A 71,008-nucleotide genomic window follows, 5' to 3' on the forward strand; every position below is an offset into this window, starting at 1 on the left:
ACTACAAGATGCCCAGGCTCATTGTTAAATGATAAGATATTGATCTCTGTATCTATGTCTCTGTCTATCTGTGCCTCTCCTTTTCTCCTTCTGTCTTTATTTCTAGTATACAGGTTTCTGCCCCTGTTCCTGGCACAGGGCTCCTAAACCCACTGTACATAGGGGTGCTAGGAGGATCTTTTGTTCTAATGTGTAGTCTTTGGCTCCCGGTTTGATGCAGGGCTCCTCAAACCCTCGTCAATTCTCCAACGATAAGAGCACTAGGAGCATCTTGTCTCTTAATGACGTGACCCTACGTGGGCTCCTGGATGGCTCCTGGGTGGCTCCTAGACCGCTCACCAGAAAGACCAAGCCATGATTAGAAACTTGGAGTGTTCAGCTCTGTTCCCCCATTCTCCAGATTGGTGAGAGGGGCCAGACATGGAATTAATAATCAATCATGCCAACGTGAGGAAGCATCCATAAAATCCCAATAGTGTTAGGATTTTGGGAGCTTCTATGTGGGTGAATACATCCCCTTCCCGGGAGGGTGGTGCACCCCAAGTCCATGGAGTCAGATGATCCTGTGCTCAGGACCCTCCCAGACTTCCTTTGATGTGTGTCTTCATGTGGCTGTTCCTGCCCCTTAATAAAGTGGCAATCACAAGTGGGTCCCTGAGTTCTGTGAGCTGCTCTAGCAAATAGTCGAATCCACGGTGGGTCAAGGGACCCTCCAATTTGTAGCCCACTCAGATGGAAGCTGTGGGTAACCTGGGGACCTACTATGTATGATTGGCGTCTAAAGTGGGAGGCAGTTTTGTGGGACCGAGCCCTTCAGCTGAGGGATCTGGCATTGTCTCCAGGCAGAGAGTGTCAGTGGTGAGTCAATAATTCAATCAGGACACTCAGCTGCCGTTACATAGAATTGGTTGCTGTGGGGGAAAAGCCCACAGAATGTTAAAAGTGTTGTGAGTATGGTAGCAGTGTGGGAGGAAAAGGCAAAAAGGAGGAAGAGTGACATTTTGTTAGTCACTTAATGCTGCATACTGCCTGCCCCAATCCTGGAATCATCCGTACATCTAAGGAGCCCTGCTTCTGTTCCTTGATGAATGGTTTTAGGAAACAAGATGTGCGTGTTAGGTGTGCTCATTGCTACCGAGGTGTTGTTAGTTATAGGCCCTCTCTGCTGACAGAGCAAGGACACATATACAGAGGTACTCACCCCTGCGTACACGTGTATCTATGAACAGTTTTTGTGTAATCTTCTGTTTCTATGTGAAGGTAAACATGGCCTTATGCTGATGACTCCAACTGTAATATACTATCCCCTGGATCTTCTAGCCTCCCACTATTTATAAGTCAACACCCCTCTCAACAGTGAGAAACCTGGCTCCCACTGTTGGCCATCCACTTACATAGTTGTTCAGTTTCAGGTATGCTTGTGTAGCAGCATCAGAATTGTTAACCTGTATGTGCCGTCTTGGAAATAGTTGCATGAGCTAGAAAACAGTGGTTATCTCATTCCCCGTGTCTAAGTCTCACAGACTCACTTGCTTCCCTAGTTACTTAGGTAAGAACCTTCTCCCAACCCCCTCCAGTGAAGTTATTTCATATATTTGTGATATGTTTGCCACAGTTGGATTTCTGAGACAGGCTGCATTCCTTCCTGGGATTCCACTGACCTCCTATGTGATTTTGTGCATGTGTGTAATGGGCATACACGAAGGTACGCTCTTGTGCTGTAAAGGTCAATGGGCTTTGACAAGTGCGTAATACCATATAACCACCATTACAGTATTATACACAGTGGCCTCACTGTTCCAAAATATCCCCCGTCTCTACCTATTCAGGCCTTCTTCCCTTCTCCCAAGCCAGTGGCGATCACTGAACTTTTAAAATAAATCTCTAATTTTGACTTTTCCAGATGCCAGAAACCTGGAATCATACAGTACACAGCCTTTAAGAATGATTTTTAGGAATTTGAGTCTTCTCTGTTTCGGTAAGTCTAGCTAAAAGTCCGTCACTTCCGTATCTTTTCAAAGAACAGACTTTTCTTTGCATCTATTTCCTCTTTAGTTTTTTTTTCTTTTAAATATTTTATTTGTAAGTAACCACTACACCCAGCATGGGGCTTGAACCCCAAACCCCAAGATCAAGAGTGGCATCCTCCACCAACTGAGCCAGCCAGGTGCCCCTGTTGTTTCAATATTCTCTATTTCATCTACTTCCACACCAATCTCTCTTATGTCCTTCCTTGTGCTTGCTTTGGGTGTGCTTTGCACTTTTTTTTAGTGTTTAGTTGTTTTTGTGCTGTGCTGTGCTGTGCTGACAGCAGAGAGCCCAATGTGGGGCTCACACCCATGAACTGAGCCGAAGTCAGTTGGACGCTCAACTGACTGAGCCACCCAGGCACCCCGGGTGTGCTTTGCTCTTTAGTTTGCCAGTGTTGATGGTTAGGCTTTTTGTTTTGTATAAAGTGGGTGTTTACAGCTCTAAATTTCCGAGGACTGCTTTCACCCCATCTCCTAAGCTTTGGCGTGGTTGCTGTAGATTTTGTTCACTTCAAAGCATTTTCTAGTTTCCCTTTGATTCTGGTATGACCCATTGGTTATTGTCACAGACTGAATTGCAGTGCCCCCCAAATTCATATGTTGCAACCATACCCCCAGAACCGCAGAATGTGACTGTTGCTGGAGATAGGGCCTTTCAAGTGGTGTCTGAGTTAAAAGGTAGCCAGGTAAAATGAGCTCTAATATGATGTGGCTGGTGTCCTCAGGAGAAGGGTAGATTAAGACATATAAAAGGAGACACTAGGGGTGGGGTGCATGCATGCAGGGTGACCATGTGGAGAGGCAGCAAGAGGGCAGCCACCTGCAAGCCAAGGAGAAAGGTTTCCAGAAGAACTCAACCCTGCCAGCACCTTGCTGTTGGACTCAAGTCTTGAGAACTCGGAGGGAATAAATATCTTTTGTTCAAGCCAGGCAGTCTGGTCTTTTGTTCTGGCAGCCGTGGCAGACGAACGCGGTTATTTGGGAACGCGCTGCTTGATTTCCATGTATTTGTAAATTTCCCTCATTTCCTTCTGTTACTGATGTCTGCTTTCACTCCATTGTGACCTGAGAATGTACCTCATATGGTGGGAAGTTTCTGGAGGGATGTCTCGTAGTCAGGCACGCGGATTTTTCCTGGGGAAAGTGCCCTTGAGAAGCGCATTTATCCTGTTGCTGGGGGGAGTCGTCCACATGTGTGGTTAGATCCAGTTGTTCCACAGTGCTGTTCAAGTCTTTGATTCCCTTACTGTGTCTCCATCTAGTCCTTCTCTCCTTTACTGAAAGTGGGGTGTGTTCGCCAGCTAGGGCTGCTTAACAAAATGCCACTCACCGGGCAGTTTACACAGCACGCATTTATTTTCTCACAGTTCTGGAGGCTAGAAAAGTACAAGCCAAATGTTGGAAAATTTGGTTTCTGGTGAGGGAAAACCTCTCTTCCTGGCTTGTAGAAGGTGGTCGTCTCACTGTGTCCTTTACATGGCCTCCTTTCTGTTCACGGGGAGAGAGAGATCTCTGCTGTGTCTTCCTCTTTTCACAAGGACACTAGTACCATCAGCCTTGGGGCTTATGACCCCGATGGCCTCATTCACCCTTAGTTACCTCCCTAAGGGCCCTCTCTCCAGATCCAGTCACGTCAGGGGTTAGGGCTGCAGCATATGAATCTGGTAGAGGACACGCAGTTCAGTCCATCACACGGGGTAGCAAAGTCTCCAACTTGTATGGGAGAAGTGTGTGTTTCTTCCTTCAGTTCCGTCTGTGTTTGCATTGTTCACTTTGGGGCTCTGTCGTTAGCTTTCTCAGGAGATCCCCTCGACCTGCACTAGCGGTTGGATTGCCACCAGCAGGGGTGGGAGATGCGACCAGGGGAGACTCAGGGTTCCTCTGGCTCATGGTGGTCATGGCTTCCCTTGTACCCAGGCTCAGCTCTCCTCCCACCCCCACCCCAGCAGTGTTTATGAATGGGCCCTCGCTGTTACCCTGCCCCTGGGAGACTCAAGGAGTCCTGCCCAGGTCTTCCCCTCCCCACTGTGCACCCCGGAGGCAGCATGTTGTTCGCTCTCAGTGCGCCCTCTCCTCCAGTGCTCTTGAAACGTCCCCTGTGCAGTGATTCCACTGCTCAGTGTCCTCACGGAGTAGGCAGGCTCAGGACCGTCCAGCTCAGCTGGGACCCAGCACCTTTCTAGAACACATGCCATTGAACAGTGAGAGCTTGGACAGTTGAGGCTGTGTAGACATTGTGCTGGGTGCTCAGGGTCACCGTCCCTTCTTGTATGAGAACCGTAGCCACCAAGGAAGTGTGACAGCACCTGACAGAAAGTCCTGGCACCCTGGGCAACCATCGGGGCAACATGTAGACCTGTCTCGTCAGGTGGCTGCTGAGGGGAACGCTGAACCATCATCGCCCCAAACAAACTGAGCATCTGTTGTGAGTGAGGGTCCCATGCCATCAAGGAGCGAGCGTGTGGCAGACCGTCACTCCTACTTAAGACAGCAAGAAGTTGTGCAAACAGTTCAGTAAAGTGCCTGCACAGCCTCGGTGGGCTCTCCCACGTGTCGCTTCATAACGTACTCCGTGTTCCTGTCCCTGGTGTTGGACAAGGTGGTCAGTAAGATGGGTGTAAGACCAGGTTCACATCAGCCTGAGTCAGCAAAAATATGCCAGCAAGGCCTGTGCCTTGAGTGCTGTGAGGGGCCCGTGACTCTGATGCTGCACTTGGGAAGAAGAAAGGGTGAGTCCTCTGAGTGCATCCTTCCCTAATGGTCTGAGAGACTGTTTTCCTGGCCCCTCTTGTACATAATGACCTGAGGTGGCCTCGGGTGTAGAGGAGGGATACAAGAACACGTGAGTGGCCCAGTTCCAAGTCCCCATTCATCCCGTTCTCTACCTGACATGGTTTTACTGCAAATTCGGCTTTTAAACTGAGCTGAAGCACCGAGAACATCAGTTTAAGAACTTGAGAAATTTAGCTAAGAACAAAGAAACCCATGTTTCCCTGCCACCTGCACCTTAGCTGTTTCCTGAGAGCTGTTGGGTCACTCAGACTTTCAAATACCACCCTCCTGTATTTTTAGGAGCCCCAGTATGTCTCTGAAATGACGTTCCTAACAGTGACGTTGATTCTGTCATCATAGTGACAGAACTGTCACCTGAATGATCATCATGTTCAGCTGACCTTTTCAGTTGGGTTTTATATTTGGGAAGGGGAGGGTGAATTCCTTCTTCCGGATCCTGCCTTGAGGCCTCGTGAGCAGTATCTAGTGGAAGCATGAGGAAATCGGTTGAGAGGGGAGGGTGTGCAAGTCACCGTCTGGGCCAGGGTCTGTGCACAGTGCCACTGTTGGTATTGGGGGCTGGGTCATCCTGTGTGTGGGGGCTGTGCTGGGTGCTGCAGGCTGTTTAGCAGCATGCCTGGTCTCTGACCTCTGGATGGCAGTAGCATCCCGTGCCTGCCCCACTCCCCAGGTGGGACAACCGAAATGGCTCCAGACCTGGTCACATGTAGCCCAGGAGGGAGACCGTCCTGGTGTGAGGGGTTGCCTTAGATGAGAACCCTCTTCTTGGGGACTTGAGGCTATTTTTTTTTACATGTTTATTTTGAGAGACAGAGGGTGTGAGCGTGAGTGGGGGAGGGGCAGAGAGAGAGGGAGAGAGAACCCCAAGCAGACTCCATGCTGAGACCTGCTCTTTCGGAGACCTACACAGGACTCAATCTCCTGACCTTGAGATCATAACCTGAGCTGAAATCAAGGGTCAGACACTCAACCGACTCAGCCACCCAGGCATCCCTATTTGGTGATTTCAAAGGCTTGGCTGGGGAACAAGTTCTCAACTCTTGGTGCCCCTCTAAGAAAGCTGTCTTGGGGGTGGATGCTTTATATTCTGTTACATAACCATGTGACACCTGATATCCATCTTTGGGGCAATGGCCCAAAGCACCCGGTCAGTCTCTGAGGCATTGGTGTGTCCCTGTTTCATATGGTGACTCTCGTGATGAGTGTGAACCACAATCATCCCCGAGCCCTAAAGGACACCCAGCCAGAAAATGGTGTGCATTCTTCCACAGAACATGCAGCCCAGCACCGACAATGACAGTGCTTCTTTTTCCTGGGATTGGCCATTCAGCGGGTGAAAGGCTCTGACTCTTCCACCGTCCCTCCCGTCACCGTTTGGCACCTTCCCCTAAGAAGGGACCGAGAGAAATGGAACCTAGAGATGTTGGGGGCTCACTGAAGAACAGAGCTGACCCCAGCCCAGGCCGAAGGAGGCTTGGGCAATGCTTTGTGGGGAGTGAGTCCACGCTCACCCAAGTCGCCCGGCTCTACGCTGCATCTCACATACTTTGGAGCACCCTTCACGCAGCCCTCCCTATGCAACCCTTGCTGGTTGAATCGCATTTTCACTTTCCTAGACACACTCACCTCTGATGGTGTCCTGGGAAGGAAAGTAAAATCCAGTCTTCTGGGCCAGCGTGGTCTCTCCTCTGGACCCCCAAGCACGAGTTCTTTCTAAGACTATCTGGCCATCCCGGCCCAGCCCATAGAAGACTTTATTGCTCAGTTCACCCTCAGGTGAGCTCGGACTGCTGCCCACTGCCCAGCCCAGGAGGGCTGGAGGCCAGCCACTTTCCGTCCACAGAGGGAAGGGTCAACATGTAGACATGACTGAGTGGTGTGAAGAAAGTGTGGGATTGGTCTGCTAATGACATCATGCTGTCTAGATTTTGTAAATATGACCATACCCTTTTTGAAAAGCAGACACTGCGAAATTATAGTTCTGCACGTCCGCCCCTTTCTGGATAGATCGACATGTCAGCAAGTTTCACATGGGTTTAAGTTCACAGGAAAGTGGTTTTCAAAACAGCGTGGAATTTAGGATCAAGAGGCATACGGAAGTCCAAAATAGAGTTGAAAAAACAGTCCCTTTTAAGAGCTAAGGAGTTCACAGGCTACTGAATCTTAGAAAGGGGACAAGAACCCATTTGGCAGCATCAGTTTATAAGGGAGCAGGTGGGGACAGGACAGATGCGCTGCAGTCAGATTAGCGCTAAACTCGGGATGACAGGGGCTGCATCCTCCACTGCCATGTGTCCATCCTTTATGGGCTCTTCCTCCTCAGGGGGATTCTCACCTGCTGTCCGGTGGAAAATAAAGGAGAGGGGTTGGTGTCTTTGGGTTCTGGCGGATGGCTGCTTGTGCAGACGTTCCCCCTCCACCTGATTTTGGAGCCTGTCTGGTGTCTATGCCCAATTATTGTCATGGTGAGAGCGTGGACGCTTGCTTCCTATGCTCCTTAAGACCAACACTCTTTAAAGCGGTCCTCGAGAAGAGCGTGCATTATTTACAAGCTGGATGGCCCAGCAACCAGAGGTTTCTTCCCACGTGGAACCATGATGCCTTGAAATATTTAGTTCAAAAGGGAAAGAAAATAAAAGAAAGAAAAGGAAAATTTCACAAGAAACTGTACCTGCAGTGAAAGCTGAACATAAATTCTGTCTTCCAGGCACCAGGGAGCAGCCTCTCAGACTGGAAAACTGTGGGACTCTGGCAGCGACTGTCCACACCCACATCTGGGTGCTGGAGAACAGTGAGGGCACATCTTAGCCCTCTTATGAGGTGAGACTTGATCTCTTCTCGTGTATAAACTGAAGATCCTGCTATCTACGGGCACCAAGAGGACAGGGAAATGTGCCTGGATGGCCAGGAAAACATTGCCACTGTTATCCTTAGGCCACTGATGCTAGGTTCTTGGACCTGTCCAGTGCCTTAAAGAGCCTCTTTAATGAGTGGATGGTGAACATCGGAGGGGCTTAACTATCTACTCGGTGCTGCATTATGCCAGGAGCAGTATTCCACTGAATTCTCTAGCACACAAGCGAAAGAGGGCTACCCCACTGCTAAGAAAGAAACATCACAGGGGCCAGGAGCGCTTGGTTCAGCAGAAAATGGCTCCTTTTCTGATACATTTTATTGACCTGCCTGTTTTCTGACAAAATGATCACCTGCAGGGGTTGTAGTGTGCGTAGACGGGGTACCCTGGTGGCCATCAGTAGATGGCAGGTATTCTGGGAAACAACGGCAGTCCAAACTGCCGTGGAATGGACCTGGGGGACAAGGAATCACAGTCATGGAGGCGGCAGGTCTGGAAGCCACAACAGGCATCCAGCGATGGCACGAGGGCAGCAGCCCAGCCACGGGGAGGGGCGCAGATGGCACATGTCCCCGGGCTGGTCTGGGGGTGCCAGGAGCGTGGGAGGCATGGCAGCAAAGCTACCAGCGGCCTGTAGGAATGCACATGGACAGAAGGCAGGGCGAGACAGACCAGGGGGAAGGCCCCAGGCATGGCCATGGCAGCCAGGGGAGTGTCAAGACCTGGGTGCCCTCAGGCTGGCCACTGGTCGGCCGGCCTCCTGCAGCATCCAGATCCAAGTTGGGCCTGGCTGCCATCCTTGGAATGGCTGGAGGGGCGGACTCACTCCTGACCGGGGTAGTAGGACTGTCAAGCTCTCGGCTACTCACCGGCTCCCACTTGTCCTCATTAGAGGTGGGGAGTTCCTCTGGTCGTTCAGTGGCTGCAGGTGCTGGGGGAATTCCCAGGGCTTCGGGCTTGCTCTCCACCTGCCTTAACCCAGATTTAATGCCCACTCTCCTCTTCATCCTCACGAGGAGGTGAGAGCAGGCTCCCTTAAACAAGGGACTGCTGTAGAACTGTAACTGAGATGCAAAATCGAAAGAGGAAAAGAAATCCCAAGTCACAACAGAGTTGATCACAACCAGCACCAACATTCTAGGCCCCTGTGTGACCTAAGCCAGTGGTCCAGAGACCTCTTTGGAGGAGATCGCAGTCCCAACAGGAAGGTGTGCACTAGCTTGCCCATCATCCCCATTCACTGACTTATGACCTGCACATCACCTGGGACAAGGAATACAAGGGGCCAAGTGGGGTAAGCGTATAAGTCCGACAAAGGGGGACGTGGAGTCTGCAGATGGGGAGAGATCTGGCGGCTCTATGAGCAAGTGTCAGCTGGCAACACAATTGCCCCGTTGCTGGGAGTTGCTCTTGGCCCGCAGGGGCCCGCTGAACTTGGCCAGCACACCCATTTGGCCAGTCTTCAGCAGGCTTCAAAAAGTGCTTGGGGGCTAGCACCCCCAGACCAGCCCAGGGACACAGCTCTATCACCAAAAGGGACCCGTACACCCACCTCAGTTATGGTTTAGAGCTATGGACATCATGCATGCACACGTCCCCGGTGACACTTGTCACTTGTCCCCGAGCAGGAGGGCGTGAAGATACAGTGTCTCCCAAGTTTTATTGAGATGGGATTGTCAGGCAGCACTCTGTTTAGGGTGCACAGAGCAATGCCTTCGCCTACGTGTGCTGTGGAGTGATGGCCACAGCACACTCAGGGCATGCCCATCACCTCACATAGACACCAAACCAAAAGAAAAAATTAAGAAACGGGGAAAGAGAAAAAAGCAGGTGGCAACAAGGAAAAAGTTTTCCCCGTGCGACGAGAACTCTTAGGATCTACTCTCTTAACCACGTGCCAGCATCCCACCCTGCAGCGTGTGCTCTCATCATCATGCGCTGGGCCTTTGAAGAAAGCGCTCAGGACACCCTTGGCACCATCCGGAGCACCTTCCCCATTTTCAGTCTCTGCTGCCATTGCCACTGCCCATAGTGGGACACGGGCACCCAATCACCATCGGGGCTGCTGGGATTTCCAGCCCCCTGGACACCACCACCCAAGAGTCTGCGGGTTCAGCCCCTGGTGGGGGTGGGGTCACCCACCCTTACTTTGCTCAGCATGGGGTCTCCGGGGAAGAAGCTGGCCAGGCACATGGATGGGAGGACATCCTGAAGAATTTTGTTGAATCCATAGAGGATTCCATCGAGCTGGCAGATGAAACTTCATACAGTCTGTTTCAAACACTTTGTTCAGGCCATGCCTCTCCAAAAACTCCTTCTGGAACAGTTTCTCATCGATGCCTATGCAAGTCCCATCATCGTCCCACCAAATGGATGCAAACTGATTGCTGTTAACAATGTTCCGCAGCTTCTTGGGGAAGGGCAGGCAGAGGAAATTGCCTGCTCCCAAGGACAGGGCGTCACAGGTGGTGCGTGGCCTTTTGAACAAAGGCTCCTCAGTCAAAGCTTGCGAAGTATTTTCTTCAAGCAGCAGCCTGAAGCCAGGGTGTGGGGAGGGTCTGCTGGGGGAGCATAGCTCTGCAAGCCAATTGCGGGAACCCCTATTTCTGGAGGAAACGGCCCATCCTGAAGCCAGGCTCCTGGCCTGTCAGATGACTTTTCTTGTGGTTAGCCATCCTCGGCGGTGGTGCATCCTTCCTTCCTGTAAACATGAGAGTGTATCGTGGCCAGCAGCACCCCTTGCTAACAGTGCAGCTTGAGACACCACAAAGGGGCTCGGGTCACTTGGGGGTGACATCGCAACACAGCTAGCCGGTAACCTAATAAAAGGCCAGCCATGCAAGTGACCTGTCAGTGTGCCAACATTCTGGTCACACAAGGTAGTTCACCCGGAAAGCCGACACTCATCTACGGGTTTAAAGTAACCATACCAAACATGGGGGCAAACCACCAACTGTCTTTGGTCCTCGATCTCCCAGGACCTGGCTGACCCATACTGATGTGCTGCCCAAAGGTCAGAGCTCATTTTCTGAGGCCGTGGCCTTGAGAGCCCCAGATGTATACTTTCAAACAGGCAGCAGAAGCCAGGACGGGTGTCCAGGGTCAAGGGAGTAGCCACACGGTCCTTTCAGCATTGTCTCAGCCAGGACGGCGAGGTCCTCCACAGAGACCCTCCTAATTCACCCACGCCTGGGTCACCCGAAGGCACATGGAGACTGCTACTTAGGTGAATGGGTTAGCCAAGGGACCCACTGCCACCTTGCACAATGACGAGGGGGAGGAGGCCTTCTCTTTGCCTCTCCTCAGCCTGCACGTTGCCCCTGTCTGCACCCCACCAATGCCTCCTGGGCAGATTCCCGTGCCTGTCGGGACAAGGCACGAGCCACGGGCCTCACGCTGGCTTACTTTCCTTGACTGATGTCTGTAGGGACACCCGGTTTGTGCCCAGGGTTTGAGCTCTGCAATCCTTGCCTGGGGGGCGGGGCTGGGAGAATCAGTAAGAGGCGGCCGTGCAGAGAAGCCTCTCTCGCACATTCTCCCCACGTGCAGGGCCACCTACCCTGAAGACCCACCACACACACTCGATTCTAGGCAGGAAGTCAATGATCTTCCAGACATTTCCATGAAGCAGAAATGCCTCCACACTCCAGGGCATTCTGTCTAACAGCAAGTCTGAAATACGGTCTGTGGCCTTTGGCTACCTGCAGGCGAACCATGGGCTGAAAAGCCATCTGACTCAAATGCCCAGTAAAATGCAGAGACAGCTAGGCAAGCTAGGCAGAAATCACAGGGGATTTTAAATGTAAGTAGCACTCTGCCGCTGGTGTCACCGAGCAATGCCCCAGGATCACTAAAAAGCCCATGTCAGTTTGAGACTGTCTTGGGTCTCAGGAGTACTGTCGTAAGGCTCCTAAGCTATCCCAATGATGGCACGGGGTTCCCCAGCCAATGGTCGAGTCTCCATGATGTCCGTGTCTGTCTACACTCTATAGGTTCAGGCTGTACCTGAAGACTCATCAGAGATGTTCACCCACCCCCACATGCCTTGACCACCTGTGGCAGCTACAAGGTGTTTCATGCTGGCCGAGAAGAACCCAAGCGTCCTGGACCGACCGTATCTCGTGGAAGATGCACGCAGTACCATGGAAAAGGAGGAACCAGTTTATTGAACAACTGCAGGGAGCAAAAATAGTGGATTGAGCTACATTTGTTACACAGCAAGCAAGAAAGGCTATGCCATTCCCAACGTTCCCCCTCCCCCCCCAGAGACAACAGGTTTGCTGGGCGCCGCTTCCAGGCGGTCTCGTGTGCTGGACGTCGGCTGAGCCTGACGGAGAGACGTCAGCAGCTGCCCCCGTTAAACCCTTCCCTCTCCTGCGTCACAATGCCAGTGCGCCTTTTCCCTCTTTTCACAAACGGCTACTTGTTCTCAGGCCAAAGGCTCTTATCCTGGAGGATCTGCTTTCTTCTGCTTCGCCCAGGGCTCTACCAGCAGCTCTTGGAGCAAGTGTACTCCTAGTTGAAAGCACGGGGCTGGCCGGCCAGAAGGACTTTTGTTGGGGGCCCGACAAAGGGCCTCAGACCCTAACAAACACGTGATTCCAGTGGCTGTTTCCAGTTTCAGCAACTTCTTCCAGTTTCTCTAGTTTCAGCTCACGCACATACTCCCAGAATGTAGGAAAAGCACAAACCATTTCTTGCTTATTGTGGCTGTTCTGGCAGTAGCAGCCACTGTGTGTGTGGAGGATTTCAAGGGGGGTGATGACGATGGCCCGTTAAGGGGTGACACCCCCTGGGCAGGACAGGTGCGCCAGCAGCTTCTGCTTCTGCAACAGAACACACGTCTCCCATACAAGCTCGTAAAAAAATACTTTAACAGAATATACTGTACAGAACTAGGATTTAACACGGTATATTACAATGCTAAAATATTTGTATAAATACTATACAGGCACGGAGTCACTCCAGTGGAAAGGGCTCACCGATGGGGCCATTAAAAACTGCTGTCAGCATTGCCCAAAGAGAAACGACTTCCACAGCAGGAACACAAACAGTAATGACAGTGTAGGTACACTCGTGGTGCCACAGAGGCGTATTTACAGTTCCTACTGACTACGCTGCGACAGGAGAATCTAAGCTACATGGTGTGGCCGGCCTGGTCTAAAAAACCATTTTCAAAGAACACTTTCAATAGGAATTTTAGCACTTTGAAAACCAGCTCCTTTTCTTGCCTAAGCAGCCATCCCTAACAGATCCAAGTCAGCTCCTGAGGCGCCTGCCCAGAGGTGATGGCTTTCCCCTTCTCACACACGCTCCGTCCTTCACACCCACGTCCACTGACACGCGCCCTAGCCCAGCCCGCACCGCGGGTGCCAGTCACCTGCCATGTGTGTGTCCCGTCAGGGTGAGTCACTGGTAGGCATTGAGTGCAAACAAGGCATGAGATGGAAGTTCCCGGAGCCCTGGCCTCGGCTCCAGTTCTGGGTGGGGTCAACAAAGAGGCAGAGGAGGGTAGGAGACAGCGTGCGTGCGTCCCGGTGGTCCGCTTGCATTCTGTCCAAGGAAGTGGTGTCTAATCTGGCATTTCAATATTCAGTTTGGGAGGTGGGAGGACATACTTCCCAGGGCTCTGGGTGATAACGACCCTGGTCTTCTTCCGAAACATTGGAGCAATTTTAGGAGGTTCTGGAACTGGGGTTTCTTCGGTTTCCTCAGTATCTTCATGATGGAGGTCGTAGGAAATGTTTCCATATTCTCTCAAAAATGGGAAGATTTCAAGCAGAAACTGACAGAAATCCTTGCGAATACCAAACCACCCTGAAAAAGAAGTATGAAAAAACTTTTTCAAACACTAGCCTCCACTGAATTTCGTGTGACTTTTCTTTCCTGAATGTGACATTTTACACGTACCGTTTAATGCTTTATCCTGATGTCTTAGAAATGAAGATAGAGCAAGGCCTGAATAGCCACTAAGGGCAAGGGGAAAGGCCTGTGGCTCTGTGGCTCTCCAAGTGGGGCCCCCAGGCTGGCAGTGACCACACGAACCCCTGCAACCTTGTTAGGGATGGGAAACTGTGGGTGAGGTGGGGCGGCCACAGGCACAGGCCTTCCGGGACTCGGATGGCTGCTCCAATGAGAAGGACCACTCTAGCAATGTCAAGTCCCTGCGGCATCAAGACTTTGTCAACATCCTCCCATCTGCCCCGCCTGGGATACGCTCACATGTGACAAAGAATGTCAAGGATGTTATCCCAGAAAGGGACTTCTGTCAGTATCTGGCAGGCACATTGGTCCAGGCAGGCAGGCAGCCTGAGCTACTTCTCAAAGTTACTTCTCTGAGGCCTGCTCTTGCTGTCTGTACCATGGGACCATCGGCTCAGTGCTGACTCTCCCAGGGCACAATGTGCCCCACCCTCATCCCCCTGGCTTTTAGAATGGTGTGCTCTGGGGCTACCCGCAGAGGAGTTCACAGTCTAGTGAGGAGGGAACCTCTGTCAAGGATCACTTCAAAACCGAATGTGCCATCGTGTGGGTGGAGAGAGAAGAGAGAGCAAGCAGAGCACCGCTGACAAGACACAGTGATGTCAGGAATGTCACTGGGGAGAATGAAGAGGACACAGAACCTAAAAGGACTCTCAGGATTTGGTTGGCGACATGGATCTTCGTCTGATCAATCCTTGGGAGCCCCTGGAAAGCAGGTATCTTGATCCGCAAGTTGCAGCAGAGGGGATGGGGCTGAGAGGCTACCTACCATGGTCAGTCCTACCTCAAATGGCAGAGCGTACACTAGGAAGGCCATGGTGTGGGGCAGGGAAAGCAAGGTTGAAAGCTCACCCTTTCCTTGGAAAATTCCAGGGCTTCCTCAGGTCCAGATTTCCCACACGACCTCCCTGAGCGCAGACCCTCAGGCTCATCTTTTCAAAGAGTGGGGCCACGTGCATGCACACGCACACGCACATACACACATGCACATACACACACACACACACACACACACACACACACACACACACACAGGTCAAAGGCTTCTGAAGTGCTGAGTACATACAGTGGTTTCCTCCCTTCTGTCCAAATGTGGTTGCCATCAGAGTGATCAAGGAGAGCCAAAGGGGGACAAATATTGGGATACAAGAGAATGCGTTGTGGCCATCCAGTTTGTGAACCAACAGGATCTAAGGAAAGAGAAACAGTTGAGGTTCTATTGATAAAGCATCTGAGGGTGGACGATGTCTGAAGCCAGTCCACCCTTCCCTTGTCAGGTGTCATAAGGGGAAAAGTCAGCTCCACAGGAGACTACGAAACCCTCTATTCTGTGGGACAGAATGAGATAAGCTTTTGTATCCCTCTTCAGGACTAAGCAAAATCTGTCCATTTGGGAAGTTTCCAACACCACATTGTTACAGGAGGCTCCTCTGGTGTTTGTTCTAAAGAGTCAACAGTGCACATTCTATAATCCTGCACAGAACTCAAAATACCAAAAACACCCAACGTTCTCTTTCTACATGTAAACAAATCAGTACACACCCATGCATCATGGCTAGAGAGACTTCTCACTGCCAGCCCCCCAAAAGAAAGGTCGCTCTAATTTTACCATCATCCTCTCCATGTGCTTTTCTGGGGCCAGCTCATTTCCAGGCAGAGCAGGCTGCCTTGACAGGCATGCAGGGTGCTGTCACAGGGAAGGGTGGGACTCGGGGCCTGAAGAGTTCTGCTGTCGAAAGCTTACCTCAAAAGTAAGGAGAGGCACGACAATGGTCATCCAGCTCAGTGCCATTGTTATGTGTGTCCTTCGCTGTTCTGCAATCACATCCATGGAACGCAGGAACAAAACAGACCACACGATGTAATAGAGGACCACCAGGCACAGAAAGGACATAAGAATCCACAGGGGAACACACACGACCTGAGGGAAGGAGGAGAGAAAAAAACCTTTATAGTTTGTGCCCAGCACCTCAAGGGAGGCATAGCCAAGCCCCCGATGGATCTCTGTAGCTAAGACAGTGTGCGCCCGAACGAGGACAGCCGTCCCGTACCCCAGGGGTGCCACGAAGGACAGTGTGGGGCCTGCCGCCCGCGCTGGGACATGCTCTGCTGTGGGCCACTCCTGGGGGAGGAGCCCAACAGCCGCCCTTCCTAAGATATGACCTCACTCAGCCGGCCCCTGGCTCTGCCCTGCAGGGAACAGGGCAGCCCGCCACCCTGCGCACTCACCTCACCTGCCCCTGACATGCCCTCTCCACGGGCTGCTTCCCCATCCCACCAGAGGCACTTTGGCCAGAGACTCTGGGGGATGTGCTCCTGGGAACTTTCGCTGCCCGGGTTGCAGAACCCCTCCGCTCACATGCACGCTGTCACTGACAGGGTTCTGCCACCTGGTCCCTGCCACCTTGCCCAGGTGGGTTACACGTCTGCTGCCGTTGCACCGGAAAGACCTGGCTTTACCCCTGCACGAGCCCAGAGAAGAGGCACTCGGGACCCCACCAGTCTCCTCTTTGTGATCCTTCTCCTTCCTGTTCTGCCCCTTGGATCCGTCTGTCATCCTTCCGTCCCATGTTATCGAACGGTAAACTGACTTTTGGTATATACTTCTAGGATTTGTCACCCATGCACGTGCAGAACTGTGTATCCTCTGGCAGGACACAGGACAGCTCCTTTACCCCACAGGACTCCTCCGTGCTGCCCCTGCAGTGTCATACCCTCACCCCACCCCTACCCCAGGCAACCACTGATCCATCCTCTATCACTAGCACTTTTATCTTTCCCAGAGCGTGATGTGCATAGCACCACAGAGCATGTGACATTCTGAGACTATCCTCTCTCAATCTGCAGAATGTCTGGGAGGTTCTTCCAGTCTGTTGTGTGTAACGACAGGTCGTTTTTAGTGCCGAGTGGTATTCTGCCAGACGGATGCACCACTGCCTGTTTATCGAGCCACCCGTGGAAGTTGATCTGGCTGCTTTCTCGTGTCTGGCTATCACAAATAAAGCTGCTGTGAACACTTGCGCGTGGCTTTTGTGTAGCTGTACATACTCATCTCTCTAGGGCAAATAACCAGGATTGGCGCTGCGGCGTCGTAGGGTGACTGCACGTTTAACTGGATACGAAATTGCCTGACTGTTTCTCAGAGTGCCTATGCAGTTCGGTACTCCCCCTGGCGGTGCACAAGTGTCCCGGCCCCTCCGCGCCCTCCCCTGCGCTTGGCATTGCTTTCTTTCTCCTTGCCATTCCGGTGAGTGTGCTGAAGGGCCTCGTCCTGATTTTCCTCTGCCTTTCCCTGATGGGTGATGACATCCTGTCCATGTGCGTATTTGTCGTGTGTCTATCCTCTTTGTGAATGGTCTTTCCAAGTCTTCTGTCAGTTTTAAAATTGGGTGGTTTTTTGAGTTTTGAGAGTTCTTTCAGATGTTTTGGATACAAGTCCTTGTTTGGACATGTGCTTTCCAAATATTTTCTGCTGCTCTGTGGCCTGTCTTTTCATTAATTCCATTTCAATTCTGAGCTTCTTTTATGGACCTTGTTGTTAGTGTCACTTGTAGGGACTCCTCATCTAACCCCAGGCATCAAAGATTTTCTCCTACGTTTTCTTCAAATAGTACTTTGGTTTTCCATTTTGTTTTTAGACCTATGACTTGAGTTGGTGTGTGATTTTTAATCCTCTCGAATCGCTTGGAGTTGCTGATGGTAGGTCTGGCCGAAAAGTCTCTGGAGAGCCTCTTTCTTCCCTGTGTTCCCTCCTCATGCAGCCGCTCTCACTTGGGGCCCCCGTGGGTGGAATGTCCGTGGTCATAGCAGCCTCACTCGGTCTCTCTTGATCATTGTGGGAAGTGAGCAATCAGACTGCTCCACCTGCTGGGACCTGCACAGGACTGGGGCCGGAAAAATCCCTCCATTCACCTACAGAAGACATTCTTCATTCCTCATCTTTTTTTTTTCTCTGAGGGCACCTTATACTAAAATTTCAGTCTTGCTCACATTTGTTTCCTCCATGTCACAACACAAAATTCTGAACCCAATTACGATTCCCCAGAGACGGCACCCTAAAAGTGTAGGACAGGTAGCCAAACGTTTTATTACGACTGTTTTATCAAAGACTTGGGCAGAGGTGAAGAGTCTTGTCTCTGTTCACTATGGAGGTGATTGTGTTCCCTCATTTTCTTCCCTGTCACCAAATGAATATTTTCTTTTTTTACTCTATTTGTTACTTTTTCTTAAAGTAAACCACATTCACATGTAAATATACACATGAAACAGCAGAGGGGAAAAAAAAAACAGAAGAAAACACTGGCATGACCTCATCTCCCAGAGGCAACACACCTCTTCCACGTCTGTTCTCTGCATCAGTAGTGGGAAGTCCTACTGTATTCTCTAATTTGTAGCTTGCCATGAGTACATACTTATATATATATGTAGCCCGATCGATCCATCCACCCGCCCTTCTATCCATCTATGTAGGCAATTTTAACCACACACCCAGTAACTGAGGCCACAGATTATACGCATGGCTTTACACCTCATCCCTGGAAGGAGTGTGAACTGACACAACTCTTTTGAGAAGCAAGCTGGTAGTGCAGTTTGTATTTCAAAATCTCAGAAAGCTCCCACCCAGTAATACTGTTTCCAGAGTCTTCCCTATGAAAACAATCAGGCAAAGATTTTTATGTACAAAAATATATGTTACATCATGGTTTAGAATCACACTCGTCTCAACTTCAATATTCGGAAATAAGGGGATGGTTTGGTAAATGCACTGGAAGAATACTGCATCAATTAAACCTTAGGTTATATTTATCAAGGCCTTTTCCACACAGGAAAATGCTTACGATGCATTAGAATGAGAAAGCAGTGCACAAAATGACACACACAGTACGCTCTCAGCCATCTGTATGAGACAATAACCTCCAGCACAGGAAACACAAACCACTAACTGGAGAATCTCCCAGGGGATTACAGGGGCTTATCATTCTATTACCTACGCTCCTCTGTCTTTTCCAAGTTTTCTACAATGAACACAAATTACGTTTATAATTAACAAAAGAAAAGTTTATTTTAAGATTTTAAAAGTTACATACAAGCCAGGGCCAGTGGATGATCTTGTCCAGTCTTAAGGCAATGAATATAAACTGCAGGATGTTGACAGAACACAGTATTTCTAGCTAAAAATGAAGAGAAGAGTCAATTAAACAAAGTAAAAGTTGTATTCAATACTGCAATTATTTGGTTGACACACTAAAAGGCAATGCGAATTACAATATGGTAAAAGTTTTAGCAAGTTATAGTGGGACCTCCAGGGGTGCCTGGGTGGCTCACCCAGGTTGAGCACTGACTGGCTCCGGTCACGATCTCACGGTTCATGACTTCAAGCCCCACATCGGGCTCTGTGCTGACAGTGCGGAACCCGCTTGGGATTCTCCTCTCTCCCTCTCTCTCCGCCTCTCCCTGACTTGCACACACTTTCTCTATTTTGAGAGACAGTTTATTTATTACTTTATAAATAAATAAACTTAAAAAATTATACTGGGACCTCCTGATTTTCAGCACCACAGGAACAAAGCAATGCAGCGGCAAAAAGAAACCTGCCCCCGGTCTCCTGCCTCAGGCCCTCTACTTAGTGGCTGCTCTGTCCTTTACACTCTTACCAAACAATAACTTTGTTTCCAGGCTCGCTGAGTAGAGGCAATCCGTGGCAGACACCCCAAGCATCCTTCCTGCCCCTACCCACAAACTTCTTGATTTCTAACCATACCTGTATCTCTTTCTTCTTGTACTCAGGACTCAGATCTACACCCCACCCCTTCCTTTCTGGTTCCTTGAGGACCTTGGCACATCAAGACATCAATTACAGATTCCTTACTGCATCTTTTTTTTTTTAATGTTTATTTTTGAGAGAGAGACAGAGACAGAGTGCGAGTAGGGGAGGGGCAGAGAGAGAGGGAGACACAGCATCCCAAGCAGGCTCCAGACTCAGCTGTCAGCACAGAGCCAACGTGGGGCTTGGACTCACGAACAGTGAGATCATGACTTGAGCCTTAGATGTTCAAACAACTGAGCCACCAGGCGCCCTTCCTTATTGCATCTTTAGCCCTGCCTATTCCACTGATCCCTCCCAGAAGCACAGAAAAAAATTCAAGTCATTCTCATCAAACACAAAACAACCCCAAGAGCAAATGAACCCATCCGTCCCTGGAGTCAGCATCCCCTCCAGCCACAGCACTTTCTGTTTCCATCAAGCTATATAAGACCTCCTGGATGTGCAAGCCCCCCTGGCCTCCCCTGCCATTCTGAGCTCTCAGCACTGTGATCCGGCCCCCAGCCCTGACCACTGGTGACTGCTTCTATCAACGTCGCCAGTCACCTCTATAGCATCAGACCCCCTATGTCAGATCATCCTACGGGGCATCTATGTGGCACATCTTTCCAGGAGCCCACTGCAGTCTTACCCTCCTCCTCGTGCTCTTACAGCTCCTTTTCAGTCTCCTCCTCTCCTTAAACCCTGATTTCCCCCCAGAGCCTTCAACTCAGTCTTCTGTCCCCACTAGAGAGGCACAGATGCAAACACACACGCTTACACTTGCTTGCCCTGCCGTCCAGAGCCTTGTCTTGTATGACCTCCTGTTGGTTGCTTCTCCCACTCCTGTCTCTGACCTAGCCTTCCTGCTGTGGTCCAGACCCAGCCCTCCCAGAGGTGCTTTGGCTGGAGCCGGCCCCGGACTGAGTCCGTTATCCCCTCGCACCTTTACAACTTTATCCCGTCCCACTCCCTTCCGTAGCCTCCTGCCTTGAAGGTTGGGTGGTAAGGCACCACACTGGCCCAATTACCCAAGCCACACTGCCAGCAAGCACCCTATATTCTTTTTCCCACTCTTGCATGCTCAGGCACCATGTCCTGTCCTCTCTACCACCCTGAGGACCACTGCCTAGTCAGGACCTTCCCCTCACCAGCCCCCCAAATGCCTCCAACAGGCCCCTAACTAGCTTCCCAGCCTCCAGTCTGGAAGGCTCTCTGCTCCCAAGTATCTGGGCTGTCTTCCTTCTGGCCGTGGCACTCACTGCTCTTCAATGGCTTGCCACTGCCTACAAAATGAAACTCACAGGAAGCCATCTGATCTGGCCCAGAGCTTCCCCAAAGTTCTCAGCTCACAGGGCATTTAGTGAGGTAGTAATTCTTTCATAGGCCTCTGGGCTGAAAGAAATCCCTAGCAGTTCCACTGGGTTAAGTATTTAGATCTAAACTTAGTAAGTATTTATGTCCTGAGTAGCCATCTAAAAAAAAAAAACCTCATATAAATTGAAAGAAAAATATGATTTTTATCTCCTTCTTAAAGAACCACAACTGTTCCCTAAGAGGATGTGTGTGCTTATTGGGTACTGCATCATTTCTTAAGACAGTGCCACCCTCATTACCTGTTCTCCAGGTAGATTTTTGCACAGGACTACCTTTGCATCATGGCAACTGGCAACAACCTTGCTTCTTATACGGTATCATCAAAACCAATGTAGTGTGACCAAAAAATAAAATGGTAAACTACTTGGAGGTAGTAGTTCATATCATGTCCCCAAGGCCGGTTGCTGTCATTGCTTCTCCCTCAAAAATGTCCAATATCCCACGGTGCCCTGTGAGTTCACTATGGCGCCCTGGGACGGCTCAGTGCACGCTCTGAGGACTGAGGATCTGGCCCCTACTCAGCTCTTCTCTATGGCCTTCCTTTCCCCAACTCCCGCTACTGTCTCCTTTCCACTTCGTGTTCTAGGCAACCTTTTTTTTTCTCTTTTTTTACCATGGTAAAATGCACATACTGGAAAACTTACCGTCTTAACCATCTCTAGTTGCATAACTTGGTGGCATTACATACACCCATACTGTTGTGCAGCTGTCATCAACATCTACCTCTAGAAGCCTCGCAACTCGCCAAACTGTGCTCCAGTCATACTGGAGTCACCATAGTTCGCTCAGCATGAGGACAGATTTTCTCCTGCCTCTGTGCCTTTGTGTGTTATTCCTTCTGCCCGGAAAACACCATCCCGTGCCCCACCTGCATAGGCAGCCTGGCAAACCCTGCTCTTCATCCGTATCTCTGTGTAAGCCTATCCCCGGTCACCCTCTAGCAAATGCAGGTAGGTACTCTTGCTCCCGGGAGATGAGAAGCAAGAGGGAGGGAGCTCAACTGCCAGGATGCTGTTTCTTCTTGCAGGCAGGAAGGCCGAGAGTGTGACTGCATGAACGACTTGCATCTTGTAGCTCCACATTAGGAAAATATGGTTTCGTGCCCAATGTAGTCCTGGTCCTTGTATATACTTTTACTTTCTAAGAAACAAAGTTCCAAAATTTTAGTCATCTTAAACCTCCTCCTCAGTCCCTATCCAACTATATTTAGGTAACTCTCCCAGTGCTTTTCAACCTGGGTGACACTGCTGCTGCCCCAGGAAAAAGCTAGGAAATGCGCAGCAGTACCACCAGCCATCACAAAGACCTGTCATGGGGAGCCCCTCCGCTACCATTTCGTGGCCAGAGGTCAGGCATAAGCATCCTGCAATGCAGAAGTCAGTCCTGTTCAACACAACATTTCCCGTCCAAAAGGCCAATAGCTCATGTCCCTCGCTCCCTGAGAAATGTCGAGCCACATGCAGAATATCTAGAACGCGTGCTCTCAGTGATTCTGTGTAATGTGAACTTTCGCAAATGATTTTTAAAGCTTGGTTTTGCTTCATCTGCCCAGGTAATAGAGAAAACATGCAGAGCAAGAGAGGCATAAAGTAAAATGGTAAGGGTGACTGGGTGGAAGTGGTGCCTTTAACCGGCACAGGGAGTGCAGATTCAGGTGGGGTTGCATGAGGAGCCTGGAGCTGGTGGAGAGATCGGAGTTTTGCAGTGTGAATTTAGGGAGTGACAGAACCTAAGTGGCAGTGGAGACAGGAAGTATAAATAAGATCAAGATAATTCCGAGGGAGTAGGCAAGGTGAGGACAGAAAGTGCCCCCAAGCCTAGAACCCTAAGAAGCGGCGATAGAGCCAAAGCAGAGGTGACCAGACTAGTCAAAAGCTCAGGAGTGTCAGGAGCTACAGAAAAGATGGACTGAGAGAGACCACTGGATCTGGCCAGTTTCTGGGGAGTGTAGGGCTGAACAGGGAGCACGGGGTCAGAACAGCGGTCAGAACAGCACTGAGGCAGGGAGCCTTTCTGTGAACTCAGGAGCAAACGCTCAGAGGAACCAGCAGGGGAGCAGGTCTCCTTCCCCCTGGGAAGGAGTGCCACGCAGAGGCAGACGGGTGGTAGGCTGCACAGGGGGCAAGGAGGGTCTCGGTGTTTCCCAGCCTTGCTCCCATTACTGTCCCCCAAGGAGTCTTTTTCCTAACTGCACTCCCTCATGAAGTCTTCATACCCTGGCAAGCAGCCAGGGGGCCGTGCGGCGAAGCAGCCGGGTTAGTGAAGGCTGGGGGGACTGCAGGGAGGGGAAAGTGGGTCCTCAGATCCCGCGGCCGCTCCAGCCTACCAGCCACACTGCCCCGTGCCCTTGTCCCCAGTGCCAGGATGGGGAATGCCCTCCCTGTTCCAGACCAAGCCCTTCCTAGTGCTCAGGGTCCTGTGCCCATGGGGTCCCTCAGGGTCTTATTCTCTCCCCCTCCCTCTCTGTGGGTGCCTTCTCAAGTTCACATACCCTGAGCCTTCCAGCTCAAGTGCCACCCCCCTTCCTCTACTTTTTACTCAGCCAGCTCAAAACAGAGCATCCCTAGCCATCTCGTTCTCCCCTCCACTCATCTGTATAGGGCTCTGGGCCTTCAGCCTCCGTGTGGTTCGGTGCGGGCTCTGGAGTCAGGCCGACTGACATGGGATCCTGGCCCCAGCCCTGCCCCTTAACCAACAGCCAGGAACACATTCCTTCCTCTCTCTGGAAGACAGGGGTGGTGACTGCATCTACTTCGCAGGGTTGTTGTGAATCTTTAAGAAGATACTACCACATGGGAAGGGACTAGCCCAGTGCCCAGCACACAGTAAGTGCTCAACAAATGTGAGATGCCATCATTTTTGATACTAGTATTAGTTTTTCTACTATTACTTTTTTAATTGATCTGTGTATCCTCTGTGTCTAGGCAAAAACAGGGCTTGAAGCTAACTAGAGAGCAGATGAAGTGCTAGATCATGGGGTCTGAGGTGGCAAGGTGGTTAGTTTTATGTGTCTGTTTGGCTGGGCTACATGGCACCCGGTTATTTAATCAAGCACGAGTCTAGGTATGGCTGTGAAAAGTATTGCCTTTCAGTAAAGAAGGTGGTCCTCGATACTGTGGGTGGCTTTTGCCAATTAGGTAGAAGGCCTGAGGCTCCCTGGAGAGGAAGAAATGCTGCCTCAAGGCCGTAGCACCAAGGCAGCCTGCATATTCAGCCTATCGGCACAACCTCTGAACACCAGGCTCGCCAGTGCCCAACACATGAGCCAGCTCCTTACAACTGATCTCTCTCTCTGTCTGTCTCTCTATCTCTGTCTCCCTCCTTTGCTCCCTTCCTTCTCCCCTTCCCCACTTCTCTTATTGGTTCTGTTTCTCAGGAGAAGCCTGACTACCACGGGTGGCTAGGGCGAGCTGTGACTCTGGATGAAGCCTGATGGCCTGGGTGAAGAGCCAGCGCTCTAAGCCAAGAAACAGAACCATGATTATTTCCATCGTCCTTTTGCTTCCTTACATATCATCACCTGGAGTTAATGACTCATCTCTTCCTAACAAAGGGCAAGAGATCTTAATTACAGTAAGTGACCAGATTTCCTGTTTAAAACATTCTCAAATAAACGAAATCTTACCTCCAGGGACCGGTCGTGTCGAAAGCCCCAAACACAAGCTGCCACAGACACCGGGGAAACAAAGAACAGAGGCATGAAGACCAGAAGCCAAAAATGGCTTCCTCTTTCAATCCTGTCACAGACCAGAACTTCGAACATCAACAGGAGCAAGTGGATGCCCACTGCAATTAGCATGGCTTTAAACTCCACACATGTTTCTCCTTCTGCTCTAAAAAGGGACACAAGAAGAAGAAGAAGAAAAATAGTCTCAGTTCAGAATCTTCAAACCAAGCAAGCAGTCCAGGCCAAATACCAACTTATGTTGATACCATGAACTGTAGTGATAAGTCTGACAAAAAGCGAAGGAAGTTAGGTAGAAAACTAACTTAAACTTCATCTTTAATATGTAATCTCCAAACACCAAAGAACTACTACATGGCAAGAAATGAACACTGCAGGCAAACCAAAGTTTTAACTGGGTAAGGATGTTCTCAGAAGTAATGGTCAGTTATTTCTCTGACCATGTACACAAATGGTTTTATTCACAACTTTGAATTCAGCTGCTTCCAAGATTATTCAAGCGGATTTCTTCTACCACTAACAACTGACAACTATCCCCTAAATCTCATGATCCTCATTCCTCAATGAATTAAAAACCATGTAAATCACATTTCATGCAACACAATAAAAATAACTAGCTTTATGAATCAGCGTGGGTGATAGTTCAAGAAAATATAGCAATTATTGTTAGGTGCTATTTTAAAATGCAAATAAAATTATGAATGCCTTTTTGTTTTCCTTTCTCTTCCACTGGGATGAATTAACACCTGCAGATGAAAGAGAAATAAGAACAGTGAAAACTGTTTTTAAACAAAATCAGTTTACCTAGCTGTTTACGTACCATGGAGGAAATGCTCTGATTGAAAACTGAAAAAGAATAAGGCTGCTAATCAAGAAAATGCTTACAAAAGCATCTGCAAAGCCGAGAACATTTCATTCAAAATACAGGTAAACATTTATGATGTATCTTCTTGGTGAAAATATACCTGGAAAGGAAGCCAGTGGTTACTTCTATGGGAACCAAGAACTTTCCACTGGATAATGTTAACACCAGAATGACCATGCCCCAACATTCACGACACTCAACCACACGCATATAATTCCTTTCCTTGCTCTAAACCACCTGTTGGGATGAGCCCTGGGTGTTCTATGGAAACCAATTTGACAATAAGTTATATTTAATATAAAAAATAAATAAAAAATAAAAAAAATAAACATCGTAAATTAAACCACTAGGGCAAAGCTCAAATAGCTTCTAAATATCAATCAGTGGAATCTAAAATGTTTAGTTATTTAACTTTTCAATCTTTGAGTCGTAAACATTAGACATCTGAAAATATCTCATAAAAAAGAAAAGATTTGCCAGCTGCACAGGTAATCTTCAAAAATAAAGGAAGTCTAAGGACTTTAAAACAACTGCACACAAATGTCTCCCATCTGCCAAGGCTCTTTGTAGGACTGTTTTAAAGTTCTTGGGGCGCCTGGGTGGCGTAGTCGGTTAAGCGTCCGACTTCAGCCAGGTCACGATCTCGCGGTCCGTGAGTTCGAGCCCCACGTCGGGCTCTGGGCTGATGGCTCAGAGCCTGGAGCCTGTTTCCGATTCTGTGTCTCCCTCTCTCTCTGCCCCTCCCCCGTTCATGCTCTGTCTCTCTCTGTCCCCAAAATAAATAAACGCTGAAAAAAAAAAAAATAAAGTTCTTAGATGCATATGTGCTAATGGGCTAAATCTTATTTTTAAAGTTGATCAAGACTGAAACACCTCCTGCACTTTTCTCACGAGCAGCTGAATGTGCCCTGCCTGTCCGTTGGGCACTCCTGCCCTCCCCCTCTGCCTGGCGAAGGCTGAGAACAGCCCCACCCCCCAGTCCCCCTTTTTCCTTTCTGAAGTGCCGGTCTCTGTGAGGGAGAAGAGACTCTCCAGGCCCCAGCAACCTAGGCTGCACAGCAGAGGGAGCTGACTCCAGGAACCTGGACTAGCTGAGGCAGCCAAGAAAGGCTCAGGGGAGTTGAGGGTAAAGGTGACTCCTCTTCCTGGCTCCCAAATGCTCTGCTCTCCTTCATGGCATCTGGGCCTCAACTTTCCCTGTCTCAGGGACTCACTGTTTCCCAGCCAAACCACCTCACCCACACCACTAACAGCCCTAAAACCCCAGGACCAGAGGATTGGGACAAGGCGAACCCCAGCTCTGGGACTGAATTGGAGACTGATAGATCCCTGGTGACCAAAGCCAGGACTTTGTTTTGTAGAACTGCTCTTGCAAACATGATAGTCTTATACTTCCTAGTTTAGCATGGTGTAACAGTTCGATATTTTGGATGCATTTTAGTTTACATTGCCTATTGTGGGCCAGCTAGGACCTTAAGCACCCCAAAAAACACTGCTTATATGTAAAAAATGCATATCCAACAACTAATTTAGAAAAGTACTTAGGCTAAAACCAAGTTTGCCTATATTATGGTTCTTATAAAACCCCAGATAGGTAGAAAAAAATAGTGCTTATTTAATTAAAAGTGAAAAACAAGATCTTGCTCCCTCAGGGAAGAGACCAATCAGTTTTATAAAGCAGTATTACCGATATTGGGGATTTCGTGCCCAGACTCCAGTTCCAACTGAGGCTCCAACAATGACCATCAACTTCCACAGCCATATTGGAGCAAAAACAGCCCAGTAACTCCACTGAATGATGCCATCCAGACGAAGGGCCAGCAGCACAGAGAACAGCAGGAGACAGGCATAGATGAGGAATTTACTAGGAGAAAAGTAAAATGATTAAAGAGGACTCACTTTACAAATATGTGATACTGAAAGGGAGAGTAAGAACAGTATTTTTGAGCATGTGTAAAGAGTCACTAATTCAACAATCGTTTATTGAAAGGTTCTATGCAGTAGACATACACTGTGTGTTAGGGGATAAGGGACACATAAAGAAGACTAAAATAAGTTCCCTGCTTTCTAGGGCTTGCTGGTAGGAGAGAGTCCACACAGAAACATGTCACTGTATGGGGTGCCTGGGTGGCTCAGACGGTTAAGCATCTGACTTTGGCTAAGGTCATGATCTCACGGTTCGTGGGTTCGAGCCCCGCGTCGGGCTCTGTGCTGACAGCTCAGAGCCTGGAGCCTGCTTCGGATTTTGTGTCTCCCTCTCTCTCTCTCTGCCCCTACCCTGCTGGTGCTCTGTCTCTTTCTCTCTCTCAAAAATAAATAAAAGCATTAAAATTTTTCTTAAAAGAAACACACAATTATAATACAACATGATATGTGCTGGAATGGTGCTAGGGTAGACAGTGATGGAAACCCAGAAGAAGAAATATGGATTCTGTCTGCGGGTACTAAGAAGGAGAGAAACTTCAGAAGATATATGGAAAGCTGCCAGGCAAGAAATATTGTGAAATGAGGAAGCATTCCAAGCAGAAAGAACTAGACGTACCAAGACATGGAGACTGAAAAAGGTTGACATGTTTACGATATGGTCAAGTTTTGTCACTAATTATTTGATTCTATTTTTAAAAAGGCATGACATTTTTAATCTTCAATGTTCAGATACAGTAACATTTTAGTACATGTATTATAATTTGTGACTGAATAGATTTCTCTCTCGCACTCACTCACGTGCGCGCTCTCTCTCTCTCTCTCTCTCACACACACACACACATTTCCCATAAAAGGGATTTCCTGAAGATAATGTCCTTAAAATAGTTAGAAATTACATTGTTGAGGTCTTCTATTTCCAGCTTTAATGAAGTAGGAGGAATGGGGTTTTTCTTCCAACCTTAAACAACAGACTGGACAAAATATATGAAACAACAGTTATCAGATACTGGACAATGGACAACAAAGGACTGTGATGACAGGGAGGGAGGGAGGGAGGGAGGGAGGGAGGGAGGGAGGAAGGAAGAAAATAAACTTTATTAATGCTCCAGCTTACTGCCTAGAGGCAGTTCCCAGGGTTCAGCAAGAGGTAGTTAAAACCCAACCCTACTGACAATCACAGTAAGTGTAAATGGTCTACCAGTTAAAAGGTAAAGATGGTCACATTGGATTAAAAAGCAGGACAACTATATGCTATCTATAAGAAACCTATGTCATGAATCGATAAAATCACAGATTAAAACTAAAAGGACAGAGAAAACTTATACCAAGCAAATACTGACCAAAAGAAAGCTGCAGTGGTATAGTAATATCTGTTTTCATCTTCTATTGTTGCTATAACACATTATCACAAACTTAGCAGGTTAAAACAATACAAGTTTATTATCTCACAGTTGTGTATGTCAGAAGTCCAGACAGGCTTGGTTGGTTTCACTGCTCAGATGTTCATAAGGCTGAAGTCAACATGTCGGTTGGCTGGACTCTTATCAAGGGATTCTGGGAAGAATCGCTTCCAAGATCATTCAGGTGGCTGGCAATTTGCTTTCTTGTGGTTGTAGGACTGAGATCCCAGTTTCTTCACTGACTGCCAGCATGGGGCTGCCCTTAAGATCCTAGATGTCTCTCTCTGATCCTGGCACATAAGCCTTTAAAACTCAAAGCCAGCAACAGCACAGTGAATCTTTCTCATGCTTAGAATTCTTCTGACTTCCCCTTCTGCCATATTGCTCCTGCTTCCATAGAAGGTTCTTTGCTTAAGAGCTCATGTGATTAGAGTGGGTCCACCTGGATAATCAGGATACTATTCCTGTCATCAAGTCCATAACTTTGGTAGGCAGAATTATAAACATGCCCCCCAAGATTCCTGTCCTCTGTTTATTCAATCAAATACTAATCTAGGTACTGCCATGAAAGGACTTTGTAGATGGAATTATTAATCAGGTGACCTTAAAATATTGGGGATTATCCAGGTGAGCCCAATGTGATTATATGAATCCTTAAAAGCAGAAAAGGAGGCATAAGAGTGATTCAGAGAGAGACAGCAGAAGAGGAGAGATGAGGCCGAAGGGGAAGTCAGAATGATTCTAAACATGAGAAGGACTCGACCTGTCTTTGCTGGCTTTGAAGATGGAGGAAGGGAGCCATGAGCCAAGGAATGCAGGCAGATTCTAGAAGTTGAAAATGACCCCTGCTGACAGCCAGCAAGAACACTGGAGTCTTCTGTTAAGTTTCTCAGGATCCACATAAGAGTGAAAACATATGGTATCTGTCTCTCTCTGTATGACTTATTTCACTTAGCATAACCCTCTCCAGTTCCATCCACATTGCTACAAAAGGCCATATTTCATTCTTTCTCATTGCCACGTAGTATTCCATTGTGTATATAAACCACAATTTCTTTATCCATTCATCAGTTGATGGACATTTAGGCTCTTTCCATAATTTGGCTATTGATGTTGGGATGAGCACTGGGTGTTGTATGGAAACCAATTTGACAATAAATTTCATATTAAAAAAACATGATAAAAAATAAAATAAAATAAAAATAAAATAAGTAAAGTGCTGTTGAATTCATAAAAAAAAAAAAAAAAGAACATTGGAGTCTTCAGCCCTACAACTGCAAGGAACTAAATTCTGACAACAACCCAAATGAGTCTGGAAGCAGATTAATCCCCAGAGCCCTAGAAAGGAATGTGGCCCTGCCAACACCTTGATTTTGGCCTTGTGAGACTCTAAGCAGAAAATCCAACTTAGCCCTGCTGTACCTGTACTTCTGACCCACAGAAATATAAGATAATGAGTTCTGTGTGGTTTTGAGACACTAAACCTGTGGCAATTTGTCATGGAAACAACAGAAACTAATACTGTCACCTTAGATACTTCTGCAAAGTCTCCCTTACCATGTAACATAACAGTCCCAGGTTCCATGGTTTAGGGCCTGGATATCTTTGGGGAGCCACTTTGCCTACCACAATATAAGACAAGGTATATTTTTGAACAAGGAATATTACCAGCGACAAATAGGGGCAGTTAATAACAACAAAGAGGTCAATTTGTCAGAGGATCTAACAACTGTAAATATTTATGTACCTAATAATGCTTCAAAATGCATGCAGAAAATAAAAATAGAAAAATCCACAATTATTATTGGAAATTAACATTTCTCTCTAAACAACTGATAGAACACATAGAAATTACTAAGGTTACACAAGAGTGCAATAATGCTATTAACAAACATGACCTAATTGATACTGATAAAGCATTCCTCCCATAACAGCAGAACAGAAATTCCTTTCAAATGCACATGGAATATTCACCAAGACAGGCTGAAATCTGGGTCATAAAACAAGACTCAAGAAATTTAAAAGAATCAAAATCATACAAAGTAAATCTCTAGGGGCGCCTGGGTGGGTGGCTCGGTTGGTTAAGCGTCCAACACTTGGTTTCAGCTCAGGTTATGATCTCACGGTTCATGAGTTTGAGCCCTGAATCGGGTTCTGTGCTGACAGCATGGAGCCTGCTTGGGATTCTCTCTCTCTCTCTCTCCGCGCCCTTCCCCTGCTCGCGCGCGCGCTCTCTCTCTCTCTCTCTCTCTCTCTCTCTCAAAATAAATAAACTTAAAAAATTTAAAAAAAAAGTCTCTATACACAATGAAATTAAACCAAAAATCAACAACAGAAAGATACCTTGAAAATTCTCAAAATGCTTGCAAATTAAACAACATGGTTCTAAATAATCCATAAGTAAAGTAAAAAACCACAAGGAGAATTTGAAAATTCCAGAATAAATGAAAAGTGGAAACACAACTTACTAAAATCTGTGAGATACGGCTAAAGCAGTACTTAAGGGCAATTTATAGCATCAAATGCTTTCGTTAGAAAAAACATAAAATCAACGTTCTAAGGTGCACCTTAAGAAACTAGGAAGAGAAGGAAACTTTAAAAAGTAAGCAGAAGGAAGGAAATGATAAATATAAGTGCAGAAAAATCAATGAAACTAAATCCTGGTTCCTTGAAAAGATCAAGAAAAAGAGTAAACCTATAGTCAGAGTGATCAGAAAAAAATAGTGGGCAAAATCACCAATATCAGAAATGAAAGCAGGGACATTACTACAAATCCTACAAACATTACAGGGATTAGAAGGGGATATTATGAACATCTTTATGCAAGTAAATTTCTTGAGACATTATCAAAGTTCACACCAGATGAAATATCACGTCTGTATCTATTGAATAAACTAAAACTGTAGTTAAAATCCTTCTCACATAAGAATGAAATATGGCCCTTTGTAGCAACATGGATGGAACTGGAGAGTGTTATGCTAAGTGAAATAAGCCATACAGAGAAAGACAGATACCATATGGTTTCACTCTTATGTGGATCCTGAAAAACTTAACAGAAACCCATGGGGGAGGGGAAGGAAAAAAAAATAAAAGAGGTTAGAGTGGAAGAAAGCCAAAGCATAAGAGACTCTTAAGAGCTGAGAACAAACTGAGGGTTGATGGGGGGTGGGAGGGAGGGGAGGGTGGGTGATGGGTATTGAGGAGGGCACATTTTGGGATGAGCACTGGGTGTTGTATGGAAACCAATTTGACAATAAACTTCATATATTGGAAAAAAAATCCTTCTCACAAAGAAAATGTTAGGCTCTGAAAAAAAATCTATCAAATACATAAAGAATAAATAGTACCAATTTTTTGCAAATTCTTACAGAGAAAGATAGGAGGGGGATATTTCCAAATTTATTTTATGAGGCTAGCATTACCCTGATACCAAAACCTGACCAAAAAAGAAAACTATAAACCAATATCCTTCATGAACATAGATGCAAAATCCTTAAAAATTTATCAAATTGAATCCAGCACTATATAAAAAGGATATTACAGTATGACTAAGTGTGGTTTAGTCAAGATTGTAAGCTTGGCTTAACATTTGAAACCAATTAATGTAATTCATTGCATTAATAGAATGAAAAAGAAAAAACATATGATTATCTCAATAGTTTCAGAAAAAGAATTTTTTTTATTTATATATGAAATTTATTGTCAAATTGGTTTCCATACAACACCCAGTGCTCATCCCAAAAGGTGCCCTCCTCAATACCCATCACCCACCCTCTCCTCCCTCCCACCCCCCATCAGAAAAAGAATTTGACATAAATTAGGAAGAGAAGGATATCTATGAAAATAATGTTTAATGCTACAAGACTAAATACTTCCCCTAAGATTAGAAACAAGGCAAGTACATCTATTCAACCTTGTACTGGAGGTCCTTGCCATAACCATAATTCAAGAAAGAGAAATAAAAGGGGTAAATAGTTGAAAGGAAGGAGTACATCTAATATTTGCAGACAACATGATTATCTATGTTGAAAATCCTAGCTAATCTACCAAAAACAAAACAAAATAAAAAACAAAACAAAACACTTCCAAATCAAATAAGTGAATTTATCAAGGTTGCAGGATACAAGGCAATTTGTACAAAAAAATATTACTGCATTTCTGTTTGCCAGCAATTAAAAAGTGGACCCTGAGATGTTTTTTAAACCTATCATTTACAACTTTCCTATAAATCTAAAACTATTCTAAAATTAAACGTTCATGAAAAAAACTGCCATTTACAAACATCATCAAAATATGAAATACTGAAATAAATGTAACAAAATATGTGCAACACTTGTATGCTGAAACCTACCAAACACTACCAAGAAAAATTAAAGATACCATATGCTTTCACTCATATGTGCATCTTGAGAAACTTAACAGAAGACCACGGGGGAGGGGAAGGGGGAAAAAAAAGTTACAGAGAGGGAGGGAGGCAAACCACAAGAGACTCAAGGACTGAGAACAAACTGAGGGTTGATAGGGGGTGAGGGAGAGAGAAAAGTAGGTGATGGGCAGGGAGGAGGGCACCTGTTGGGATGAGCATTGGGTGTTGTATGGAAACCAATTTGACAATAAATTTTATTTCAAAAAAACGATCTAAGTAAATGGAGAGAGATCCCATGCTTATAGATTAGAAAATTCGATATTGTTAAAGTTTGCACACACTGTGTATTAATTTCCTATGGTTGCTATAGCAAATTACCACCAACTCGGTGGCTTAAAACAACACACATTTATTCTTTTATAGTTGTGGATGGAGGCCAGAGGTCCAAAATGGGTTTCGCTAGGTTAAAACTAAGGTGTCACAGGGCCCGCTCCCTCTGGAGACTAGGGGAGAATCCATTTCTTGCCTTTCCCCGTTTCTATAACTGTATTCCTTTCACTCCTTAGGCCCCTTCCTCCAGCATTAAAACCAGCAGTGCAGCGTCTTCAAATCTTTTTCTCTGCTCACATCACATTGCTTTCATGGAAACCCATGATTGCATTTAGGATCCACCTAGATAATCCAGGATACTCTCCCCATCTCAAGATCTTTAACCGAGTCACATCTTTTGGGACATAAGCTAATATTCACCTTTTTGCCTTAGAAGGTAATATTCACAGGTTCCATGGATTAGGAAAGTGGTTATCTTTGGCAATCATTATTTAGCCTACCATGCTCACCAAATTATTCTACAGATTCAATACAATTTCAATGAAAATCCCTCTGTAGAAACTGATACACTGATTCTAAAAGTTATATGAAAACGAAAGGACTCATAAAGGGGAAAACAATGGTGAGAAAGAATAAAGTTGGAGAACGTATACTACATGCTTTTAAGGCTTATTGTAAAACTACAATAATCAAGACAATGTGGTATTAGCATCAGGAGAGACACAGAGAACAGAAAAGAATACAAAAACAGACTCATACATATATGGTCAGTTAATTTTTGACAAAGCTGCCAAGGCAATTCAATGGAGTGAGGACTGTGTTCCAACAAATGGTGCTGAAACAACTGGAAAGATGAAGAAAATGCACCTAGACTCTTACCCTCACAGCATATACAAGCATTATGTGAAATGGATCAGACCTCCATGTTATAGCCAAAACTATAAAACATCTAGAAAACACAGAAGGAAAAACTACTTGTCACCTAGAGTTAGGAAAAGATTTCTTAGATGGAATACAAAACTGGACTTATTCCAAATTAAAAACTTTTAATCTCCAAAAGAGACAATTAAAGCGGTGCTTGTGTGGCTCAGACAGTTAAGTGCCCAACTTCGGCTCAGGTCATGATCTCATGGTCTGTGAGTTTGAGCCCCGTGTCAGGCTCTGTGCTGACAGCCTAGAGCCTGGAGCCTGCTTTGGATTCTGTGTCTCCCTCTCTCTTTGCCCCTCCCCTGTGTGCTCTGTCTCTCTCAAAATTAAAATAAACAATAAAAAAAATTTAAGTCAATTAAAAAAATGAAAACCCAAGCCACAAACTGGGAGAACACATTCTGAAAACATGTATCTGACAAAGTACCTGAATCCAGTACATATAAAGAACTTTTACAACTATAAAATGAGAAAACAATCTGATTAAAATCGGCAAAAAAAAAAAAATAATAAGGACACTCCATCAGAGAAGTTATACAAAAGGCAAATAAGCACATGAAAAGATATTCAATATTTTCAGGCACTAAAGAAATACAATATCAATGCAATACAACAAGGTAAAACAACACACTCCCCACCATGGCTAAAATTAAGATGATCAACTTTGACAACTGTTGCTAAGGATGTAGAACAACTGAGACCCTCAAATATTGCTGGTGGGAATGCGAAACAGCACAGCCACTTTAGAAAACACTTGAGCAGTTTCTTATAAAGTTAAGTACACACTTACTCTATGGCCTTGCAATCCCATGCCTAGCTATTTACTCAAGAAAATGAAAAGCATATGTACACACAAAAACTTGTATTCGAATTCTCAAAGCAGCTTTATTTATAATAGCCACTGGCACCAACCCAAATGTCCATCAGCTGGTGAATGGTTAAACCAACTGTCGTATATCTGTTCACTGGAGTACTTACTAATCAGCAGTAAAAGGGAACGAAGCAAGGATGCATGCCTCAAGTGCACTCTGTTGAGTAAAACAACTCAAACTGAAAACACAACATACCGCACGACTCCATTTAGTTGATGTTCTGGAAAAGGCAAAAGTATAGATACAGAAAATATATCAGTGTGGTTGCCAGTGGCTGTGTTGGCGGGGAAATCTGACTATAAAGGGACATGAGGGAATTTTTTGCAGTGATGGACCTGTTCTGTATCTTTGGGTTATCCACATATCCACAAATACATGGATTAAAATGCACAGGACTGTGCACTAAAAAAGGGTAAATTTTACTGCATGTAAAATATATTTCAATAAAGCCGGTATATCTATCAATCTATCTGGGCATGCACAGCAACATCAATAGCTGACATTTACTGGACGCTTGTGACACGTCAATACTATGCTGCTTTTCATGCATTGTCTCACTTAAGCCTCACAGCAACTCTGCAAAAGAGGAGTTTTCACTACTCCCATTTTGCAGATGAGGAATAAAGGCTTAGATGTTAAATAACTTGTCCAAGCAGCTCACAATGCACAGGGCTGGATTCAAACTAAGATCTATTTGCTATTTGACCCCAGAGTCCTTTTACTACCGACATTATACTGATAATTCAACATTCTTGGAAAAGCATCTGGATAGATACACACTGAGAATTAAGAATGATCTCCAGCAGGGAGGATTAAGGATAGTCTTTACATTCTTGTTTATGATTCCTGACTTTTTTCAAGGTACATGTACTGCACCTGCATTATGAAAAACAACATAAGAAACTTCAACTGGAAAAAAAGGGGGAGGCTGTAAGGATTGGGACCTATAAAACTCGGCTCAGAAGCAGACCTTCAAGAATGTAAACTACAGTGGGAAGACTATCAGATTTGGAAAGGTTGCTAACTAGAATATGTATACAGCCTTTTTGTGTCACAGTATTCTTGTCTATAAAATCAGTAAGGTGGTTGTGAATACAAGATAATGAATCCAAAAAGTGCTTTGTGTAAAGCAGTACATTCGTGGCTCTCAAAATCTTTTTTTTAATTAAAAAAAAATTTTAACATTTATTCAGTTTTGAGAGACAGAGAGAGACAGAGGACAAATGGGGGACGGGCAGGGAAAGAGAGAGGGGTAACACAGAATCCGAAGCAGGCTCCAGGCTCTGAGCTGTCAGCATAGAGCAATGCAGGGCTTGAACTCACGAACCATGAGATCATTACCTGAGCCAAAGTCAGCTGCTTAACCAACCGAGCCACCCAGGTGCCCCTCTCAAAATCTTTTGTATCAGAATTCCTTTACATTCTGAAAAATTACTGAGGAACCCAATGTTTCTATCGTTTACCTATTGTTATTTACTGTATCGGATTTTGAAATGGCTATTTTTGAAATATTTATTAATTCATTTAAAATTACAATAAACTCATATATTAACATACATAACATAATTTTAATGCAAAAACACTATTTTTCAAAATTTGTACAGTTTTGAAAATGTTTTAAATGTCTGGCATCATAAAGGACACCGAGATTTTCATACCCACATCTGTATTCATTCTATTATAATATGCTGTTTTGGCGCAAGCATATGAAGAAAATCTGGCCTCACAGAGATCTGTAGTTAGAAAAGAACAGAATATTTTAACAGCTCTTTCAGATAATGGTGGATATTATTTGACAGGATGCCAAAAGCCAAACAGTGGTAGTTTCCTGAAGGCTAACTGTGATATGGAATCTGAAACCCTGTCAGTGAACTTCTTGTAGGCTGTACATTAAAATCCATTGGTCTCTCTTGCACTTTGGATGAATGTTTTATCCCTGCAAAATCATGATACCATGTAGGCTGATTGAAAAATAGTAGTTCACTAAGTAATAAGGATCTTTCAAATGTTGACACACTTCACTATACCAAGGCAAGATCACAGTAGTTATTGTCACAACTCATTTCATCAGAAATATGTTGGTATTGGTTGGGGCGCCTGGGTGGCTCAGTTAAGCAGCCGACTTCGGCTCAGGTCATGATCTCACGCTTTGTGAGTCTGAGCCCTGTGTTGGGCTCTGTGCTGATAGCTCAGAACCTGGAGCCTGCTTTGGATTCTGTGTTTCCCCTCCTCTCTGCCCCTCCCATGCTCATGCTCTGTCTCTGTTTCTCAATAATAAGTAAATGTTAAAAAATTTTAAAAAAAGAAATATGTAAGTATTGGGAGGCTGTCAAGTTCACGGGGATAGATAAAACTTTTCAAAAATTCTGACTTTCCCTTGAAAGCTCAAATTTTACTATTTGCAAAAATATCATCAGTTGTTTTCCTTGTTGAAAACGCTGAAGGCACTCCAACAGTTTTTTGTACATTTTAAATTAGATTTGTGTTTATTGTGTTATCAGTGCTGTTTCCAAGTTACAGGTTCACTTGTATTTTCAAGAAAAATATCTGCCAAATGCCCTAATACAAATAGCCGTAGTCTTGTGTGTTAGCTGTCCTTCCAGGTAAAAATGGTGTTCCGTGAAAAAAGGCAGCTTGCAGCCCATGCACATAAGTGCTGTTCCTTGAGTCAAGCACTGTATAGCAGACAGCCTTTCTGCCTTCTTCCTATTTTGTCACACAGAATATTAAAATGGACGTGTACTCAAGGGTCACTATTTAGTGAGACTGGTATTTTTGTATGCTTTATTAAGGACATCCTTACGTGAAGCTGGCTGTTTGAACTGTAAGCGTACTGCAGTGAAGACTGCAAAGACTAATACAGTTTCGTGTCACCAGCTTGATTTGTGCTCAGGTTCCAACAGTCTACCCACCACTGCTTTTGTACCATCGGTGCAAATGTCAACCCAGAGAGAGGCAAAGAACATCTTAGTGTTATGAAAATAGTTGTGACCTCACAGACCCCTAAAAGGTTCTCAAGGACCCCCCCCGCCCCCGCCAAGGTGTCTGTGGAAAATGGTTTGATAACCACTGCACTAAATACATGTTAGTTATGATCAATGCTCAAAACCAAAGGATGTTTTTCAAGCTGTCACAAAGACAAGAGAGCTACCACTGAAAGATGCCAAGGCAAGAATGACTTCACCACTAGACTCTGGAGAAGGAAAGGGCTTGATGGGGACTCATGAGCTCACAGAAATGGAGTCATCGCCACAGAGACAGGAACCAGCAGAGGCAACTTTTTCCCTCTAACGCGCAGGGGGATAGTGCAAAATCTAGAAAACCAGAACCAATTTGTCAACCCAAACCTGTGGCTATACCTATCATTACCAGAAACAATGGACTTGAAAACAGAATATTTTTTAAAAAAATAAGTGAATTCAAACATCAGCAAATGCGAGGACAATGATAAACAGAGGATTCACAGGTAAATTAAATAATATGTAGAGGTAAAATTTTTCTAGAGTTTCAAACTATAAACAAAAAATAAATGAGGTGGTGGGAGAGTAAACCCTCTAAGCTAAATTCATGATCTTCTCTAAAGGAGAGGATTTTTTTATTTAATTAAAGAGTACAAATCATGGAAACAGAAGTACCAAAATGTTTAAAATGTTGGGAAAGTAATTATTTTATAATTTTTGATGTAATTTAAAAGGAAATTAAGAGTTCTAGGTCTCTTACATGAAAAATGAAAAATAGAAGCAAGAAACATACAAGAGGACAAATAATAATACAAAAATATAATTCCTAATTCAAATACTGGGGTTGAAAAAATAGAAGTAGGAAGAAATGTTCTTGTATTACTCTTCTATTATTGTCATGCAAAGTTACCACCAATCTAGTGGCTTAAAATGCATAAATTTATTATCTTTACTGTTCCAGACATCAGAAGTCTGAAGTGGTTCTCACTGGGCTAAAATCAAGGTGCCACCAGAGCTGTGATCTTACTGGAGGCTCCAGGAGAGACTGTTGCTCCGCCTTACCAGCTTCTAGAGGCTGTTGTGCAGCCCCTTGGCTCATGGCCCCTTGCTCCAGTTTCAAAGCCAGCAGTAGAGAGCCCAGTCCTCCTTACACTGACTCACTCTGACCTCCTCTTCTGCCTCTCTCTTCCACATTTAAGACCTGTAATAATGGGCCTAGGCAGAGAATTCAGAATAATCTCCTTATTGTCAGGTCAGCTGATTGGCAACCTTAATTCCATCTGTGACATTAATTCCTCTTTGCCATATAATGGAATATATTTCCAGGTTCCTAGAATTAGGATGTGGGCATATTTGGGGGGATCATTATTCTGCCTACCATAGACCTACAATAAGAAAGTTCATTTAGTGGATTAAAAAATAAAACCTAAATCTGTTGCATTCAAGAGTCACATTTGCAACCAGTATCAAAAGTCAAACCAACTACAGGAAAGGAGATAACAAAGGTTTATCATGTCTGGGTGGGGGCAAGAGAAGCAGTTTACTAGTAATTTGGTGGATTTTAAAGATAAAGCATTAAAATACTAAGATGACTAACAATGAAAGCATAAACAATGAAAACTTAGCAACATGGCCATAGAATATGGCAATAACGTGACAATTTTTCTTTTAAGAATATGCAGAGATATTTTCCCTGTCAGCTTCTACACGCTACTGTTAAATCATCACAGATAAAGTAGACAAAATTCCTAAGGAAACTAGAAACTATGGAAATGAACACAAGAGTAGATAAAAATAGCATGGTTCTATACAGAGAATCAAGTAGCAGGACAAAAATAATGCTTTCTTTACATACATACACATTTTTCCAGAGGGGGAGAAAAAAGATCACAGGGCACTGACACACAAAAACCATGAATCTAATTTAAAATTTAACTGTTTGAGTGCCTACAATGTATGGAATGTATAAAAATGAGAAAGTGGGGGTGCCTGGGTGGCCCAGTTGGTTAAGTGTCCAACTCTGGCTCAGTCATGATCTCAGGGTTTGTGAGTTCGAGCCCCACATCAGGCTCACTACTGTCAGCACAGAGCCTGCTTCGGATCCTCTGGCCCCCTCTCTCTGCCCCTCCCCCGCTTGCATGCTCTCAAAAATACATAAAACATTTTTTAAAAGAAAAAAACATGAGAAAGGAAGTCTCTGCTCTGAAGTTGTTCAAGACTAATGGGCACAGGGGCGCCTGGGTGGCTCAGTCAGTTAGGTAGCCGACTACAGCTCAGGTCATGATCTCGCGGTCTGTGAGTTCGAGCCCCGCATCAGGCTCTGTGCTGACAGCTCAGAGCTTAGAGCCTGCTTCTGATTTTGTGTCTCCCTGTCTCTCTGCCCCTTCCGTGCTTGCTCTCTGTCTCCCTCTCTCTCTCAAAAATAATAAACATTAAAAATTTTTTTTTTAAAAAGACTAATGGGAACAGAGGGAGGTGATCTACAACAAGTAACTACATATCATTGTAAACCGGTACATGGAACATTGGTTTCCCTGGGAGAGTTGGGAAGGGAGGTAGGAGTTGGGCAACAGGGTGGGGGCAGGGAATTCCAGACAAAGGGATAAGATTCTTTAAAGTATGAAACAGTTATTTGTATCCCAGGAGACTGAACACCCAGAATAAATTCTGTAAGTCTTTGGGGGTGGGGTAGGGAGACAGGAGAAAAGGCACCAGAGGAAATCAGGGAAAAGTAAGCTGGGGTTAGAAGGTAGTGGGATTCGAATAATAAGGTAAAGTCCTTGGAATTTATTAATAGGCAATGGGGAGCCACTGGAGATTTTCTGAGCAAAAGAAAGGTATAGAAGGCATAGAAAAATGTGTAAGGTAGATTGCAATTGGCAGAGACTGGAGGCAGAAATTCTACACAATTCATAATAAACTGACAACAATGGACTGAACATTGCCTAACCATATGGATCTTTTTCAATGCTCACTTGTTAAGCAGAACAGCAGAGCTGAAGAGATTATTTGTGCAACTCTATTTGAACCTTCGCTTCTTCACAGCAAAATGCATATAATACTACCTCTACCAGGCAGTGCTGAGATCAGAATTAAATAACTTATCAGAAAGCACCTATTGCAGGGCTTGGCACCAAGCAAGTAACTTGTTAGTTTCCTTCTTTAAATAATGACTAAATCCAGGATGAAACAGAACACTATTGGAGAATATTCAAAATCCTGCTAAAGCACGACTGAAACATCAAAACACCCAGGCTGTTGCCAAAGCAAAACTTGGAGAAAATGTATCCACTCCAAAAGTGGAACTAAAATCAAAAAAGAAAAGAAAGAAAAAAGAGGCAAAGCGAAAACTAGTGAACTACGTTTGTACCTAAGAAATTTAGGGGTGAAAAAACCCCAAGGGAACCAAAATACGGAAATAATAAAACTAAAAGTAGTAATATAGATACCAAAGTGGAATTAATCGATAAGTAACACCAACAGCTAGTTCTTTGAAAAAAAATGAACAACTACAAAGTTGACTGAATAAGTTAATGCACTCAGAAATTTTAGAAGATGTAATTGGTACACACATTTGTAACTGGGGGAAGAAGGAACAGTATGTCAACTATACCAATACATTTGAGAACCAAGTAAAAAAGATGACTGCATATCAAATAGGAAATATTCAACCTGACTGGCAATAAGAGAATATGATGCAGCAATAACGTAGTGACAAGAAAATTTATTAAAAAAAAAAAAGTTGGCACACCTGGGTGGCTGAGTAGGTTAAGCGTCAGACTCTTAATTTTGGCTCAGGCCGTGATCTCACAGTCATGGGATCGAGCTCCGTGTCAGGCTCTGTGTATGGGATTCTCTCTCTCTCAAAATAAATAAACATTCAAATAAAGTCACAATCAAAGCCTAAACTACTTTGAATCACTTTTCAAGAAACATTTAGACTAGAGTCCAAGTATAAAAATAGACTTTGCTTAATTCTCCACAAACCAGCAAATGGAGGTTCCACTGGATATTGTGGCATCAACCACTACTTCCTAAATTTCACTTTTGCAATTACATGTTTAAAATGGGTGTATTCCACTCTATGAATCTGTAACGCTAGTACATGATCACTGAGTAGTGTTACATAGGTCTAACTACAAAGCTAGTGTCCTCTCTGAAATGTATATGGAGCTTTCTGCCAGAGGCTCAAATTCCCTCTCTGCACTTTGAGGGACAAGGGAAAAGGACGGGGAGGGAGGAGGGAGGAGAGAACACACCTAGTAAAGAGACAACTATGGGTGTAAAAGTTCTAACATCTGTTATCTGCAAATCAAAAGAATGCAACTGGACTTGTGTTAGACCTATCGGTCTTCTCCAGTTAAATGCAGCAGGTGCACATGCAAACACACGTGTGCACGTGCACACACACACACACACACACACACACACGCTCTGCGTGACACATCCCTGTAGGTGCCTCTTGTCTACAACTTCAGAGAATGGCTCCAACTGACAAACTGCTAACTGACACTCTCCCAAACTGTTAAAGGGACTGTATTTCTGACATTGAGCAGAACCTTACCAACAAAATTTAAATTCTTTTAGTGGTGATTTTAACTGGCTTTATTAAGATGAAAAGTGTTTAAGATCAGCTAGCCAGTAGATGTAAGAAAGCAAAAAAGCCCAATAAAAACAAATCACTCTTAAGGAGGTCTAGAAGGGGGCCTGGCTGGAAGTTTATCAGCTGTGCAATTGCCGAGGGTTACTCTTTCCCTAAGCCTGTCTCTTCCCGGGGTTGCTCACATATTAATTCACTAAGATTAGGGGATGTGAAAGCCCTGTGTAAACAATCAATTTTATCTACTTTTGCTGCTACTACTATTATAAAAGAGAAAAGTTGTAACAATCTCACTTAGCAATCCTTTTTCTCACTATTAGACCATAGCTGACAAAGTATGAATCATTAGTTACAAAGAACCTATCTTGAGTTCAATTCAACGCTTTCATCTTAAATTCTAGTTCGGGTACAACCTGTGATCAGGCAAGGCAATTAGAAACCCCAAGCTCAATACTGGGAAGCTTAACTCCTAGAGTCCTAAGAAATCATCAAAAACTCCTCCAACCTACTGTCTCTCACCTACAGCAGAGTCTCCAATGGTACATGTCTATTTGTACTCAACATCCGCTCATTCAGCACATTTACTGAATGCCTCAACATCCTGGACTTCAAAGAGCTCACAGCCAAGAAAAATATGTATGTAATTATCAAGTAATGGGAATGATATTTTTAAAACCAGAAATTATGCATTCAAATGAGACTTGTCTCCTTTAAATAGTCCCCCTGGGAGGCAAAAGGCTAATTCCACTTCATTGCTCAAACCACCTTTGGAGCTGTCCTCCTAGAATCGCCTTGAGAGCCTGCAGTCTGTTCTTCTGAATATCCTCAATGGTGCCAACTCTTCACTGAAAGTGAATTCGATTTTTGGAAATGGGTAAAAGTCAGTCAAAGCCAAGTTTAGTGAACAAGATGTATGGTCAAACTAGGTGGCACTATTTTGGTTCAAAAATGATACATGATTATAAAGCAATGAGATGCAGTTCCTTATATGATTTGTAATCTGACTCCAAAGGAAATTTCAGATGAGTAACAAGGTGTATGAGCAGTGGAATAGATGTGTGTGTGTGTGTGTGTGTGTGTGTGTGTGTGTGTTTCTCTTTCCTAAGCAACTTCTTGGAGGCAGAACACTCATTTGGATGTGTAAGCTCAGATAGAAGGTTTACTTTTTGTTTAATCACAACTCATAAGGTTAGACTGGGAGAGAGTGAAAGCATAAGAGACTTAAAAACTGAGAACAAACTGAGGGCTGATGGGGGTGGGAGTGAGGGGAGGGTGGGTGATGGGTATTGAAGAGGGCATCTTTTGGGATGAGCACTGGGTGTTGTATGGAAACCAATTTGACAATAAATTTCATATATTAAAAAAAGTAATCACAACTCATAAATAGAAGGCTCCTTAGGATGTTGGACCCATTGTGGTATGGTGGACTGTCACTAAATTAGAGAGGTGGCATGGCATGCAGGAAAGAGCACAGGCTTCAGAAGAAGACTGACTCACATTAGAATCCTGACTTGGCCCCCTGCCGTCTGTGCAACTTTAGGGAAGTCACAAGCTCTGTAAGACTCTGCAAAGCAATGCTTATAATCTAACTTGCTGGTTGCTGCACATATGGGAGATAATGATTCCCATTGTGCCTCACATATGGTAGGGGCCCCATAAATCACACATATTATTAATAATAACCTCAGTATAATCCAGAGGTTTTTCTTGACAGAACGAAAGATAAACCAACATTTGGGTGGTGAGTGAGTAGTTCATTAACAGTACCAGCATACACTCACTACCAATGGATCTGAAGCCTGCTTTAAAAAAAACAGTAATACATAAAACTATTTGCAATAATTAATAACACTACATGTAGTAGTTTTCAATCCTATGACATGTGCCACCTGCAGCGCTCCTACCACACTGACCTTTCACCACTGTCTGAGCATACCAGGTCCTCTCATGAACCCTATGCCTTTGCATCCTCTGTCTCTCCTAATTTGCCTTTCCTGACCTCTGGTCTGACAAAAGCCTACAATTACATCCTTCAAGATTGAGCTGTGGAACCATCCCTGCCCATTCTGACAGAATGATGGCTCTGCCCCTTGTGCTCCCACAGCGTTTGGTTCCTGTCTCTGGAATGCCTCTTCTTGTCTTGAATTTTAATTTCTCTTCCCATTTCTGCTTCTCCTGCCGGGCTTGAGCATGGAGAAGAATTATATCTCATTTATTTTTGTACTTAGAGCACATAGCACATCTCTTGGCACACAGCAGGAACTCAGGAGATGTTTGACCAACGAATGCTTTAAAGAGAAATCTTTTACAAATGATTGGTAAAGACCAGGTAGCTGCCTTTGGTTAACAATTACCAGAAATCACATCCATTTTTCCTAAATTCAAAGAGACAAGATAGCTTACATAGACCCCAGAATAGCTTTAGAAGTTGCAGCATATGGAACTTTCTAAACGCTACCGGCCTCCTTAGTACTCCATGCTCACGTGACAGAACCCCCAGAGCAGCATCCCTCAGCCTTCGCCCCGGTCTGGCTTACCTGCAGGACTCACTGCGTGGCCAGGTGCTTACAACATATGACTCAGAGGGCCTAGCACAGCTCTCACAGCCTTCCAACACTGTCTGGCTACCAGGGTCAAAGAGCCTTCTTCAAGCCAGCAACTCCAGCAAGTCCAAGTTAGCAGAAAATCCCGAGGCTCCATGCTGCGGGCGGGGTGTTGGCTCAATGCCACTACTCCCAGATTCCCACCTCCCACAGGCACCTCAGAATCAGTCTTCTAATTCTGTATACTGCTAATAGCTGCCTCTTCAATGAATGAGGCTCCCTCACTGCTAAGTTAGGAAGCCTTAGGCACTCAGGGAAGGACTTGGTGGGTCCAGTGTGTGTGTGTTTCAGCAAGTCTTAACCTGTCTATCTAAAAAGAGGTTCATGAGCAACCAGTTATGGGTCAGAAGGAAATAGGCAGAGGGTCAGCTGGCAGCCCTGTGTATCCGGTGCTGACACTTGTGAATCATTCTGTTACTGCAGTTTCCCAGGGCCTTGGCAATATAGTGGTGGGTTCAGACTCACCAAGATCAAAAGGTTGGAAAGGAGATCTGGAGCCATGGCCCATGCCTTGGGACCCACAAAACCATGACAGGGACTATTTTTGTGACACACATAACCCACAAAGTAAAGACAGCCATATTCTGCCTTAGCATCACCATCTTCCCTGTCTCTCCAATGGAATGGCTGCATTCTGAGGGAAGGAAGAAGATAAGAAAGAGAACCAAGCCAAAGACCACCAGGAAAACAGTGACTGGAAGAAGCCATTTCAGATTTCTCCTATAGGCTCTGGAGAGTATTGTATTCATTCATCCATCCATCCATTCATTCATTCCACAAATATTTATTGAGTCAGGTACTATTCCAGGTATGCAGGATACTATAATGAACAGATGGCCTTGGCCCCATGGAGCTTATAGTTTAGTAGGGGAGACAGGCATTAATCAAATAAGCACACAAATATAAGGATACAAGTAAGTGCTCTGATGGAAGAGTTCAGCATGCTACAGGAATTGTATAAACAGGTATCAGCAGACTTAGGGAAGTCAGAAAAGCTTTCCTCAGCAAGTAACAAGTGAGCTGAAACCTCAGGAATAAGTAAGAGTTAACTAGGTCAGGAGAAGAGAGGCAAACATTCTTGGCAAAGAGAACAGTATGTGCCAAGGTCCTGGGGTAGGAGGGAGATGTTGAACTGGCTCTGAATTAGAGGCAGGGAGAAAGGCAGTAGCACCAAGGTTAGAGGCCCTGGCACAAGGTATCTTCCTGTCTACACTCCTTGGCTTGTGCTTCAGCTGTCTAGAAGGCCCGCCCCAGCATGGAACAAGACTAAAGAACAATGTTCAAAACTAGGTGTGCCCACGGGACATGACACATCACTAGCTAAAAAATTGGACTTGCCAATATTACCTGGCCACTCTAATAGCAATCACCACTGTGAGGTAACACTGCTCACTCCCACTGAGTCAACACTGCATCAGGAAAATGGCACCTTATAAAAGGTCTTTAAACTTAGAGATGCCTTTCAATCCCAATAGAAGTAAAATGTTGATAAATATGTTGACAATTACTATACATCTGTTTAGATACCTAATATTTCATTGTGATTTTCCTTTCACAATTTTTGCTGGAGGGGAGGGGAAGGGAAGAAGCTACAGGAAAAAAATGGTTAAGGTTCTTATGTGCACAGCACTGCTGTGCTTTGGCAACTCTGTTCACCAGTTAGAACACTCGAGGCAGTTCTTGGGTTCTGAATTATCTGTCACCCTGCAAAATAGTCCTGGACCTTTCTATTTGTAAAGCACTTTGCAATCAATCATTAATTTAGCCTCCCATCCTGCTGAGATTATACTCAAATCTACAGATAAAACAGAAAGATAAGTGAGTGGCCCAAGGCTACAAAACAAGTCAGGTTTTACTTACCTTTCTTATCACTCTTGCCAAACAAGGTAGACACACAAAGCCTGTCCAACTCCAGGACCAACGCTGCTAGGCTGTGGACCAATCCTAACCCCTAGGAGAGGCGGTGGAAGGCACCGCAGTCACTTCTCCCTTACCTACTCAACAAGCTCCTGTACGCAGACTGCCTCCAAGGCCAACAATGATAATGACTGCACTGTGATTGGAACATTGGCACTCCAGACTAGAATATGAACTCTGGTAGTGCCCAAAGAATAAGAGTACCTAGGAAGTCACAATGGCTCGTAGCTTAAAGTGTCACTGTCCCTAGGGAGACTGCGCTCCCAACACTCTCTCAGTCTCTCTCTCCCAAGACTTCGCTTCATCTCCCACAAGCAGCCCAGGCAGTGGCCTCCACTGGGCTCCCTCCATACAATACTGAAAAGTGTTATCAATCATATATTTACATGCCCCTTCTCCATCCCTAAGTTGGGACCTTCCAGCATCTGAGGGACCTAGAATACAAAAGGTTGATTGAGGGCATGGCTTCCCACCAGCAAATAAGGGAAACAGGTACTCCCTTCACAGACTAGTGGACTTAAAAGATCAATTAGGTCAACTCGTTGTCAGATGAGCAGGGAATATGTAACCCAGTTACATGAGGCCTGGTCCTCAAACCAGGTCTTTTGGCTCACTTTAGTTCCACAAACATTTTATAAGGGCCTGCTAAGTTTCAGATGCGGTGGTAGGTGCTGGGGATAGTGAGAAGAGCAGGAGATGGGTCTCTGCTTCAGGGAGCCCAAGGCCCGGGGGGGGGGGGTGGGGGGGGGGGTGATGGACAGAGTTACAGAACACTTGGGCAAGTGCAAGGACAGGCACTTGATTCCTTAGTCAGTGTTCTCTCCACACTGTCCAGAGGATATTCCCCAGCTAGGAAGCAGGACGGTAATATCTACTTCCTGCAAATAAACTTACAGTGAAGACCGATGAGAAACCACATATGGAAAATTGTCAAGTTCACCCCCAGAGGCATTATGTAAGGTATTGCCATACCCTGACACCGACTCCGAGAATTCAACGTCGTTTCAGATATCACTCGACAAAGCAGCAAACAAGCGAGGGATGGGCATATATCCAAGGAAAACCTCAAGGGCTCAGAGGAACTGGAGGAAACAGCTGGGTGGTGGTGAGGGGGTGGTTAGGGGTGTCGGGTCAAGCGAAATGGCCCTGGCGCGGGGAACGGAGGCCAGGCAGCGGGGCGCGAGAAGAGGGGACGGAGAGGGGGCGTTGGGCCAGCAGCGAGGGTGGGCCGGCCGAGAGGAACGCGGGTCCCGCGGAGCCGGGGCCCGGGGCTCGAGGCACCGGGCGCGGGAGCGGGAAGCGCTGCCCAGAGAGCCGCTCGCAGGGAGCTGCCCTGCCGCCCGCCGCAGCCTCACGCCCGCCGCGCCTCCCCGGCGGAGCCTCACCTCGGGTTGAAGTCCTGGAAGAGGCCCCTCAGGTTCATGGCGGAGAACTTCGCCGCGGCGGCCTCCTCCTCCCCCCTCCCCCCGCGCCGCGCAGCCCGTGCGTTACAGCGGGTTCATGGTGCCGCCGCGAGCCGCGTCCCCGCCGCCGCCGCCGCCCGCCGCCCGCCGCCCGCAGAAACCTGAACCGCCGACCCCCGCCCCTCCTTCCGGGCTTCCGTACGACGGCGGCGCATGCGCCCGAGCCCCGCCCCGTCGGCCGGGGAAGCGCAGCTTGCCGCGTGCGACGTCGGTCTCCTGGCTGGCCGCGGCCCTGGGTGCTCGCGCGACGGCCCCAGGAGACGGCTGGGGGCGTGGAGGCTGGGAGAGTCGGGGAGCCTGAGGGCGGCGGCGGAGAGCCGAGCAGAGAAACCTACCTGGTGCAGGCCTGCGGAAAAGGAGCGCCCCCCCCCCAGGAGTCCCGCGGGGGAGGTCTTCGCTGACACCTGTCACCTTGGCCCGTTGCTGCCTTCTGGAGATTTCCCCTGAGCCTCGGAGGGTGGGGTGGGTAGTGAGCACGGGTGACACGTTGCATTTTGGCGATTTCAGTCCAGGCTTCACCTGTTAGATCTCCCCAGTCTGCGTCTCAACTTCCCTCCCAAGGCCCAGGCTGGCATATGGACACGTGGACTGCCGGTCCCAAATTTGGACTACCTGTCATCTTTCCTCCCAACTGCCTTCCCCTCCTGGGTTGCCCTCTCTCTCCATTGGCAGCAGACCTATTCATGGGGGCACGCCAAACTGGAAATCTGGTAGTCATCCTCCCATTTGCCAACATAGTCCAGAGACTCGGCCCTCGCCTAGACTTTGGGGCCACTTCACACCCGGCCTCTCCCTTCACTCCAGGCCATCTATTCATAACTGCCAGGTTCATCTTCCTTGGGCAAGTCAACATCTTTGTGCCTCATTTTTTCTCCTCTGCAAAATGTAGATGATAAAACTGACTCCCTAAACTCAGATGAGATAGTGTGCATAACACTGTGCTTGGTTCACACCAGGTGCTCAGTTGGTGTTGCTCTCTGGCTCCTTCTGGATGCCTGCCTCCTCAAAGAGTCTATTTACTTTTGGAATTGGAGAGCTGGACAAGTTCACAGCAGGTGCCCTAGTCTACCTTCTTCACTTCCGGCTGATTTAAGACTTTTCCATGAGCACAGCAATACCTTGCACATTAGTATCATTAGGGATAATAGTTGTACTTTGTCACACTAGCAAGGTTTCATGAATGGCAGTTTTATATGGGTTAGCCCTGGGGCAGCTTGAGAAGTTCACGAGTATTATGATAGTCATACCTTGCCATGATGTATCACCTTTCTTATGAGAAACAGAAAACATTTCACAAGTGGTAATTAGGCTTCCCAAACCCGCTGGAGAATGGATATTATTATATGAGCAGGATGGTTTTAAGGATGAGTAACCTGAATCAGGTTTGTCAGCTGCTGAAGCGCCAGAACTCTGTCCCAGAGTTTTTGGTCCAGCTCCCTTGTCCATCCTCTGGATAGAGTCCAGTGTCCAACCCTGAGGAAGTTCTCAATGAATACTTAAATACAGAAGAGAACACTGAGGCATAGAGAAGCTTATATAATGTGCCCTGAGCTACCCATTTAGTAGACGTGTAGGAGCAAAGAGGCAACTTGGGGTCCTGCCAAAACTGCAGCCCACAGTGGAAAACAGACGTACTTGCCAGTGGGCAGATTGGCTAGCACCATCTTAATTACTGGTGACCTCCCCACAAACGGGCATTAAGACTGGGATTGTCAGTTAAGACACTTGAACAACAGATACTGTTGCCCTTTCAAAACCTTCACAGACAGAGACCAGGCAGGCTGCTCCAAGTCCAGAGCTTTGGGGGCAGGTACTACTTTGGTGAGGTCCCAGGGAGTCCCAGAGTTGAACCACTGCTCTTCAGGCTCACAGTCCCCCAGACTGGACTAGGTTGTGAGGGCTATCCAGCCCGAGGAACAGAACGCTAATACACAAACCAATTGTCAATGCAATCTTTTGCTCTGACAAGCCAAATTGCCGAGGGGAGCTTAGAAGCCTGTCCGTGGGAGCATAAGGGAAGAATCAGACTATCCCAAAGCCTCACATCACCAATCTTCACAAAGTGGATGTATCTGGACTTCCTCAGCTTCACTGGAGTCCAGCCCTGTACTCTACTGGTGCTCTCATGGAAATATAAATGCACACCCTCATCATCTCCCCTAGCAAACTTTGACTTGCCACCAGATTTCAGGGCCATCTTAGTACAGACTCTCAACCTTCCCTATACAGAGGCATGAAATGGCTCAGGATTGAAAAAGCCAGAAAGCACATCCATGTGGCTTTGGAGTGGATAAATGTCACAGTGTCCCAGAAGCATCAGTGTATATCTGGACCATGGTTGGATGCGCACCACCATTCCGATAAGTTGGTGGCTTGTCCAATTCAACGTTCACATTGGCTCCAATCTGATGGGGTGAAGGGCAGGCTTCTGAAGAGCAGGGCTGTGAAAGAGAGAATCCTGGTATATTCAGACACTTTGGTCATGGAAGGCCTGGGTTAGGGGACAGAAATGGCTGTGGCCCAGCTCTCACACCACTTGGCTCCTCCCCTGGGCTGTAGCAGAATGGAGAGAGCATAGAATTAGAAGACTCAGACAAGCTTCACCACTGCTCCAGTGGAAGGAGAGATAGCTGGGAACCAATACTGGGCAAGGCCAGCAGACCTACTAAACTTCCTGGAGTATCAGCTTGACAACTTCTTCAGCCAGGAAACACAAGGTGCCAGCTGCACGCTGACCCTCTCTCAACCCACAATTCTCCACTCCAAGTTCCCCAACGTCCACACCCTCAATGCCACCAATTAAAGAATCACTGGAGTCCCCAGGACTCCACTTGCAAAATGCACCCCTTGCTTCCTGAGAGGGCCCTGTGTTTCTGGCTACTTTAAGTTGACTTGGGGGAAGTGTGTGGTCTTTCTCTTCCTGAGATCTCCCTGGGAGCTGTTTGGGGTCTGGACAAGGGTGTGGTAGAACACATAGCTGGATTTGGGGGGCTCAAGGAACTTGGGGAGGAGGCTGGGGGCAATGGAAGGGACCAAGAAAGTAGTGCCTTGGTCTGCTTTGACTTGCAGCTGTCCCTGGTCTTCAAGAGCCCGGAAAGATCCACTCCTCACATGGAGGCATCCCTGAGGACTTGCAAAATGCAACTGCTGAGAGACAAGAGGGAGGGAAGGCAGTCCCAAAGCCCCACTGGCCCTCTTGTCACTGAAGGTGGCCCCAGGAGCAAGTGGGTCAGCATCCATCCGTCTTGGGGCAAGCTTCCCAGTGAAGGGAGCAGGGGCTATTTCCTATTGGAATGTGGAGTGAGGAGGCTTTGTCTGGGCATCCAGAGCTACCACAGTGTCCCTGTGCTTCCCCCCACCCCCCACCCCAGACCTCTCCTGCCACTAGGGGCTCCAGGAAGTCTTCCTAGGTGGAGAGGGAGGCTCCTGGGACCCTCTCCTTCAATGAGATGTGCCTGTAAATCCCAGGTCAAGTACATGTGGCCAGGCCTCTTGGGAAGACAGAAAGAAATGTGCCTGTGAGAGGTCACCAACCAGCTGTCCACACAATTCCCTTCTCTCCTCATCCCTGTCCTGACCTCCTTCCTGTGTCTCCACTCACCGCTTGCCTTTTGAACTTTATGCTTCCATGCTGGCTTTCTGTCACTTTTCTCTGGGACCCTCTGCCCTTACTGATCAGATGCCCCCTGCTTCCCCATGCCTTCTCCTAATGCACCCTTTTTGCTGGGGCAGCCCACAAACTCCACTTCTACTATTACCTTAGATTAATGTCTTTTATGAAGTGTCTGCTTCATGCCAGGTGCTGTGGAAGGCACTGCTAACACACAGCATTGTATGTGCTAAGCTTCCAGGGCAGGAGAACCGCTGAGCTGAACCTGAAAGGACACGTAAGATTTCAAGCCAGGAGGAGAAGAAAGGGGACTGCAAACTGAGGGAACAGCACTTGCAAGTACACAGAAGCCAGCAAGTGGAGGCAGGCGGACCTTTCAGGAGAAAAATGTCATTTACATTCATTCTCTGTGGAGTCTCGGGAGAACCCTCCTTTCGGGCAAGTCCTCTAGTCTGGGCTCTGAGAACTCATTGCAAAAATATTTTCCCCAGACTGACCCCTGGAACAGAACAGGACTCAGCCTGGGCCATGCTAGATGCTGTGTGTAAACACAGCACACAGAACTGAGCAATGTAAAGCAACAGCTCAGTGAGGTTGTTTCATACATTTCTAATACTGGTAGATTGCCTTCTCTCAGTCTCCAGTCTATCCGGGGATCCTGTGGCCTCCTGAAATGATTGTTTTCTCCAGCTTCATGAGCAGCACACTGCCCCCTGCTCTGGCTTACTTGCGATCCTAGGCCTATGGTCAGTGAGAACTCAGCTCAGGAAGCCTGTTACAGACCAGCAACCTCCCTGCATACAGTAGGTACTCGAGGAGTGGTCACGAAATGAGTGCAAGAGTCAGATCATCCCCAGATCCTTTCAAACAAGCCATTTTCCTCCCCCCATGCCTCAAACTGGACCCCCAACATCTGTCAGAACAATGATCTATTATTCCTAAGTTTATAGTAGCTGCAGGCATTATCTGTGGGCACCCACTCTCTCTTTTTCCTACCACATTCTCCAGGTCATTGACACACTGAGGGTTTCTGAGTCTTGTGATACAAGTTATACCATGTTTGCACATGACCATCCATTTGAGATGGGTCATCCATTTGATAACTGATTTTCAAGGGAAAAAAAATCACTGCACCAATCAATTTACATATAGATTGTAAGACATATACTGATTCAACAATATTAAATGGGGGGAAGGAAGGTACACCTTAGATGCTTAGTAATAATAGCTCCGTCTCACTGACCACCTACTTTGAGCCAGTCATTTTACATACAGATGACACCTTGTATAATCTTTGTTAGGGTTGAATTATGCCCCCCTAAAATTATGCTGAACTACTAATCTCCAGGATTGGCAAGGTGACCTTATTTGGACGTAGGGTCTTTGCAGACATACTTAAGTTCAGATGAGGTCATTAGTGTAGGCCATAATGAATCTGACCGGTGTCCTCATAAGAAAAGGGAAAGTTGGACATATACAGGTATGGGGGGAAGACAGGCTTGTGAAAAGGAAGAGACTGGAGCGATGTGAACACGAGCCAAGGAAAACTTGGGGACACCAGATTCTGGAAGAGGCAAGAATACAATCCCTTCCAGACCTCAGAGGGAGCATGGCCTTACCAACACATTGACTGTGGACTGTGAGCACCCATAAATGTGAGAGAAGAGATCCCTCACATCCAATTTGTTAGGCAGTCCTAAGAAATGAATACAATATCACATCAAGGCACACGATTATACTGTTTTATCCTTCCCAATTTACAGAAGAGGAAACTGAGAGCTGGACACTGACAGCCGGACACTGGACCAGCCCATGTGCCCTCTCCCAGCCCCATTGGGTCAATATCTGTCCTGAAATGGAGATGAGAGGTGGGCTGTAAGACAGAGGGGGTAAAGATGGAGAAGGTTCCACTTGGAGGTGAGTGTTGGAACTGTGGCCACTGAAGGCTGCTCTGGTGTTCATGCTTGGCCCCTGCTGTCCCATTCTCCTGCCCAGCCCGGTCCCCTTCTATCCCAGCTGGCTGGGTGGCCCAGTGTTCTCCTGCAGGCTCACTCCCTGGGCAGGCTGGACGTCAGGCACTCAATGGGCCAGTAGTTCAGAGCACACACCCACTGGGCTTGTGGACTCTCGCTGCATCCCCACGGAGAGAGTTTCTGAAGGGGTTTTTGGACAGACCCTTTATCTGGGTGCTAGGTAAATGTGGCCTTGCTCCTGGATGCTGTCTTGTGGATGGCCTTTGGTGTCACATCCCATACCCTCTCATGAAGGACCTAGGGTAGCTGCGAACGATATTTGCCCCAGAAGAGGGCAGGCGAGAGCCAGGCAGGCTGTCAAGCCCATGCCAAGGAGGCTGGAGTTCAGAGCAGACTTTGCTGGGGAATGGAGGCTTCTCAGAGGAGCAGGACCATGGCTGAGACCCCTCACAGCAGCCCATCAGGGGGCAGGCTCAGGGGATCTTCTTGCTAATGGTCAGAGGAGCTCTTGCCTCCTCTGCCCCACCCTGGTACAACTGCCCAGGACCTGGGTGGTGGGTGTCAGCACAGACATTGCTGGAGAGGACTTTGCACCCTGGAAAATGCCTTCCTGAAGGACCCTTGTGGTGGGCCTTAGGGCATCCTGGGTGCTACCTCCCAGCGGGCCATCCGGCCTGGGGGGAGCACCATCCAACACCAGTCATTTCTCTCTATGGACAGTATGCAGGAGCCCTGCTTCCACTCTCGAGTACCCCATGGGGTCTGGTCCTGGGATGTGTGCCAAGAGCGCCCCTCTCATGATGTCATCCAGGGCTCCAGCTCCCCTCAGGCCACATCTGCTCCCACGACCCTCTCCTGGTCAGCCCAGGGCAGATCCAGATGGGGTCTGGTGGGAGCTCCTCATTCTACCCCTACTGGGGTGGCTGACCCTCTTCACGGCCTGCTGCCTGGGAACCCGAAACCCCCTCCTGCTCGACGGCTCTCCAAATCCTCATTTGAGTCCACTGTCATCTGCTAAAGTCTTTCCTCTGTTCAAACTGCCCATTTGCAGACACCAGGGTCCTAGCTGGCTCTGTGGATGGCTGACAGATACCACACCCCATCTCTGGTTCAGTGTCAGAGAGCAAAACCTCAGAATCGCCTTCACAAGGCCTTCAGCTTAACGAAATGGTTGGCATTACATAGGGAGTTATTAGAAAATAACTCATAATCCTAGCAACTTGTCACACAGTCATATGACAAAGATTATTATTCACCAGCTTCTAGGAGACTCACCAAGATGCTGCATCAAGTCATGCCAGCCCTACCTGAACCAGAGCAGTCATGAAAAGGCACTTTTCGCTCCTGCACTTTCAAATGAAGATAATTGCTTATGAACATGAACACTGGAGACTGAGAAGTTGGCAGCGGGGAGACAGGAGGACAAAGCCTCAAGTTCTGAAGACTGAAGCAAGGTTCAGGGGAGACTGAGCAGTGCGAGTAGCGAGGAGGATGGGGACTGCCAGCTGGGCCGCGGGAGGAGGACAGCCCCCTTTCCAGCATGGCCACTTGGATGCCTGTCCTAAGCCTTGCTGGACATTATGGCTCTCAGGAGACTGATAGGTGTAGCTCTGGTCCCTAGAGAGTATGGATAGTACCCCACCAATTCCTGCAGGCAGCATCCTGTGGGGCAGCCCCTGTTTTGAACACTTCCACCCCTGCCTTGTGCCTTAAAGGTGCCTTAAAAAAGCACATATGCATGACTTAAGTCCCTGACTATGAGAATGGAGTGGACTGTGCTCTGTGATCTCTTGGTGGTAATGAAACTCACAGCTCCTGAAGCTTCTTCTATAGAAACAGCTTCATGCAGCTTCCCATGCCCCCAGCTTCATGCTCACCATTATCCAACTGTCAGGCCCCAGTCCCCCATTCTTGTCACTCACTTTTTCTGACCGGGGTGGAGAGGATGCTTGGTCCTGCAAAGAGGAAGGCAGGAAGAGGAATGCACTGTCCTCATGGGCGGCCTTGTATTTGCAGCTCAGACATAGACTCCTGCACATGTCCCATTTGGGCACCTGCATATGTCCTGAGTGGTGGTAGAGTCGGAGGGACCATAGAGTGGCTAACACTCCTGGGAGCAAAAGGGCGGGGATATGCCCTTTTTCTTTCCAACCCAGGATGCCACATTACCTGTAGTCATTATGCCCCCTTAATGTCCTCCAATCTGTGATCGTTTCCTAGTGTTTCCTGTTTCACTGAACCTGTATTACTTTCCTATTGCTGATGTAACAAACTACCACAAACGTAGTGCTACAACTCAAATTTGTTTGTGGAACAACATAAATGTATTCTGTAGCAGTTACGGAAGTCAGAAGTCCAAAAAGAGTCTCATTGGGCTAAAATCAAGCTGTCAGTGGGGCTGTGATCTTTTTGGAAGTCTCTAGGGAGAAATCTGTTTTCATGACTTTTCCAGAATCCAGAGTTGGAACTCTGGAAAAGTATTTTCTAACTCACACAATCTAGACCACGATCTTTGGCCCATGAACCCTTATTCCATCTTCAAAGCCAGCAGTAGGCAGTTGAGTCTTTCTCACATGGCCTCTGTCTCCCATATTTGGACAATTTTATTAACATTGGATCTACCTGGATTACCTTGGACAAAATCCCTATCTTAAGGTCGGCTGATTAGTAACTTTAATTCTATCTCCAACTTTAATTCCACTTTTATGTGTAACTTAACATATTCCAGCTCCTGAGCATTCAGATGTGGACATCTCTGGGAGACCAGTACTCTGCTTCTATCAGTGGTGTTGACACTTCTGAGGAGGACTGGTCCACTTTTGGTAGAATGTCCCTCAGTTTGAGTGTGTCTTATGTCTTCTCACAATTAGGCTGGCCTTTGGCATTATCGTGAAGGACACCACAGGGAGGAAGAGCACTTCTCATTGCAGGCACAGTATCTCCAACACTTCGAAATGCAAGGAACAGTATGTGCAAAGGCCGGGGGGGGGGGCACCCGTACTCTGGCAATGGGGAGAAATCCTAGTGGTTGGGGTATTTGGGGTTTTAAAGTAACCTCACAAACTTACTTTTTGTGGCTAAGAAGAGGCTAACCCCCTCTTCTACTTTCTCCAGAGAAATCTCATCAAGGTCATTGGTGAATATGCGTGTGCTCTCCAGATCATGCCCAGGAATCAGTGGGCAAGTGCTGTTTGGACCGGCTGTTTGCAAAACTCTTTGTGGCCCAGGCCAAACCCAAGGGCATGTGAGTCCCTAATTGCAGCAACTTATAGATCCAGGCCAACAAAAAAGAGGAGCAGAGCATAGGAGTGAAGGTCATAGCTGCCTGCTGTCAGGAAAGAGTGCAATAAGCCATGGGTGTTTGGAGTCCTGTGATGCTGACATTCCCAGAATACCAGGAGCACGGACCAGGGACTGGAGGAAGGGGTTTCTAGAGTCCCCAGTAAGCTTGGTTGCTTACCTCACCCATGATCCAATAATTAGAGAATGGTGGGAAGCATTCAAACTTTGCCTGTTTGGGTAGTTGTGGGGGTTAGAAATGCCAAGGGGGTTAGGAAAGTAGACTCCAAATACTGGGACCTTGGAATTGGCAGTTCTTTATTCATTTTCAAAATGAGTAGTGAGCATGTACTATGTGTCAGGTACTGCTCGAGGCTCTAAGGATACCGCATTGAGCAAATACCCTGCCTCTGTAGTACTTATACTCTACTGGGTGTAGGGGTATAGACTGTGTAGACTGAAATGAACAATGGAACAAAGTAAAAGGTGAAGTAGGTTGAATAGTGATAAATGCTATGGAAAAAAATTGAATCTACAGAACTGAATAAGGAGTCTTGGGGATGGAGTGGGAAGAGGGATTACAATTTAGGATTGGGTATTCATGGGAAGACTCATGAAGAAGGCGACACTGAAGGAGAGACTTGAGGACGTCTCAGGAGGAGTACTAGCAGCATGACAACAAAGCCAATGCCCAGGGGAGAACAATGGCATACAGTAGCTCAAGGCCCGCAACAGAGAGTAGGAGGCAGAGGTCTAGAAAGCCAGTCTGGAGGGCCTGATCCTCTGAGCCAAGGGCAGCCTTGCAGCAAGATCAGTGGCACTGGTACCATGAACTAGCTTTTTTGATTCCAGTTTGTATCCCAGGTTTGTGACTTGACCTATGAGATAGGGAGCAAATGCAGATCTAAGCATCCAGGACCATTCTCCCAAGATAAAGGGAAGGAAAGGCACCTAAAGAAGCAGAATACACATTCTTCTCGAGTGCACATGGAACATTATCCAAAATAGATCACATGCTGAGTCACAAAACAACCCTCAACAAGTATAAAAAGATTGAGATCATACCATGCATATTTTCAGATCATAGCGCTATGAAACTTGAAATCAATCACAAGAAAAAATTTGGAAAGCCCCTAAATACATGGAGTTTAAAGAACATCCTACTAAAGAATGAATGGGTCAACCAGGAAATTAAAGTAGAAATTAGGGGTACCTGCATGGCTCAGTTGGTTGAGCATCTGACTTTGGCTCAGGTCATGATCTCACAGTTTGTGAGTTTGAGCCCCGCCTCAGGCTCTGTGCTAGAGCCTGTTTGGATTCTCTCTCTCTCTCTCTCTCTCTCTCTCTCTCTCTCTCTCTTTCTCTCTCTCAAAAATAAATAAACATTAAAAGTTTAAGTAGAAATTTAAAAATATATGGAAGCAAATGAAAATGAAAACACAACAGTCCAAACCCTTTGGGATGCAGCAAAGGCAGTCCTAAGAGGAAAATACATTGCAATTCAGGCCTATCTCACAAAGCAAGAAATGTCCCAAATATACAACCTAACCTTATACCTAAAGGAGCTAGAAAGGCAGCAGCAAAGAAAGCCCAAAGCCAGCAGAAGAAGAGAAATAATAAATATTAGACCAGAAATAAACAACATAGAATCCAAAAAAACAGTAGAATGGATCAATGAATCTAAGAGCTGGTTTTTGAAAGAATAAACCAAATTGATAAACCCCTAGTCAGACTTCTCAAAAAGAAATGAGAGAGGACCTAAATACATAAAATCATGAATGAAAGAGGAGAGATCACAACCAACTCCACAGAAATACAAACAATTATTAGAGAATACTATGAAAAATTATATGCCAACAAGCTGGACAATCTGGAAGAAATGGACAAACTCCTAGACACCCACACACTACAAACTCAAATGGGAAGAAATAGAAAATTTTAACAGACCCATAACCAGTGAAGAATTTGAATTGATTATCAAAAATCTCTCAACAAATAAGAGTCCTGGGCCAGATGGCTTCCCAGGAGAATTGTACCAGACATTTAAAACAGAGTTAATATATAGTCTTTTTTTTTGTCCCAAAAAATAGAAATAGAAGGAAAGCTTCCAGACTCATTCTGTAAAGATAGCATTAGCTAGATTCAAAAACCAGACAAAGAACCCACTAAAAAGGAGAATTATAGGCCAATATACCTGATGAACATGGATGCAAAAATTCTCAACAAGATACTAGCAAATTGAATTCAACAGTACATTAAAAGAATTATTCACCATGATCAAGTGGGATTCATTCTGGGGCTGCAGGGCTGGTTCAATATTCACAAATCAATCAATGTGATACATCACATTAATAGGAGAAAGGATATGAACCATATTATCCTGTCAATAAAAGCAGGAAAAGCATTTGGCAAAATACAGGATCCCTTCTTAATAAAAACCCTCAATAAAGTAGGGATAGAAGGAACATAACTTAGTATCATAAGTCATATATGAAAGGCCCACAGCTAATATCATCCTCAATGGGGAAAAACTTAGAGCTTTCCCCCTGAGATCAGGAACATGACAAGGATGTCTACACTCACCACTGTCGTTTAACACACTGTTAGAAGTCCTAGCTTCAGCAATCAGACAACAAAACTAAATAAAAGGCATCTAAATTGGCAAAGAAGTCAATCTTACGCTCTTTGCATATGAAATGATATTCTACGTGGAAAACCCGAAAGACTCCACCAAAAAGCTGCTAAAGCTGTTACAGGAATTCAGTAAAGTCGCAGGATATAAAATCAATGTACAGAAGTCAGTTGCATTTCTATGCACCAATAATGAAGCAACAGAAAGAGATATCAGGGAATCAATCCCATTTACAGTTGTATCAAAAACCATAAAATACCTAGGAATAAACCTAAGAGCAGAACCAAACCAAAGAGATAAAAGATCTGTACACTGAAAACTAGAGAAAGCTTATGAAAAAAATTGAAGAAGACATAAAGAAATGGAAAAACATTCCATACTCACGGATTGGAAGAACAAATATTGTTAAAAATGTCTATATGACCCAAGGCGATCTACACATTCAACGCAATCCCAATCAAAATAGCACCAGCGTTCTTCACAGAGCTAGAACAAACAATCCTAAAATTTGTATGGAACCAAAAAAGACCCAGAATAGCCCAAGTAATGTTGAAAAAGAAAATGAAAGCTGGAGATATCACAATTCCAGACTCCAAGCTGTATTACAAAGCTGTAATCATCAAGACAGAATGGTACTGGCACAAAAACAGACATGTAGATCAATGGAACAAAACAGAGAACCCAGAAAGGGACCCACAAATATATGGGCAATTAATTTTCAACAAAACAGGAAAGAATAGCCAATGGAAAAAAAGACAGTCTCTTCAGCAAATGGTGCTGGGAAAACTGGACAGCGACATGCAGAAGAATGAACCTGGACCACTTTTTTAAACCATACACAAAAATAAACTCAAAATTAGGGGCACCTGGGTGGCTCAGTCGGTTAAGCGACCGACTTTGGCTCAGGTCATGATCTCACAGTCTGTGAGTTCGAGCCCCACATCGGGCTTTGTGCTGACAGCTCAGAGCCTGGAGCCTGCTTCAGATTCTGTGTCTCCCTCTCTCTCTGACCCTCCCTTGTTCATGCTCTGTCTCTCTGTCTCAAAAATAAATAAACGTTAAAAAATTGAAAAAAAAACCTCAAAATGAATGAAAGAGCTAAATGTGAGACAGGAAACCATCAAAATCCTATAAGAGACAACAGGCAGAAACCTCTTTGACTGCAGCCGCAGGAACTTCTTACTTGACATGCCTCTGAAAGCAAGGGAAATAAAAGCAAAAATGAACTATTGGGACCTTATCAAGATACAAAGCTTCTGCACAGTGAAGGAAACAATTAACAAAACTAAAAGGCAACCGACGGAATGGGAGAAGATATTTGCAAATGACATATTGGATAAAGGATTAGTATCCAAAATCTGTAAAAAACTTATCAAACTCAACATCCCCAAAACAAATAATCCAGTGAAGAAATGGGCAGAAGAAATGAATGGATACTTTTCCAAAGAAGACATCCAGATGGCTAATAGACACATGAAAAGATGCTCAACATCGCTCAGCATCAGGGAAATACAAATCATAACCACAATGAGATACCACCTCACACGAGTCAGAGTGGCTAAAATTAACAACTCAGGAGACAACAGATATTGGCGAGGATGTGGAGAAATGGAAATCTTCTTCTTGCACTGTAGATGGGAATGCAAACCGGTGCAGCCACTCTGGGAAACAGTGTGGAGGCTCCTCAAAAAAGTAAAAATAGAACTACCCTACAACCCAGCAATAGCACTACTAGGAATTTATCCAAAGGATGCAGGAGTGCTGATTCATAGGGGTACATACACCCCAAAGTTTATGAGCAGTGCTATCAACAAGAACCAAATTATGGAAAGAGCACAAATGTCAACCAGCTGATGAATGGATTAAGAAGATGTGGTATATATACACAATGGAATACTACTCGGCAATGAAAAAGAATGAAATCTTGCCATTTGCAACAGTGTGGATGGAACTGGAGGGTATTATGCTAAGTGAAATAGGTCAGTCAGAGAAATACATATCACATGATTTCACTCACATGTGGAATTTGAGAAACTTAACATGATCATAGAGAAAGGGAAGAAAAAATAAGATAAAAACAAAGAGGGAGGCAAACTATAAGAGACTCTTAAATACAGAGAACAAACAGGGTTGGTGGAGGTGGGGAAAATTGTGATGGGCATTAAGGAGGGCACTTGTTGGGATGAGCAATGAGTGTTATATGTTAAGTGATGAATCACTGGATTCTACTTCTGAAGCCAAGACTACACTGTATGTTAAATAACTTGAGAATAAATTTAAAAAAAAGAAAAAGAAAAGAAAAGATATGACATTTTGGATATACTCTACAATATTCCAGCCCTCAGAGACCAGGTGTGTAGGGGTAGAGTTGGAACCTGATTGATCATGTATAGAAGATTGGTGACCTTGGGTGTCAGATATATGGGGTTCATTATAATATGCCCTACTGTTTGCATGTTTGAGAATTTTGGTAATAAAACATTTTTATAGTTTATTTATTTACTTAGAGAGGGAGGGCAGAGAGAGGGAGAGAGAGAGAATCCCAAACAGGCTCCATGCTGTCAGTGTGGACCTTGATTCGGGGCTTGAATTCACAAACCATGAGATCATGACTTGAGCGAAAATCTACAGTTGGACACTTACACGACTGAGCCACCCAGGTGTCCCTGTAATAAAACAATTTTATTTATAAATATCCTGCCATTAAGTTTGAAAATCTAAGTAAGATGGATTTTTTTTAGAAAAAGATATGACAAATTTATCCATATAAAATAGAAAACCTTAATGTTACGTTACAAACTGAAATCATATCATAAGCTCAAGCAACCCTCAAATGTTCCAGGGCAAGGCAGTTTTCGAGGCTAGTTCTACCAAATGGATGGGGAGAACTCATCATCATAGGAAAATGCTTTCAAACTAAGAAGAATATGGGGAATTATTCAATTAATTTTCCCAGGCTAGTGCTCCTAGATTTAAATGCTAGAGGAGAAACCCACCATGAAAGAACACTTAAGCAAAAATCATTCATAAAGCAACAAATACACAAAATAAATTTATACATAGTCAACATAGGAGTGAATTAAATGGACATTAGGCTGTGCCCAATGAATGTAAATGTGCTTTAACATTAGAAAATTCTTTCAACTATATTTACCTACATTAACAAAGTAATGGAACAGAAAACATCTGATCACAAATGGGTACAGAAAAATCCTTGGAAGGAAATTCAATACAAGTTAATGGGAAAAAACTTTTATCAAAATAAGATTAGAAGGGAATTTCTTTTTTGAGTGTCTGATTTCAGCTCAGATCATGATCTCACAGTTCGTGAGTTTAAGTCCCACATCAGGCTCTCTGCTGTCAGTGTGGAGCCCGCTTTGGATCCTTTGTCCCCCTCTTGCTTGCCCTCCCCCACTTGTGTGCACACATGCTGCTCTTTCTCTCTCTCTCTCAAAAATAAATAAACATTTTTTTAAAAAAATTTAAAAAAGGGGGAGTGACCTGGGTGGCTCAGGTGGTTAACAGTAGGACTCTTGATTTCGGCTCAGGTCATGATCTCATGGTTTGTGAGTTCAAGTCCTGCATTGGATTCTGTGCTGACAGCACAGAGCCTCCTTGAGATTCTGCCTCCCTCTCTCTCTGCCCCTCCACTGCCCACTCTTTATCTGAAAAAATAAACATTTAAAAAATATGGGACTTTCTTTTTGAATTTCTGTGTAACTAAAACTACTCTTCAAAAATTAAAGTCTTGAAAACCACACACAGAAGGAACAACAATGTCCGAACAATAAAACAGGAGAAAGCCCTGGGGGACGTTGAAAACCCCTGAGCTGGTACTTGTGTCTGGGGCAGGGACACAGGGAGCAACAGGGATTTGGGAAGGTAATGTAGGCTGCATAAATGCAGGTGACAGGATGGATAAAGGAACCAGTTTTCAACTTCTGCTTCCCCTTCCTTGTACACACTGGAGGCAGGAGGATCTCAGAGCACACATGCCAGGAGCCCTGGGGTGAGACCAGGACAGAGGGAAAGATGGGATTATTGAGGCATTTGACTACAGAGTCTATGCTATTAACACCTGAAATCATCTTAGCGGGGAGGAATGTCCTTTTAAAAAAGTATTTGAATGGAATATAAAGAATTGACTGGAAATAGAATAGTGGGTATCAAGGCAAATCACATAGTAAGAGAAGGTATTCTTCATGAGGTAAGTATACACATAGTATACACATATATAAATACATACACATATAAATGCATATATAATGTGAACACACATGCATATATATGTGTCAACATCCATATGTATGTATATGCAGGTGTATATAAGCATATATAATCTACACATATCATATATATATATATATATATATAGTAAACACACTAGATAGTGTTGGACAATGTATTTCTTACTATGGATGAACATGACAAAGGAAAAGTCACTGAACTGGACCCTACAATATTAGATAAGCATAAAAGTGCAGGACTATCCCTCAAATCCCCTGGAGATTTATGGTAACATAAATCTTGAACAGAATGGTTCTGAAGGCGGGTTGCTGGTGAAGGACCCCTTTCAAATGAGTGCTTCTTCTCTGACACTGCCCCCAGGGTCATGGGTGCCATAGCTCCACATTAGGCTCCTTTCCTGCACTGTATGCATCCTGCAAGTGTTGATGAGGGCCTCCTGGTTGAGAACTGAGAAGTACGTACGTTTCAGACGACTGGGGGCTACGTAAGCCTGCTATGACCCGCTGGCATACCTGAGATAATCCAGGCCAGGAACACGTTGGGAACGAACCTCCCAAACCATCCCTTACCAGCTAGAGGAAGACAGGGAGTTCGAGAGCCTGGGTCTGAGGCACATGGACTCAGGTCTAGACAGGACTGGGAGAGAGCCTGACAGAGTCAAGATGAGGATCCTGGGAAGGACAGAAGGAAGCCCCCAACCCCGCCCCTGGAACCCACTTCCAGTCGATGATGACAGCGCCAGGGGACCCCTGGCCACCGGGTCCAGATGTGACGTCCACTGAAGTCCCCATGGCAGGCAGGGTGACACAGGTGGGAGCCTTGGTTTGGGAGGTCCGGTTTGGGTCGGGCGAGAGAAGGGGCCTAGGCCCGGCAAACAGGCATATACATTGACCTGTGAGGGAGCACAGCCGGCCCCCCACCCCAGAATCCAGGTCAGTCCAGCAGGCCTCCCCGAGAGACCCCGGCAGGGTTGTCAGGCAGAGCCCCTCTCCCAGCAGGGCTAAGGGCGGTGGACTCGGGGCCCCAGAGAGACACGCCCCGGCTCTTCTGAGGCGGATGTCGGGACCTGAGGGACAACCGCGGGGATCATTCCACCCCGGGGAGAGGCGCTCAGTCCCTGGCACAGCCCAGGGCTTTCTGGGGAGGGAGGCCAAAGGCTGAATCCGCTCAACTGTACCTTGGGGGTCTGAGGGAGCTGAGGACCTTGGTGTGAGGGACAGGATCCCAGGTCAGGAAAGGTCACGGCATGGGTCAGGAGATCAATATCTTATCATTTAACAATGAGCCTGGGCATCTTGTAGTGCCAGAAAGTAGGGACGTGGTAAAAAACAAAAACAAAACCGAAAACAAATAACAAGACAAACCGAACCACACTGTATGTCAAAAGGACTCAGAAGGTAACTGACTCAGCTTCTGATGACCAACGATGGAGCAGTGAGCAACCAAAGAAAGTAATATTGGAATATAACCCAAAGTATAAAACAAATATCCTTGAGTCCATCGTGAGAGCAATGCATGACCAAATGGCAAAGACACAAATGCCTGAGAGTAGACAAATTTCCCCTGCATTAGAATTCCAATTGACTGAAGTAGATACTCCTCCCGCAAAGAGTGGGAGCATCATTCCCTCACCCCAGTGAAGTGAGGGCTGTACAGAGCGACTTCCTTCCAAACAGGACAATGTGGAACCGGCAAATAAAAGAGTGCCTTTACAGAGGGGACACCTGACAGCCTCTACCTCAGCCACATGCTCAAGGTCAATATCAAGAAGAAAACTGAGGAAATCTGAAGGCATGGTGAACTTTAGCTAATCATATCACATCCACATTAGCTCACAAGTTGTACCTCATGAACTCTACTGATCTGAGAGGTTAATATTAGGGGAAACTGGGGGTGCAGTATATGGGGACTCTCCGTACAAGGAGTGCAGACTTTCTATAAATATAAAACTCTCCAACATCCAGTCTACAGAAATTTAAAAAGTTAAATGGATGGTGAACATGTGTTAAAATGCAAGAAATCAAGCGAGCACACACACCCAGTAGCAGGCAGGTGCAGTAGCCTTCCTGATGATGACCTCAGCGCTTTGCCCTCTCCGAGCCCCCAAGCCTGATTCCTACACCACTCTGGCCTCCTCTACCTCGCTTTCATCTCAGGAGCCCGTCCCTCCTCTCTAGCCCCCGGCCAGGCCTAAAGCAGCCTCACATTCATCCTCTCTGGACAATGCCGGGAGCCCCCCAAAGGCCCAGCTCCACCCGCAGCCCCCACATCACTCTCCTGAGTGGCCTTCCCAGAACACGAGTGCGATGGCACCCTGCTTCTGCACCAAGCATTTTGGCATCATACACCATTGAAGAAGCGCCCCCAGGCCTGGGACCAGCCTCTAAGGCCTCGTGGGATCAGCCCCATGCACAGCACGCTGCCCCCTGCCTTGAGCTACTTACAGTTCGTGGGTGCTCTCCCAGGCCTCGGCTCAGGCCCCCATGAGCAACCTGCTACCCACCTGCATCCCTGCAACCTGGTATAAAGTAGATGCTCCGGAAGTGCCCACAAAACCCCGGGGGGGGGGAGGTGGTGGTGGTCAGACCATCCCTAGGGGTGTACAACAAGCGGTTCTCCTTCACGCAGCGTCAAACCAGGCACCACGAGGTGCTCCAAAGCTCCAGGTTGAGGCGCTCAGAGCAGGAGAGGCAGCCTGGGGGGGGGGGGGGGTTTAGAGGCCTGCCCCAGCCCCATGTCCTCTTTATGCCCACTCTAGGAGCCCTGACGTTCGCCCTGGCCGACTCTAGAACAACTTATACCATGTTTGCCCAGTTCTGACATGTGAGAGGAATTAGCTAGGCAACAGGTTTGCAGCGGGAAAGAAAAACTCCATCATGTGATGCTCACAGGGATCACAAGACATGCACTGACTGGTTCAGCATCCATCCTCACAATAAGGGGGAAAGGTACAGCTTAGACGCACAAGAACAATAGGTGAGGCTACTGACACCTAATTTGGGCCAGGCGTTTTACACACAGGTCACGTCGTGTACAACTCGAAGCTACACGTTGAATGTGTACTGATACTGTCCGTACCCATTTGCCCATCCAGAAATAGAGCCAGAGAGAGTTGACATGCGGTGTTCAGCTTATGAGTGGCAGCATTCCCATTCAAATTGAGCCTGCTACAGGTGCAAAGCTGTGGTCCTACACTGGCCAGAGGTGTTCTCCCCACAACCAGCAGGGTTCTAGCTGTCCTCTGTGAGGATGTCAAGCACGATGCCTCATGTCCCTTTATGAAGGGACCCCAGGAAAAACGATGCCATCAAGATGCCAGACACTGCACCTTGCCGACACGGCCTCTCCTAGCCCCTTTGGGTCACCATCTGTCCTAAATGGATTCCATGGCTCTGGACACCAAGTGGGGGTGAGGATGGAAGGTGTGAGGATGGAGAAGATCACTCTCGCACGTGGCTGTAGGAGCTTGGCCAACTGAAGGCTGCTCTGGTGTTCATGCTTGGCCCCTGCTGTCCCATTCTCCTGCCCAGCCCGGTCCCCTTCTATCCCAGCTGGCTGGGTGGCCCAGTGTTCTCCTGCAGGCTCACTCCCTGGGCAGGCTGGACGTCAGGCACTCAACGGGCCAGCAGTTCAGAGCACACACCCACTGGGCCTGTGGACTCTCGCTGCATCCCCACAGGGGTGGGGAGCATCATGGGGAAACTTTGGACAGATCCTCTGGGCACCTGGCAAGGGTGGCTCGGCTCGGTGACTGAGGACAGGCAGCGAGGTCAATTACTTGCTCATGAAGCACCTAGGGCAGCTGCCAGCGATAACTGCCACAGAGGAGGGCAGGTGGGTGGCAGCCAGACTGCAGGTCAGACCCCTGCCAAGGAGGCTGGAGTTCAGAGCAGGCTTTGCTGGGGAATGAGGGCTTCTCAGAGGAGCAGGACCATGGCTGAGACCCCTCACAGCAGCTCTTTGCAAATAACTGCTTCTCAGGTGCATTCTCGCACAGTCACATGGCTATGATTGTTATTTACCAAGCCCTAGGAGACTGACCACCAGGTTTGTCTAGTCAGCTCTACAGGAAGCACAAGTACGCTGAAAGAGGATTCTTGTCTGGGGACTCCCAAGGGAAGAGGAGGGCAAGTGACTATCGGCACTGGGGAGTGAGGGGGGGGGCGGCATGGGGAGACAGGAGGACAAAACCCCAAAGTATGCAGACTGAGGCCAGGGTCAGGATGGACTGGGTAGTGTGGGTAGCAACGGACGTGGGGCCTGCTGGCTGGGCCCCAGGGGAGGACACCCCCAATCCCAACATGGCCAATGTGCAGCTGGCTGCTGATTTCCCAAAAGAGACAGACACATCACAGCCCTGAGCAGACTGATGGCAGTAGCTCAGGGACCTGAGGGTGCAGGTGGCATGAATGAATCCCTCCAACCCATTTCCTGTGGGGTGCCTCTGTGGTGGAATACCTCTAGCCATGCCCGGGGCTTTAAAGGCACAGAAATCGGGCATGTCACATCTAAGGGTCATACATCCCTGACATAAGTATCTGGCTGAGTAAACAGCATGATAGAGATGAGAAAAAAAAGCAATGATCTGAAAATACAATAGGAAGTTTCAGAGTGATCCATACACACTAAGTGTAGAGACTCTTTCATGAAATGTTATCCATATTCTAAGTAGATGCTTGGTAGAGACATAAAATACATGTTTTTTTTAACTAGAGGTGAGGGTTAAGAAAGTGAAAATCACTGCACTCAATGATACAATGTTAGATAACTGGTAACAGAAGGATCTCCCCAAATCCTGCCGCTCACCTTCTTCCATGTGGAAAATAAATCTTTTCGAACAAAACGAAGCCTGGCTGGCTGGCTGGCTGGCTGGCTGGTGAAGAAACATGATAGAAAAGGATGCTTCTTCTCTGACCTCCCACCACAAGTCTTAGGTGCCGCAGCTGGCCACTAACATCAACTATGGGATCCTGAGTCATTCTCTGCAAGGATTGTAGCTAAGCAAAAACGTGGATCTAACAGGGAAGGGGCGTTTCCAAGGCAGCATCTAATCAAGGAGCCAGAAGCTGAGGACACTCACGACTATGGACTGAGGGGGTCCACCCTCTCCAGAGGGCCCAGAGAATCTAGTCCCAACTTTGATGACAGGCTTGGGAGACCCTGGCAGAACTGTCAGGCTGAGAGGTCCCCTACCCCTCTTCATTCTGCCTCAGTGGTGTAAGAGCAATGAAAGCCTTGGCCAGAAGGGGAAGGGCTCAGGTCAGCAGAGGGAGGAGCCTAAGGCCATGCCAGAAGCCAAGGTGAGGATCTTTAAGGAGCATTGAAGGAACGTCCCAAACCTTAAGAGAGCGATCCCGGCTTAGCCCTGTCCCTGTGGTCATCTACTAGAGGCCCCATGTCAGAAGGATGTAGAGGCCCCTGACTTCCTCCTGGGGAAGAGAGATGCAGGTCTCAGGAAAGTGAGACTTGGATGAGGGGTATGTCTTCAGATCAGCAGAGAAAGGCGTACCAGTACCTTCCATGAATCAAAATATCCTGTTGAAGGAGTAAAGGGACCCTCGATCACAGAAAAGAAGGGTCCTCAGCCCAACCCCGCATCTGCTATTAGCCTTGGGAGTCCCCAGGAATACAAGGCCCTATGTGTCCACCTTTGAGATCTTCTGGAGGGAGGGGAGATCTCAAGGAGAGGAAATCTTTGATCTGAAAGGTGCTGCACTTGGGTCAGCAGAAGGGAGGGCCTAGGTCCCGTCGGCAATCAAACGGAGGGTCCTGAGGGAGGCTTGAAGGGGCCCTGGACTCCGGAAGAGAGGGGACCTCCACCAGCAACAAAAACGCAACCTAGCTGTCAGCTGTTGGAAGCCCCATGACAGTCTGGGCAAATGTAGTTATTTGTCACTTCCACCTGGGGACTGGGAAGGCAGTTTGGCTTCCTCTGAGGTGTGAATCCTCAAGTCAGCACAGAGAGGACTCCCAGACCCTGCGATGTGAAGGTAAGTAAAGACCCTGTCGGAAGATCAAGGGACCCAGGACCCCAGAAAACACAGAGGGGACCTCCCAGAGTTCGCGACCTTGAGTCCTTCATGGAAGGGCCCTGGGCCTGTACAGACTTGCGGCAGCAAGTCTGTCTGGATTTCCACAGCCGGGTCTCAGAGACACGGGGGGTGGGGGGGGGTGGGGGTGGGGGGAAGGGGTTTGGGACGCCTCAGGTCACCAGAGAGCAGGGCCTGGATCTTGGGGCGATTTCTGGTGAGGACGCAGAGGGAGGAAGGAAGGAGCCTGGACCCCTCAACAGAACCAGTCCGAGTAGGCCCCCAGACGGGATGGGGACACTGTTAGAGCCTGGGCTTCGGCATCTGGGTCTCCAAGGGTGGGGACCGGGGAGTGGGGGGCGGTTCGGGGGTCAGACGGGTGAGCTGGGGAGGACGGGGGACCCACCATATGCACAGGAGGCCACCTAGGGAACACGGAGGGAGGGACTCTGGCCCCCAGAACGCAGGCCCCGGTCCGGAAGGC

General features: G+C 46.5%; 1 protein-coding gene across 4 annotated transcripts; it reads right to left on the minus strand.

Moving 5' to 3' along the window:
• Positions 1-11,815: 11,815 nt before the first annotated feature.
• On the minus strand, positions 11,816-48,818 carry TMEM185A (transmembrane protein 185A). Of its 4 annotated transcripts, XM_040467563.1 has the most exons (8): positions 47,234-47,253; positions 27,077-27,253; positions 25,410-25,489; positions 24,465-24,672; positions 18,747-18,830; positions 15,404-15,580; positions 14,726-14,849; positions 11,816-13,494 (listed from the first exon to the last, which is right to left on the minus strand). In XM_040467563.1, the coding sequence occupies exons 3-8, from the start codon at positions 25,457-25,459 to the stop codon at positions 13,250-13,252; spliced, it is 888 nt and encodes a 295-aa protein (XP_040323497.1). In that variant the 5' UTR covers positions 25,460-25,489; positions 27,077-27,253; positions 47,234-47,253; the 3' UTR covers positions 11,816-13,249. The 4 variants fall into 4 exon arrangements, with proteins under 4 accessions (XP_040323497.1, XP_040323493.1, XP_040323495.1 ...); XM_040467559.1 differs by lacking the exons at positions 25,410-25,489; positions 47,234-47,253 and adding an exon at positions 48,676-48,812; XM_040467561.1 differs by lacking the exon at positions 25,410-25,489 and having other exon boundaries at positions 47,234-47,252.
• Positions 48,819-71,008: the final 22,190 nt, after the last annotated feature.

The sequence above is a fragment of the Herpailurus yagouaroundi genome, unplaced genomic scaffold (genome assembly GCF_014898765.1).
Source record: "Herpailurus yagouaroundi ecotype Mexico unplaced genomic scaffold, PumYag 67503, whole genome shotgun sequence".
NCBI classification, from domain to species: Eukaryota; Metazoa; Chordata; class Mammalia; order Carnivora; family Felidae; genus Herpailurus; species Herpailurus yagouaroundi.

What these genes read in the sequence shown, in the direction of transcription:
- TMEM185A (XM_040467559.1), bottom strand. Translation starts at nt 48,713, where the DNA reads ATGAACCTGAGGGGCCTCTTCCAGGACTTCAACCCGAG. An exon ending in GCACGAAATCCCCAATATCG is followed by an intron (nt 24,673 to 27,076) that starts GTAATACTGCTT and finishes GTCCCTTTTTAG; the next exon opens with AGCAGAAGGAGAAACATGTG. An exon ending in ACAGAAGGGAGGAAACCACT is followed by an intron (nt 13,495 to 14,725) that starts GTATGTACTCAG and finishes CTTCTTTTTCAG; the next exon opens with GGTGGTTTGGTATTCGCAAG.